The sequence below is a fragment of the Tasmannia lanceolata genome, unplaced genomic scaffold (assembly GCF_043159265.1).
Source record: "Tasmannia lanceolata isolate RefF3 unplaced genomic scaffold, GAP_Taslan_0.1 ptg000044l, whole genome shotgun sequence".
NCBI classification, from domain to species: Eukaryota; Viridiplantae; Streptophyta; class Magnoliopsida; order Canellales; family Winteraceae; genus Tasmannia; species Tasmannia lanceolata.
The window spans coordinates 18,011,031-18,083,119 of record NW_027518721.1 but is presented as its reverse complement, the minus strand read 5'-3'; the positions used below and the strand labels follow the sequence as shown (position 1 = coordinate 18,083,119).

Sequence of the window (72,089 nt, the reverse complement as noted above, 5' to 3'; positions counted from 1 at the left end):
TCTTTCGTCATAAATGTATTTCCTACACCAATTATGTCGTTTGCCGTCCGTTCGATGGGCTTCGCTTCCAAGCAAACAGGCATGTTATCTTCACCTTCTTTCTTATAGAAGACCCGAACTGAAAGGGAATTGCAGGAAATCTGAGAACCAGAATGTTCTATAATTCTACCATCAGTATTAGCAGAGACAGGAGCCTTGTCAATGACAAGACTTTCAGTAATGTGGGCCCTCGCAGTGAATCCTGAACGCTCCTTAGAGCCACAGTGGCAGCACTTGCCAACAAGATTGTTTGATTCAAAGCTCCCACTGAATGGTCTCTTAAGAGAATTTTCCTTAGCTCCCCCATCAGTAAGAAGCACACCATTATCATCCTTTCGTTGATCGGACGCTAGGGCAGAGAAATCGAGTGCTTGAGATTGGGTTCCACCGGTAATATTTTCTTGATGAACAGGAACCCCAACGGCCTCTGGAATGATTCTTTTTCTGCCATCTGGACGTCTGTATTCTCGTTGTTTCACAGGGCTCGATATCCTTACTGAATTCGCTTTATTCACACCATCGCTACTGGTTCCCCCATCTTTCTTCCCATCATTAACTTGTGTTTCAGAAGTTTTAGTAATTGACTGACCCACAACAGGGATTCCCACATCTGCTGAAGATTTTCCGGGCATTTGATTCTGCTGAACATTGGATGTCCCTTTTTTGCTAGCAGACTGTTTTGCTGACACTGCCTCTATCAACAACTGTGCCGGGCTTTCAGCTAAGTTTGCCTGTCGCCCTCTAACATCACCATAGCGATTTCTCTTCAACTCATCCAACTCAGCATCGCTTAATCTGTGGCCAAGTTCTTTTACTTCAAAATGGAATGTAGACACTGTCCCATCCAAGGAGCAGGCAAAAAGTGAATACCCATCAGGGCTCCTGTTTCAAAAAAAAATGCAAATCAGAATAGTGGATACAAAGAATAGAAAGGATACTAGAAGACTTTGAAATTAAAGTAATCAGCTAATGTTAAAGTACTTTACCAGGATAAATCAACAACACTTTGAGTAAAGAAATGCTTGGCCACAAAGAGAGGACGAGCACTTGCTGTCGTCCAAACAGTTACCGTGCGATCCTGACTTCCAATAGCAATCACGTTATATGGCTGTGATTCCTTTCCCGCAGTCTTTGAGGCACCATTAGACCATCCAACAGGTGCGACTTTTGCATCTTGGCCATTGGGGAAATTCTTTCGGAACATAGAATGGTTGAACTTCACTACGATGATAGGGGCATTGTGTCCTAAAAAGTCAAAAGTGGCAGACCAATCGCCTCTTTCTAACACAGGTGCTGAGTGCCTAGGCTTCTGAAAGCCATGAGTGGTGGTGATAAAATGGCCACATGGGGACCATCCAAGCCTCCTAAAAAATGTTGATCCTAGCTGAAAGACACAATATTTTATTCTCTGAATTTATACAAGTGGTAACTGTTAATGTACAAAGCCAATGAATTGCTACAAATAAAGACGTACAGATTTTGTCCAATGCCCATCTGTGCGGTAAGCAAGACTCCAGTCGCTGGTGCGCCAAATAATAACACTCTTGTCATCTGACTGACTTGCTATGAAGGAACCAATAGGATCCCAAGTAACTCCTTTGACCAGGCTCGAGTGACCCCTCAAAACAGCAGTACAAATGCCATTGCTCATATTCCAGATGTGGATGGTGTTGTCCAAACTACCACTAGCCAATATTGAGTCGTCTGGAGACCAATTAAGATCCACCTACTTTAAGCATGTAAAAAAACTCTTGGGTTAGATAAAAATTGATGTGACTTCACAAAAGGCACAACCAAAAATTCAAAGTGGAGACAGTTCCATATGCGTAGCAAAGAGAGTCAAGTGATAGAAAAATGATGAAAGAATATGATTACCACATCAGCAGTATGGCCCCTTAAAGTCATTGTGACTTTCCAGTTCTCCACATCGGGAGGCTCTCCACTACCAAATTCAGTGGTGCCTGACCCAGGTTTTCTCTCGTGAATAAGGATCACCTGATCATCAGACCCTGATGCAACATAGCGCCCATGCTTAGCCCACCTCACACAATTAACTGATCCAAAGTGATCACGAAGGGTGGCCAGCAATTTCTGGGTCGATTGGTCATTTTCTGACTCTCTGCCCACTGATTTCAAATTCCATATCCGGACCTACATGAGAATCATATAACAGTATCAGTCTCAAAATTTGAAAATTATTGAATAGCATAACATCTATGATTGTGGATAGGGGTGTAAACGAGCCGAGCCGAGCCGAGCTTGGCCAGGCTTCGCTCGGCTCGTTAAGCTCAAAAGCTCGGCTCGGGCTCGGCTCGGCTCGGTCAGGCTCGCGAGCCTTACCGAGCTAGGGTTATATTAAGTTCACACCCCTCATCTTCCCTGGACAGCCCTATCTAGTGTAATTTGACTACTTTTTTTACACTATGAGGGGTGGTCCAAGTAACAAATGGGGTTCCAAAATGAAGTGACATATTTTGCCTCCCCCTTTCACTCCCTGGACAACCCTTTTAGTGTATATATTAATATATAATATATATATTTAAATATATTAAATTCTTAACGAGCCGAGCCGAGCCGAGCCGAGCCTGGCCTAAATCAGGCTCGGCTCGTTAAGCTTAACGAGCCTGGTGAGCCAGCTTGGCTCGGCTCGTTAAGGATTCGAGCCGAGCTTTTTTCGAGCCGAGCTCGAGCGAGCTTCCGAGCCCGAGCCAAAATTGACACCCTTAATTGTGGACACAGATTGTGTTTCTGTGTTGACACATATACGAAGTGTCCAACACGGCAACCCCTAAAATTTGAGAAAGAGAGACATGTCCATACGCGTAAACAAATATAAAATAACTGCATAATACGCAACAAGATAAACATGGTATTCATTTAAAAAACTAATAAGACCTAGGATTAAGCAACTATAAGTTTAAAACAAACATGAGATAGGTAAATAATAGTGCATTCATCAATCTAATCTAGTTCTCTTTAGTGTCCAATAAGCAGCGAGAAAGAAAGAGCAACAGGATAGAATGAATATAAAATTGGAAGAAGAGCTTGTTCAAGGTTTTATGTATAGGGAGGTGGGGTAACAACAAATATCAGCTAATGAAGAGTTAAAAAAAAAGTTAATGATAAATGAGGAGGTGAATATTATAGTCAATAATAACAGTATTTCAGTTGACAAGATAGAAAAACGTGTTGACGCACCCATATTAAGTTGGATACTTCTAGCAGTACGTTTAGAAGTGTTAAAATGAGTGTCGATACGTGTCAACACCTGTATCAGTGTTGACACGTGTCAACACACATGTTAGCAGTAAATTCTAAGTGTCAGCTAAATCATAGGTTAACATTATGATGTCATCTTGAGGAGTAAAATAAACCATAAATTTGTAACAGATACAGATCAAATCAAATTGTAAATAGTAGATATTTTAGTTTTTTTACATTTAACTATAAATAATGCTTAAATATATGAACATTATGGGCACTTTAAATTCTGTTGGTGTAATATAAACTATGTAGAGCATCATCACCAATTACAAGGGATGAAGTCAGTCCGGTAGTTAGCAGCAATTCTATCATAGCTCCCTTCAATTGGTACAACAGAACTAAATCAGAAATGATCAATAATCAAGAAAACTCTTGTGATTCTATTTTTTAGCAAATCTATGAGTCATTTATGATTTTAGTCAAATGGGATTAAAGTTGAATTGAGCCAGATTCCTATAGGATTTGAAGCGAAACATAAAATTTGAACGACAAATTATAGGAGTATGGGGAGTTTGACTATATGTTTTGGTTAGGAGAAGGGCATCGATTGATACAATTTATACTTTTATTAAATGGAAAAGAATGAACATAAACATAAGTAAAAGCCATGGTCGCTCTAGCCCATAGCAACTGAATATTGTTACTCGTACCATTATATCATCCATCTGAGTTTTCTGAAGTTTCAAAATCTAGTGAACAGATGATGATTATTCATATTAACTGAGGGTTTACAATGATTAGTGAGAGCAGTAAGCAAATAGGTGCAACATCATATTTAAAACAAGAGGTTAATTTTCATTATTTTTTATAATGGTAGGTGCCGGAAACAAACCTAAACATGCATAGTGGTAGGTGCCCGAAACAAACCTCATCATGCATAGAGTTCCAAATAAATCATGGTTGACTTGTAACTAAATGCAAATATTACCCATTTTAAGAAAGACAATTTACTTATGGTAAGAATGCCGGTATCAGCACCTAGGTTAGCAACCCCTAACATGTTTTTGACCATTTCTTTGTCTACATACTATGGATGCAGATCCTTAGAACAATGCTACTCCCCTAAGCCAAGGACACCATGACTCTAGAAGTTCTCATGATAGGTTTGCAGAAAATCTATCAACAGGCAATTCTACCAGTCATTATACAGATTATAATTTAGCATATACAGTAGCACTTTCCAACAAAATTTCCCAACTACAAAATGAATCTTTAGCAATGCATTATGGCCAAGACACTGATATTTGAAAAATATAAACACGATCATAGGAATAAAATACAACAAGCCTCTACACGGATTGGACAATGAATTGCTCAACAACACCATTTCCCAACTACAAAATGAATCTTTAGCAATGTGTTAAGGCCATAACACTAATGTTTGATAAATATAAAGTATAAACACGATTATAGTAATAAAATTCAACAAGTCTCTACACATATTGGACAAAGAATTGTTCAACTATTACAACAGCACTTTATATTTTACAACACCATGAATCCGCATAACCCTATAACATACCTCCTTAAGTTAGGAAAACTGCAAATGTAAACACCATTTAACAAGGGCAAAAAAAGTAGTGGTAATCAATGGAAAAACCCCAAAAAGATTCAGAAAAAATAAATAGTACCCAGATGAGAAATATTATTATACCTTATGATCTCCACCACCAGTTGCAAACCTAAGCCCACCAGGCTGAATATCAATGGAGAAGATTTGCATCCCTTCATGCCTAATCCAATTGGGTTTCTCAGTAATCATTTTCACCTCTTTAATTCCTCTTTCCTTCAACACATAAAAGGGTCAGCAAATCCAGTGTTCAATCCCAAAACCCTAGATGGGCTCAATCCCAAAACCCTAAGATGGGTGAATGGAGTCATAGTTCGACTCTCAATACGAAAAAAAGGGGCTGAAAATTGAAAACCCAAGAGGAGATTAAGCTACTTTTTCCTTCTAGTGGTTGAATTTTGAGAGGGGAGAAGGAAAAAAAGGCTGAAAAATAAAACCAAATAAAAAAATGGAAGAACAATATGATGATGGAAAGAGGGAAAGGGTTTGTAACCTCGTATTTAATTTGGCCCTATTAGATGTTGATGAGGGAAATCTAGAATGTTTAATCTTCACTAGATTCGTAACCATAAATGCACGGTTGAGATTAAACTGTTGAATGTTCCGAAAACAGTCCTTGAATTCAACAAAATTACAAGAAAGAAACGAGGGTCCCTTTTCATTACTAGGGAGATGTTAGAAGTTTCTGAAAATGGGTTTATGTTGAAATTTCGATGTATACCAAAAAAAATACCTCTTCATATTCAAACCAAACACTGGAATTGGAATTTGTATTCCTTTATAGAGGGAATAGGAATAACAATGGAATAGAATGTATTGATTATTACGATCCCTCATTCCCGCAATCCAAACACATAGTTTTTCCTCTGTTTTTTTAGAGAGAGATAGGAGGGTATTTTTGTCATTTCAAAATTAAGTGCATTTAATTTATCTTGGGAAATGATATTGCGCCAAAGTGTTTTGATAAACATGCGCTCCACTTGTCTGTCGTGTAGTATTTAAAGAGCTTTAAGAGTCTTTTGGAAACTGTAATATCCTCTTACATCTGTTTAAATACTACACGACAGACAAGTAGAGCGCATGTTTATCAAAACACTCTGGCGCTAATATCATTCCCTTTTATCTTATATAAGTGATCTCTCCTGCAAAAGTTAGTCGCAAAATGGATTTATGAGAAATTGCCTAGCAAAATCTCATTCATGAGTGGTATTTTTGTATTATTTTAAACTCGAAATGATGACCAATGTTTCATTTTTCCACATTGCTTTGATAACCATTCTCCTATGTAGAGTTTTTGCCTTCTTCCAGCCCCTAACCCTCTAGTCCTTGGAAGCTTCAATGGATGGTCCGATTTGAAATGAATATAGACCCATATTCATAAATTAAGATCCAAAAGACGGACTGTGACCAAAACATAGGAAGACATAGGAGGATCCGACGCCCTTAACCAAGGGGATGAGTATGCTAATAGGTGACCCATTTTAACGGATTGATTTAATAAGGTCTTGACCTAAAAAATGACTTTAATGAGTTTACTAGTACCCAAATAATCACTGTTTATTTATGAACTTAATGGTCAACATTTGGCTCCACATAGCATTTATGTGTGATCAAGTCTGTTGATTTGGTGGATTCCTCTGAGGCGACCTACATGATCTTAGTCCCCTGCCAGTATATGCCCATTTATAATATCAATTTAGACAAAAATTTAAATTTAGCTTCTTCAGTGGCCTTTTAAAAGATGCCTTATTTGATCAAGGTTCTAAGCCCCTCTAATTATGGTGAGAACAACTGATATGGTTTAGACTCATGGTTGCCCTCCACTTTCAATAAATTCTATAGCAATATTTCTTTATTGTCTTTTTATTTTTTATTTTTCTTCTTATGTGTGACATGTGTGTTGGAAGGATATAAATCCTCCGGTAAAAATGCTACGCGCAGCGGAAATATGAATCGCGTAGAACAAAATTTTAATTCGTTTTTGCCTTTACATCCAAGAATTCTAGGATCTAGATTATAATTTGGTTATGAAAGTAAATAAACAAGAGATCATATACCTTTGTTATAAAGCCGCGGAGAAGATCAATATATATTACCTATAATACTCATTTGGTTAACACTTAACTAATTTGGAATTCCAATGTGTCTCATAGTGTACATACACTATGATATCCGTTCCCTTTTCATAAAATGCGACGAAACAAGTTTGTCTGTGCAATCAAATAAATGCGGGACCATATCTAATATGTACATAGTTTTCAGTTGAGTTATGAGTGGGATCGTTGTAGGGATCCAACGGTCAATCATACAAAGCCCAATGGTGGGCCCCACTGCGATCTTGCTCTGTAGTTCGAAAACTACATTCGCATTGAGTCAGTGGCCTCCATCGAGACGTAACCTTGAAAATAACTGTCGAATCTTCCTACCCCTAACTGCATTTGACATGTGCAAATCCCTTCTCCAATCTTCATCTATCAAGTTGGGTCCTACGGAGGGTGGACTTTATTTACCCCCTGGGACCACTCATGGTATACCTTTTAGTCAAACAATTTAGGACTGCAAATGCATTTGCAAAAACATTTTAAACAATTATTTTGTAAAACCTTTTGATAAACCTTTTATCAAACCCACTTGGCCAGGTATTTTAATAGGCATGTTGTTCTGACCCAAACTGTAGATGATATCCCAGTTAACTAGGTAGAGAATTGCTTGTCGGAGATCCCTATTGATTTCAAAGGTTTGTCCAACGCTCCAATACTACCCGTTAATGATACCTAATGGTACCATTGTCGGAGAAAGAAGGACGCCCCCACAAACCAATAAGTGCATTTAACCCATCTTACATAAGTGATCTCTCCAGCAAAAGTTAGTTGCGGAATGAGTTTTTGAGAAATTGCCTAGCAAATTCCATCCATGAGTGGTCTTTTTGTAATATTTAAAACTCGAAATGACGAACAATGTTTCATTTTTCCACATTGTTTTGATAACCATTCTCCTCTATAGAGTTTTTGCCTTCTTCCATTCCCTAACCCTCTAGTCCTTGGAAGCTTCAATGGATGGTTCGAACAATGTGGAATGTGATGGCCCTCCGCTCATAAATTAGTTTTAGCCTTCTTCCATCACCTAAATGATTACTGTTAATATATGACCTTAATGGTCAACATTTGGCTCCACATAGGATACATGTGTGATCAAGTCTGTTGATTTGGTGGATTCCTCTGAGGCAACCTACATGATCTTAGTCCCCCGCCAATATACGCCCAATTTAAAAGATCAGATTAGACAAGGGGTGTCCCAAGTGATTAAAAGGGGCGCATTTATCATTTCCCTATTTAAAACCTGGAGATTTTATATGGTATAAGCCCTTATAGTCCCTTATTTTTCAAAAAAGTACTGTACAGATCACACTATAGGATGATCCAAACCGTCCATATTATGGGCCATAATGTAAATAGGTTGTGCCAGAAAAATCATTTCCGTAGGACAATCCTAGCCCTCCGATCTATAGAGGTTTCCATAATATGCTGTTCATCTTAGATCGGAGGTCTAGGATCGTTCTATAGAAACGATTTTTTGGACACAACCTATTTAAGCTATGGGCTATCGTATGGACGGTTTGGATCATCCTATAGTGTTGTCTGTACAGTACTTCTTGAAAACTAAGGGACTATAAGGGCTTACACCGTATAAATTCTCTTAAAACCCGATAAATGTAAATTTTCTTATTAGCTCATAAATTTTAGCTCTCGAGTAATATTGTTTCTATTTTTAATGCATGAATCACACATACATAGCGTGTGCTGTTTTCTTATCAAAATAAATTATTATTATTTATTAATTCCTCGTCTTTGCCAACTTTTAATATTTCCATAATATCTTATTTCATAAAAATCTATAAAATCCTAAAACCATCCCAAAAGAATATTTGAATAATGCAACAACATGAGTTAAATGGGAAACCTTGCAAAATAATATTTTTTGATCCACATGGGTTTGATTTGATTTTCATCATCTATTCAACAACATCTGTTGTGAGATTGCACCATAAGAAACGCTTAGTATCCAGAAGCCTCACTGTACCCACCCACATCAAGTCAATCTCTTCCTCATTCATCAGACAAAGGGCCCCACCGCGTAGATGAAGAGCTCAAGAAACCACTCTGATCGAGCATTCCTAGCCGTTAGATTGGATGAGGTGAAGTTTTGGTTGAAGAAAAATGAACAATGAAAATGTTAGTCGACAGAGCTTGGACCAACTCTTGTTCGATTAGCGTATAATTTATTCATAAACCCATCCAAGATGGACCCACTTCTCCACCGAGTCAACTCAAACATCTCTCAAAATTCTAAATGGAACGCCCCATTGGCTTTGTACCGACGTTGATCTTTTAAAATATGACTCAGTCAAATATGTGAAATAAATGCTTACTTCATAACAAATTTCCCAAGTATATAATACAGATGTTGATAGGACTCGGGACTCGGTCAAACAGATCGACTCACTCAAGTTCCAAGTCAATTGCCGAGTGATTGAACGCTGTCTTTTAAATGTTTCTCATCTGTAATTTTTGAAAAGTGATTGTGGGATTTTCCTTTTGATTCTTCTAACCTTATGCAAGTGATTCGATCCAACATGCATGTAGGTATGGTTGCAAAATTATGCATGATAATGACAATTTTCCATCATAATCATTTCAAATTAGCATATAGAAGAAGGATTAAGAACGCGTTTTTAAAAATGGATGTAGCTATACGATAGTTCATATGAGATGCAATAACTGGGCATACCCACATGATATTAACATGACCTAGAGGCTAGAGCGTCCATCTTGACTCACCCCACCACTGAGATGCCATTTTCCAAGACCGAATTTGATTAAGAGATCTAAACCAATTGGATGGAAAACTTTTTCCCATTGAACCTTAACAAATGACCTTTTATTTTTCATTAATTGTCCATTTGGAGGCTACTAATTGAATGTCCCGTCCGAGCCAAAGAACTCGTCCGAGCCAAAGAACTGCTCATGAATGAGCCGAGTGCATTTCTCAACTGATTCCATTGTGGTTGCAAATGGGGACCTGTAGACACCCCATTTTGACCAGGCCCTAAAGTTCCTAAAAATAGAGTCGAGGTCTCGAAGTTGAAGAAATTCTTGAAGACTGGACCCAGAACGAGAAGAAGGCTTGAGTTTTGAGCATCTTATTGTGCGTATTCCTGGGTACAAATTCCCCAGGAGATTGTTAGTGCTCTCAGGGATACCCCTGCAAAATTTCATGGCAATCGGGCGAAAAATGTAGAATAAGACAGGCAGAGTGTGTGCAATAATCAAAGTTGGGTTGTGATAGGGTATGAATTATCAAAGCTTGGTTGTGTAGATATAACTCTCCTTTTTCTATAAAAGGCAAGATATTTTGTTTGGTAAAATTGTGATTTGCCATCTTTAGAAGGGTGATGTTGTAATTCTGATATTACTTAAGGTGTAAGCAAGCTTTATGAACCATTAGATCAGAACAAAAGGCTACGATTGAGTAGGGAGAAGAGAATCTTTTCCTTTATTTTTACCCTTGTTTTCTACTCAGCCCCCCTGTTAACCAAATAAATAACCAAAAATGCATTAGGAGGGGCTGTCCAAGTAAAGAAGAGTGGGGGCAAATTCGCCATTTCCCTTCAAATAAGCCGTCGGGCTAGGGCAAAAAAAGAAAAGAAAAATTGAGAGAGAGGGAGAGCAGAGGAGGCCTCATTTTTTGCAAAAAAAGAGAAGAAAATGAGAAAAACAGAGGAGAGGCCGATTACCATCTCCGGCCCTCCATCCCATTCTCCAACAACCTTCATCAACCGACCCCATCCCCACCACCACAGATTCAGACCACCATCTCCACCTTCTTCTTCTTCCTCCTTCTCCGGCCAACAACCCTCTTTTCTCCGGTCGTTTCATCTTCTCCGGCAAGCCCATCCCACCTCCATCTATCATCCTCCACCTTCATTTCCATCTTTATCTCCTCCACCCTATTCACAAACCCCCAAAAACCGATTATCTCAACCCCATCTCCGGCCAGCCCAAGCTCCACCCACTTCCGGCAACCCTCTTTTTCTCCACCTTGCCCCACCATCCCCCAAATCCTAGATATAACCCATTTCTCCACCTCCATTAAACCCATTTCCATCAAGAACCCCTGTATTTTACCTCCTCTGCCATCAAACCCATTTCAAGTTTTCATCTCTACTACCATTGATTCCGGCGATCTTGCCGGAATCCGGTCACCAACATCTTCATTTTTCCCACGAAACCCATATCAATTATCCCCACACCCACTTCATCACATGCCATAGAATCCATCCCCTGTGTTATTCAAAATCCCCATCTAACATCATCAGATCCCAAACCCTCTCCCATTTAAACCATCACCATTCCAATCTCGGTCCGACCTTCACCCCATTGCCATCACCTCTGCAAACCCCATCCACCACCTCTACCTCCATCTTCTCTACCCCATCACAAGATTCGAACTGTAGCCAAAAGAGAGTTGAGGGATCGATTGTAAGAAAGAGGGAGAGTTGGCGGAAATCGAGAGAAAGAGGAGAGCTCGGCCCAACCTTGTCTTCTTCGGTGTCCCGCCGGAGCTCCGGCCTCCTAAGCTGCTGCCCACACCATCATCTTTCCCTGTTTTGTACCAAACCCTAACCCTTCTAATCCATTTTTCCTCAATTCGGGCACAAATCCGAGCCCCCATCTCTGTTTCATCTCAGGTTTGAGGCTTCATTTTTATTAGAAAAACAGGGATAGAGGGAGAGAAAGATGAGGGTTGCAAAAGGGGGTTTGAGAGGCTTCTTGATTTGAGGAGCTGCTCCCAGCAAGGAAGAAGGAGAAAGTGAGCCACCGGTCACTACCATCAGCCCCATATTCTCATTTCCCTCAAAATCTAATCCCAACAGACCTACCCTTCTCTCTCTTTCTCCACCATTGGGCGTTGGGTGCCCGCAACTCACATCCGTGAAAAGGAAGAGGTGCCATTGCGGTGGCTCTGCTAAACATCTACTCTGGCAGAGAATATACACCGAACTCAAGTAATCTCTTTCCCCTCTCTTTAATTCAAAGCTAATGTGTGAATCATTTTGATTGGAAGGGTGTAGCTTTGTGATTTTGGTTTGGTCATTGTGGATAGCTGAGGGTGCTTAATAGGCTTCATATTCCATATCTTTAAAGGATATTTGGTTGTTTGATTTCGCGCATAATGAAGTCAAGGCCCTTGTTTCCTTTTCTTTTGCAGCCCCTTATGCTTCCCTGTTCCTTTGGCTTAGATTCTTGTCAATTCTCTAAAGGAGGGGTCGAAATCTCAAGCTATCTGTGTTTTTAAACATTTATTTCATTTTGGATGAATCCATAGACCACCTTCTTTACGTTGGGTTTTGGGAAAGGCTTTATCTGAAATCAGTGAGTCGCATAGCTATTATAGTTGGTTGAGTCACATGTCTTCGGGGTTCTCATCAGGATTGTCTCCAGCGTTTGATATTGTCATCGATTTCGGAAATTTTCAGTCGGATAAGGCTATGACGGAATGCTTCTTGAGTCAACCCCTTCTCTTCCTGCCTTAGAGTTTTCGTAGGTTAAGAGATTTCTTCATCTTTAGAGTCTGTCATAGAGAGTTTAGGAGTCTGTCCTACCACCCTAGAGTTTAGGAGTCTGTCATACCCTTTTAAAATTCATCAGTCTGTCCTACCTCTATAGAATATAGGATTCTGTCCAACCTTCATAGAGTTTAGGATTCCGTCCTTCCATCTTTGAGAGTCAATCTTTCAGGAGTCTGTCCTATCATCATAGGGGTTAGAATTCTGTCCATCCTCTCATCAAGTCATGTGATTTTATCCAATCTTGCAAGGTATAGGATGCTGTCCAACCCTTGCAGATTTGTGATTCTGTTCAATTCTCCCGCAAAGCATATGATGCTGTCCAACCTTTGCGGGATATCAGGAGTCTGTCCTACCCTTATGATGATAGGATTCTGTCCTGTTGAGTCAAAAGCATCAAAACATCTGAAAAATCAAAAATCTCAAAAATCTTGAGTCATTAGGAGTAGTTAGGAAATTCTGGTCCGAACTACGGATGGCTTGATCCCTAGCTGAGGGGCACGTAGGCAGCTCATGCTTGCAGCTGGCATCCTGAGTTCAGTCACAACTTTCACAACTTCAAAAACTTCCATAAGCTTGTAGACACCCCATTTTGACCAGGCCCTAAAGCCCCTAAGGTAGAGTCGAGATTTCAGAGTTGAGTAGTTCCCAGAGAGAGTGGGCCCGGAATGAGAGGAAAGCTTAAATTTTCGTCAGCATATGGCCCACATTCGTGGGTACAAATTCCCCGAGAGGTCGTTTGTGTTCCCAAGATTATCCCTGCAAAATTTCGGGGCAATCGGGCGAGAAATGGAAAATAAGACAAGCGGAGTGTGTGCAATAATCAAAGATGGATGTGTTGGGGTGAATTGTCCAGGCATGGGTGTGCAAATATCCCCCCCTTTTATTATAAAAGCCAAAGGATTTCTATGGGATTCATTATCTTAAGAAGGGCATTTTTGTAATCCCTGCGTAGCTTTGGTAGGAAGCAACCCCTAAGGCCCCTTAGATCAAATAGAAGGCTAGGATTGTGCAAGAAAAAGGGAATCTTCCTTTTCATATCACCCATATTCTACCCGAGCCACCCCCTGCTAGTATAGAAGAATAGTGATAATGCATAGAAAGGGGCTGCCCAAGTGAATCGGAGGGGGGGTAAATTTATTACTTCCCTTTGCTACAAAACCCAACAAATTAGGGTTTTTGGAAGGACCCATTTTCATTGAGTTGCAAGAGGGATAGCAGAGAAAGAGAGAGAGAGGGAGGAGAACCCATCTCCGACCACCACCACCGTCACTCTCCTTAATCCGGCCAACCACCGAAGCTCCACCATCTCCAACTTCCGGCCGGCCACCACACTCCCTCAAAACCCAACTTCCCCGGCAGCCACCTCCAACCACCTTCCCCGGCCACTCCCCCTCGCCGCCAGCACCATCTTCTCCACCAAAACCCCACCGGAATCCGGCCACCACACCTCCACCTTCCGGCCTCCCCCTCCACTGTCATCCTCCACCCATCTCCAAACCCACCCAAAACCCACTTCGGAAAACCCATTTCTGTGCACCCAAACCCTCTTCCACCACCACTGTCACCCACCACTGCCTCCAGCCACCCACCTTCTTCCGTAAGCCACCACCACCTCCAGCCGAAATCCGGCAAGGATAAACCCATTTCCCTTGCCGTCGGCAAGCTTCCATCCACACCACCATCATCTCGGCACCGGCAAGCTGCCTCCGTCTCCTCCCTCATCTCTTCACTTCCCAACCACTAGCCACCTCTGCGACTCCACCCCCAAACCCATCTCAACAAAAAAAAAAAAAAACAAAACCGAACACCCTCTTCTCCGGCTAGCTTGCTGGAATCCGGCAAGCCCCCATCCACAAACCTTCTTCTTCCTCTCTACCCCATCCATCCACTCCCGCCGGCCGGCCACCGCTCGACCAAACCCACATCTTCAACCTCCACACGGTTTTTTGCAAAACCCAAAACCCACGTTCACCTTCTTCTCCGGCGAGCTTGCCGGAATCCGGCAAGCCCCCAGCATTACCTCCTTTTTCTTCCCTCCATCCTCCTCCACCATATCCTTCTTCCATCCTCTACCACCCCAATACCCATTTTCGGACCAAACCCATTAAAAAAAAAAAAAAAAAGACAAAACCCAAAAACAGCCGCCCATTTTCTTCCCCATTTCTTCCATCTCCACCACCTCCACCATCGTACCCCACCACCTCTGCAACTACACCCAGAACCCGAACCAAAACCTCCATCACCACCACCCTCGAACCACCTTCTTCGAAGCTCCGACCCCCATCTCCATCGATTCCGGCGACTTTGCCGGAATCCGACCCACCGGCCCTCCTCTCCTCCCTCATCCCCATCGGCCACCATCACCACCGGCCACCCTCTGCCCTTTTCCCCAACCCATTTCAAAAACCCAAATTTCTTCACCTCCCCCACAGCCGCCGCACCTCCCTTCTGTTTTGGCGATATTTATCAAAATAAAAAGAAAAAGAGAGAGAGAGAGAGAGAGAAAACAGAGAGAGGGAGGCTCGGCCCGATCGTGTCTTAGATCTGGCACCGTCGCAAGCCCGGAGATGCTCGACCATCATTTCCGGTGCCGGCATTAAAATTTCAGGGAACCCTCTGCATTGATGGTTTGGCTTCAGACAGGTAATGTTGTCTTTTTTTTCCTTTGGCATATGATATTTTCATTTTAAATTCTTTTGGGCATATTCAGAGAACGATTAAATATGCTAATGTTGGGTGACTTTACAATACAATAATATATGATTTCGTCCATTGTAATGCTATTTGCTATATAATATTGCTTATAATATTGCTTTTGCTACATTTTGTTGACCACCGAGTCCTTACAATAGCTTCACGTGTGAGAAGAATTCTAATTTTCTTTTTAGGCTTGATGTGCGCAAAGATTAACTCATATGCATGTGACCATTATACCTTGTATAAATGGTTTTCACACTCTCTTGATATTAATAGCCCTCATGCCTCATTTGATAATGGCAGCCCACTTTCTGTTGATATTGGCAGCCCACTATCACTCATTTGATAATGGCAGCCCACTTTCTGTTGATATTGGCAGCCCACTATCACTCATTTGATAATGGTAGCCCACTTTCTGTTGATATTGGCAGCCCACTATCACTCATTTGATAATGGCAGCCCACTTTCTGTTGATATTGGCAGCCCACTATCACTCATTTGATAATGGCAGCTCACCCTCTGTTGATATTGGCAGCCCACTATCACCCATTTGATAATGGCTACCCACTTACTGTTGATATTGGCAGCCTACTATCACCCATTTGATAATGGCTACTCACTTTTTGTTGATATTGGCAGCTCAATATCACCCATTTGATAACAGCTACCCACTTTCTTTTGATATTGGCAGCCCATACTCTTATTTGATAATGACAGCCCTCACATCATTTTGGTATGTGCAACCCTCTTGCAAATGGTGTTAATACCCTTATTTATCCTCTCTGCTATAGGAGACATGTCATGTCTCATAAGCGTCAGTTGTCATTTTTCTTTTCAGAGACTAACCTAGTCTCACTGGCATTGTTCTCTCTTTTTTATAGAGCTATTGGTTTTAAGCTGTCCTTAGCCATAGAGTCAGTCTTTCAAGAGTCGGTCTTATCATCATAGGGGTTAGGGTTCTGTCCACCCTCTCATCAAGTCATGTGATTTTGTCCGCTCCTGCAAGGTATAGGATGCTGTCCAACCCTTGCAGAGTCGTGATTCTGTTCATTCCCCCCCGCAAAGCATAGGATGCTGTCCAACCTTTGCGGGATATCAGGAGCCTGTCCTCCCCTTGTGATGATAGGATTCTGTCCTCTTGTGTCGAAAAAATCAAAAACATCTGAAAAATCAAAAACTCGAGTCATTAGGAGTAGTTAGGAAATCCAGGTCCGAACTACGGATGGCTTGATCCCTAGCTGAGGGGTACGTAGGCAGCTCAGGTGTGCTGCTGGCATCCTGAGTCCAGTCACCATTTTTTAAATCACCATTTTACAAATATTTCTCATCTTTTCGTCCACCCAAGTTCAGTCAAACATTTTTAATAAATATTTTCAAACATTTCAAAACAAAAGCAAAAATGGGCAAGGATGGTGATTGCTCGGTCACTCGGAGCCCTCTTTTCATTCCATTTTCGGTTTTCATCGTGATTTTCGGCTTCCATCGGTTTTATGATGTTTTATCGGGTTTTGGGACGGGCGATGACGTAGCGTGGCCCCTTTACAGAGATTGCCCTCGCTGAGCCCAACGATAGGTTATGACGATCGCGAGACTTGTCCGATCTTCAGCAGATTAGGATCGCTGGGCTTGATTCCTTTTGAATCGCCCTCTGAGCCTATTGTGTGTTCCATCTTCTTTCCCCTGGCATTTTGGTTCTCACGTGCCGTTGATTTTCCGATTTCTTTCTTTTCTTACACCTTTTAGCTTGTTGTGCGCTTATCTTAGATTTCTTATGCATTCTAGTTTGTTTGTTCTTCTAGCGTGCGATCGATTGCCATTTTCTTAGTCTTATCTCTTGCATAGGCTCGCATGCTAGTGTGTTTACCTTACTGCTTTGATTGCTTAGCTATAGCGTTTATCCATTCGTCTTAGCTTGATTATCTGTCTAAACTTAGATATTTGCTTTCCTTATCTCATTATATCTGTCATTATCTGTTTAGCTGTAGCTATGCATGCGATTGTTTATTGCTTTCTTAGATGTGATGAGTTAGGATTAGATGCGATGAGTTAGGATTTGGATGTTCACTTTCTTTGCCCATCCCCGGGTCATGCATGCTTAGATAGACGTTATCTCGGGGATGATGGTTCCGATTTCACATGATTTTTGCCCAAAACTCTTCAAAGTTAATAATAAATGGCATAAGAGACCAGGTGCTTGCACTTGGGCGAATTGGGGGCGCCTAACCCCTTCCCCATTCGTCATCAGGCACGGACCCTTTGTATCTCTTGTTATCTGTTGCGACAGAGCACAGCATGGGATCCAGGGCCCACTTCCTTGGATGGCGACTCTTTCTTTGTTTAAGGTGCGTCTCGAATCCGGGCTAGTCCCCGAATCGAGAGGCATCTCACTTCACATCGCCGCTCATGCTGTGAGGGGCACTCTTTCGAGAGTTCCTTGGCGGAGCTCTCCTTCACGTGGATGATCCTGAGACTCGCGTGGGGGCACGTCCCCCCGCCCCTCTCGGATCGGGGGTCCACAGAATGGCGACTCTGCTGGGGAAATTTTGAAACATTGCCTAACTCTGTAAAAATGCCATTTTTAATTAATTTTGAGGAAATTTGGGTCAAAACCAAGTTAAATGGGAACTTTATCGTTAGAAATCCAGGGGCACCAAGTAGGTGCGTAAATAAAACAAGGGATTCACACACTGCACATCATGCATTATCATATTCTTTACTTCTTTATTTTCATTATTGGCCTCAGGGAATAGATATGACGCGCACCAGATGGGAGCCGTTGTATCTATTTCCGAGCTATGCGCCGGAGCTGCAGCCGTAGACACTGGGTGTGCTGGTGTTCTACAGCAGCCGATGAGCAATGAACATACTCTGTATAATGCTGGGTGTGCTGGCGTTATACATCAAGAGTATGGTCATAGGCATAGTACCCTGCAGAAATGCCTGGGCCCTACTTTCATTTCATTATATTATGTATATATATTAGTTGCTCCCTTTAGAACCAAAATTAGGGAACCCTTGCTAGGACACTATATATATGTACTCATATAGGACGAACATGTGCGACCAGCATATGTGAGCATAGGATAGAAGTCAGCCTACCCATGTAGTGTAGAAGGGTAAGTCACACTGTGATTACCCGCCGCGTTGTCTAGTACACTCACAGACATTTTTGAGTCGAGACCTCCTTGGCTCCGCTAGATTAGATTAGGGTTGGTGCCCCTGGTTAGGATGTATATATATGTATATATTTATTATTAGATTAGGGCCTACTTATTTAGTGAGGTTTCCTTATCTAATCCTATCGATCTATCTTCAAGATTTAGACCCGGTCTATGACTTACTTCTGTCATTTTGTGGTCGTGGTCTTCTTTCTGATCTACTGATCATCATCGACCATAGATGAAAAATTCAGTGTTGCCTATCATATCCTTTTCCTATGATTGATTCTGATCTGATTATATTCCACTTGTTTGATTGCGAGTTTATCTTGCCGACATTCATTCAAGTGTGTTTTCTTGCTGAGAGCCTTACTTTATCTTAACCCTGTTGGCATACCCTTTGTGATTAGCAGCTTTAGACCCTCCCTTGCATAGTCGTTATGCTGTCAAATTTTTTCCAAATACCTTGGGTTTGGTCTATATCATTTTAGACTTGTTGACAAACTCTATGCGCTTATCTTACCGTATATCTTTGCATAGATGTTATGCTGCCGGATTTTATCCATGGGAGGATATACTCGTACCATCTTTTGTCTCAGCTTGTATATGGGATTTTCATTTGATTGCCCTATATTGAACTCTAGTGTTTGTCAATTCCATGGCGAGAGTCTGACCTTGTTGACTTCACTCATTTGCAGTACCTATTTCTATTCAACCCACACCAGAACCTATGGCTGAATCCGGAAATACTCTGGCTGAAATGAATGAATTGATGAAGTCTGTGCTCCAACAGATGAATAGCATGAGTGAGGAGATAGTCTGTCTGAAAAGTGATAGAGATTCTGCTTCTGAAGAACCTGCACCCCAGCAAATTCCACTTATACCTCCCCCACCTCCTGCAATGGCCAGGCCTGCTGTTTTGAATGTCGAAGACGATGTCGAGGATGAGCAGTATGCAGAAGATAATTGTCTCCCTCATCTGGAGAGAGCCAATGAGGGCAGAGCGATAACAGATAGGTTGGATAAGCTAACCCGAGAAATGGAAAGCATGAGGTTCCAAGGCCCTAAGAAGTTGAACATGTCCCACTTCATGATAGTCCCGGGAGTTGTTCTTCCTCCTAAGTTCACCTTACCTGATCTTGACAAGTATGATGGGACGGGATCCCCCACCAGTCATCTGAAATCTGTCATTCCTCTTCTACAGCAACATGGACTTTCTCCAGAGCAGATTGCCCTCGTATTCCCTCGATCTCTAGTCGGAACTGCAAAGAAATGGTTTTTGAGTCTGAAGTCTGAAGTCTGAAGAGATCCGAACCTTAGAAGGCATTGCTAACAAGTTTGTGGAACAATTTTCCATGGAGGAAGGGATCGATGTAACCAAAAGGGATCTGAAAATGTTGAAACAAGGGCATGATGAAACTTTCACTTTCTTCATCCGCAGATGGAGAAGGAAAGCTGCACAGATGACTCATCGATTGTCCGATGAAGATCAGATCAAGATTGTGGTTAAGAATCTGTCTCCACAGTATTATCATCATATGGCTATCCAATACTTTCTCGATTTCAATCACCTCATCAAGACGGGAACCCAGGTAGAAGATGCACTAACCAAAGGCCTAAAGACAAGAACCTCGACTGATGTCAGAGACGGAAAGAGGACTATGGTAGCAGCTGAAGAGGTCAACAATGTGGAGACCTCCCGTCAACCTTTCAAGAAGGTGGCTCAGAAAAGAAACAAGCCCATTCAGAAGCCAGATAAAGAGATTCCTCCATTGCCGAAGGATTTCGGAAAAGCTTTGAGAGAATTGGTCGAAGTGGGTAAACTTGAACTTCCTGAACCTTCTTCTCCTCCAAATCCTCTTCCTAGCAACTTTTATGAACAAGACTTCTGTGAGTATCATCGAGTTCATGGACATTCAACCAACAGTTGCCAAGCCTTGAAGCATAAGATCCTAAAACTTATCAAGGATGGTAAGGTAGTTGTTGGAGAACCCGGGGCTACCAAAAAACCAGTGCAAAGATCAGTTGGCCCTTTACCGATGGTAGGAGCTATCTCTACAGATGAACCATTATTGGATCCTGCATCCCTTATTCGTCCTATCTCAGAAATGCCACCTGTTCCATCAAGCTTTCGACCAATGGAGGAATCTTTTGAAAGGTCGGCCCTCATCCGAATGGAAAACTGGATGGTTAAACTCTTTGGTCAGATGTCCATGTTAACTGAAGAAGTGAAGGAGATGAAAACTCAGATACGATATCTGTCTACCGGATGTGATTCAGCTCCTAAGCAGTTTGCCGATATGGGTATTATGACAGAAGAAACATCAGTTCAGAGTTTAATTCTTGACAGATATGTTGATTTGCATAGTGGGACGAAGCCTGTATTTGTTCCCAGTGAAGTTCAGAATGTTGAACCCTATTGTCAACCTTTTAAGAAGCCAATCATAGAAGTGGAAGAGAGGATGGGTCAGAGATTGAGGAGGGAATACGCTCAGCTACCATGTTCTCAGGAAGTTATCTTGAAGAAATGGGTCAGCGAAGGTCGTTTGACACTTTTAGATCCGAAGCTTATTAATAACCCACTCCCCAAGCACTGGAGAAGAGATCAGTATTGCGAGTACCATGGAGGTATTGGTCATACAACAGAAAAGTGCCTGGCATTGAAACACAAAATTCAGGACGAGATAGATGGAGACTCTTCCCTTCTTCCTGAACTCTGTGCTTTCATGAATTATGCACCGGTTAGACCTATTCAACCCTTCAAAGGTTCCACCACCTCTGTTTATGCTGCATCAAAGCAGAGGGATGAATCGAAAGGGAAAGAAAAAATGTCAGAATTTGAGCCTCCGAAGAATGTCAGGGCAGAGAGCATGATGCCACCAGCAGGTTTTCAGGGGCAGTTTGGGCCCGGTCGACAGAACTACATGGGACCACCTCTTCCGAGATTCCTATACCAGGACCGAAACCACTAGCCGACAACATCATGGAGGAAGACGTGTACTTCTGAACTTCAGTGCCTAGTCCTTGTCCGCGTCCAAGTGTCATGTTTCAAGTGAGGTGTTCCAAATGTCATGTTTCAAGATTTAACTTCTATCGAGTGTATACCAACTCTTGTGTTGAAAGTTGGTGAGTCATAGTGTCAATGTCAAAAAAAAAAGAAAAAAAGAAGAAGGGGGTGTCCTGTTTGTCAGTCTTTTTCATTTAGAGTCAGTGTTTTATTTTCTGTCAAGTCTGATGTAGAGCCCACTGAGGCGTGTTGAGAATTATTGATGTACTTGAAAGTTTTCAATTCAATAAAGTTTGATTTCAATATCTTCAATGTTTTATGATTCACTCTTGGATCTAATGTTTAAAATAACTAAAGACACCTTTCTCGGGTGAGAATGCAGACGAAATTCCCCTCGAGATCTGAAACATGATCAAACAGGAGGAAGAGCGTCGAGCATAGTCACTCAAAGAGGAAATCAAAGCTGTTGATAGTGGTATTGAAATCTGAAACTCGGGAAAGATGGATTGGCAAAATTTTATCTTCTGAGGAGAGCGAGGATTTGATAAACCTGTTTATAAGGGGTTTGAGGTAGTCTTGTTTGATCCTATAAGGATAAACCGGGTGAACGCCCTGTGCAAAGCCAGACTCCATCGGTTTTAGATATCAGTTGTAAAGCAAAATTCAAAAGAGGGAAACATCAGACATCAAGTGAAGTTGATGAGAACATTGAGAGAAGGTTTTCAGATGCAAAGTTGTATTCATAGAACTTGATCCACAAGAAGAACATTCGAGTTGTACATCTTGGTGGGATTTCAAGTCATTATATTCATATAGTAGGGACAATTCTTATGTCCAAAAGAAAGAGTACATCTAGAAGAAACAAGAGCCTGGAAAAGAGAAGGGAATGTGTCCCTAAGACAACTCCTTAGAAAAATCAAAGACCCAAGTGATGGAGTCTATGAGATAGATTGGATATCAAAATTGTCTCCAACATTTGGAGATTATCGAGAGCGGTATAATCTTGAGCATAAATTCAAGATATTCGAGAAGCGCGCAAGTTTAAGTGGAGAACCGTGGTTGAAGTCTTGCTTGCAAATACCGCCAGACTCTCGAAAAAAAAATAAAAAATTCCAAGTCTTGAACCTTAAACATTCAAAAGCTTGTACATCAAAACACCAGGAGGTCATCCTTGGACGATTGAGCCTTTATAGCCAAAATCTCAGCGTTAAAAAAAAAAATCCTTTTGTGAGCCCTTTGAGCCACATTTTAAAACCAAACAATTCTTTTAACCATATTATAAACCAGGGGCATTTTATGCACCTGAACTACGTCATGACCTGATCCCCAACTCTTCGGGGGTACGTAGGCAACTTGATCAATTCAGGTTCGGTCAAATCCTTGGGGATAAAAGCTAAATCGTCCCCTTTTCAAACTTTTGAAGCTAAAAAGCTAAACCATTCTTTGTTAAACCCAAAGCGAACTACGCGGATCTGATCCTCCATTTTTGGGGTACGTAGGTAGTCTGGCAAGACCAGATTCGGTCCAAATCGTTTGAACTTTTGATATCTAACCCTTTTGAACCCGAGCTTACCTATAAAGTTCTTCTGGTGAAACGAGCAAAGGTTCAAGGCAATTGAAAACAAAAACAGAAAGAAATGAAAAGAACGATAGTTTGAAGACCCACTAGGTTGAAAACCCGAAAAGGGCGGCTTAGAGAAAAGAAAAGTCTTGCTAAGTCAATAACCAAAGGTGTTGGCTTATGCAAAAGCAAGGGTAGCGGTTTGCTAGATTGAAAACTCAAAGAGACAATCTAGTCAGCAACAAGATTTCCCATGAAAAAGAGCTGATGAGTTGTGGAAGGAGTTCCTCAGCCGTGAAGAACTCAAGAATGCAAGCAGCACAAACAAGAGTTGAGACAGACGGTCTGCAAGACTGAAAATCTGGAAGACATCCGTTTGACTTCCTAGAAAGAAGGAGAATTAAAGAGTTGGAGAAGCAGTCTTCAAACAGGGCAGGATCCCGGAATCTGAGTAGTGTCGGCGAGACTTACTTTGATACCTTTCTAAACTAGGGGCATTAAAACTGAGCAATCCGAAGGGGGTAATAACCATGACGGAAATACCGATGGAGGAAATTAGAACCTCTTGACATGGTTTTCGAAATTACTCTGAGAGTGGCTAGCCTCACCTTAAAAATAAAAATAAAAAAATAATAATAATGCATTGGATCTAAGGGTGAATCAAAAGTGAGTCGTCCCTTGAATCGTATAAATTTTCTTTGATCGAGTCATTCGAAGTTTATTCCTCATTCTTGTCCATGTTTCTGTCAAAGTCTCAAGTTCTCAAGGTCTAAAGTTGTCTGGCACTGAAGAGCGAGAGTACACCTTCCAAAATGCGAGGAAAATTTAAAGTGAATCCTGGTTAGGAATCAAAGAGGGGCAAGAGACATCTTGTTTAGACCGGCCAGAGACATCAAAATTTCGAATAGTGAGCATCGACAGAAGAAATTCTTAGCCTCAGCCATGGTAGAGATTGTTTTCCCTATTTCAAAGAAAGAACCCATACCCTATTTCAAAGAAAGAACCCATACAAATTCAAATTTCCCTTACCTATCCTGGTTCCGCTTCCTTAAGACTCTTGTCATGGAATCACAACACACTAGGGGCATCTTTTATGACTTGCGTCATAAAAGATATCAATCACAAAAGGCAATCAGTGCCAATGTCTTCAGTAAGTTGAGATAAGAGATGTACGAGTATATCTCGAGCCAAACTTCCAACTTCTCAGACGAGTGCACTCTCTGAAAGGTCAACTTCCCCAGAAAATCAGTTTCTCCAGTGGAGTTTAGAATTTGCTCCCACAACCTTCAATCTCCAGTAGAATTCAGTTCTCTCAGAAAAAATGGTCTACTCAAAACCTCAGCACGTTACTTATGTCCGGTCCTCAGCAGAGACCGCACATTCCCAGAGTTCTCGGCAAGAGACAATCAATCTTGTAATGGAATTGATCGAAATCTCGATTTCTTGAATCAAAGTTGTTCCTTCTTGAGTTTCATGTTCTTGATTCCTAGAGTGGTTTGATCATGATGATTGTCTAATTATACCGCTTTGTTGATCTGTCAAGATGCTGTCTTCTCAGATCCTAAATTCAGGTTTGATCATGATGTTGTCTAATCATTCCGCCTTGTCGATCTGTCAAGATGCTGTCTTCTCAGATCCTAATTTAGGTTTGATCATGATGCTGTCTAATCATTCCACTTTGTTCATCTGTCAAGATGCTGTCTTCTCAGATCCCAATTTAGGTTTGATCATGATGCTGTCTAATCATTCCGCTTCGTTCATCTGTCAAGATGCTGTCTTCTCAGATCCCAATTTAGGTTTGATCATGATGCTGTCTAATCATTCCGCTTCGTTCATCTGTCAAGATGCTGTCTTCTCAGATCCCAATTCAGGTTTGATCATGATGCTGTCTAATCATTCCATTCTGCAAATTGTGAGAGTCTGTATCACCATTCCATTGAGAATCTGTCTCACCATTTCATTGAGCCTTTTACTCATTCGCAGTCTCGCTCATATCCTCGACCTTTCGGTTCATTCGCAACCAAGTCAATCCTTTGAGTTTTGACTCATTCGCAGTCTCACTCATATCCTCGACCTTTCGGTTCATTCGCAACCAAGTCAATCTTTTGAGCCTTTGACTCATTCGCAGTCAAGCTTCTATCCCTGACTTTTCGGTTAATTTGTAACCGAGTTTAATCCTGCAACTTCTGATTCTGTCAGATTATTATTTTTTTGGTTCATTCGCAACCAAGTCATCATCTCGGCCTTTTGGTTCATTCGCAACCAGGTCAAAATCTTAAGCTTCCGACTCATTCGCAGTCAGGTCTATTTTCTAAATTCTTGTCTCATTCGCAGTCAAGTTAATCTCTTTGACTTCGGTTCGTTCGCAACCAAGTCATCATTCCGGCCTTTTGGGTTCATTCGCAACCAGGCCAAAATCTTAGACTATTCGGCACGTTCGCTGCCAAGTTTCTCGCTGATTTCTTGATTCATTCGCAATCACGATAATCTCCCCGACTTTGACCCATTCACAGTCGAGTCAATCTACCAATTCTTAGCTCGTTTGCAGCTAAAATCAAATTTCTGACTTTCTGGTTCGTTCGCAACCCAGTCATTATTCTGGTCTCATAGTTCATTCGCAACTAGGCCAATATCCATGACTCTGTCTCATTCGCAGTCAAGCCAATCCTTTTGCTTTTTGGTTCGTTCGCAACTAAGCAAATTTCTGGCCTTCCGACTCATTCGCAGTCAAGTTCAATATCCGATCTTCTGGTTCGTTCGCAACCAAGATAATATTCATGATTCTTAAGCTCATTCGCAGCTAAAATCCAATTCCTGATTCTTTCCGGTTCATTCGCAACCGATCCAATTCTGACTTCGGTTCATTCGTAATCAAGTCATCGTTCTGGCCTTTTGGGTTCATTCGCAACCAGGCCAAAATCTTAGACTCTTCGGCTCATTCGCTGTCAAGTTTCTCGCTGATTTCTTGATTCATTCGCAATCAACGTACTCTCCTTGACTCCGACTCATTCGCAGTCGAGTCAATCTTCCAATTCTTAGCTCGTTCGCAGCTAAAATCAAATTTCTGACTTTCTGGTTCGTTCGCAACCCAGTCATTATTCTGGTCTCATAGTTCATTCGCAACTAGGCCAATATCCCTGACTCTGTCTCATTCGCAGTCAAGTCAATCCTTTTGCTTTTTGGTTCGTTCGCAACTAAGCAAATTTCTGGCCTTCCGACTCATTTGCAGTCAAGTCCAATATCCGATCTGCTGGTTCGTTCGCAACCAAGATAATATTCATGATTCTTTGACTCATTCGCAGGCAAGTCAATTCCCCGGCTTCTGGTTCAGTCGCAACCAAGCCAATATCTTTCCCGGCTCTCTCGCAGCCAAGCTAACCTTTCAACCTTGACTCGTTCACAGCTAAAATAATTCTTTCAATATTTCCAGCTCGTTCGCAGCCAATCGATCCTGTCGATACCCTTTGCAAGGGATATCTGAGCAATGTCCCTTCAAAAATTTTCCATTAGATGCTAGAGTAGCACCATCTAGAACCTTTCTCTTTGAATCATTTTCATCCAATATTTTGGGCCAGTCAAAATGTGTTGTCTGTTCGGCTTCGGCATTCGCGCGACCAGCGCCCTCTGCCAAAGAGGGGCATCTGTAGACACCCCATTTTGACCAGGCCCTAAAGCCCCTAAGGTAGAGTCGAGATTTCAGAGTTGAGTAGTTCCCAGAGAGAGTGGGCCCGGAATGAGAGGAAAGCTTAAATTTTCGTCAGCATATGGCCCACATTCGTGGGTACAAATTCCCCGAGAGGTCGTTTGTGTTCCCAAGATTATCCCTGCAAAATTTCGGGGCAATCGGGCGAGAAATGGAAAATAAGACAAGCGGAGTGTGTGCAATAATCAAAGATGGATGTGTTGGGGTGAATTGTCCAGGCATGGGTGTGCAAATATCCCCCCCTTTTATTATAAAAGCCAAAGGATTTCTATGGGATTCATTATCTTAAGAAGGGCATTTTTGTAATCCCTGCGTAGCTTTGGTAGGAAGCAACCCCTAAGGCCCCTTAGATCAAATAGAAGGCTAGGATTGTGCAAGAAAAAGGGAATCTTCCTTTTCATATCACCCATATTCTACCCGAGCCACCCCCTGCTAGTATAGAAGAATAGTGATAATGCATAGAAAGGGGCTGCCCAAGTGAATCGGAGGGGGGGTAAATTTATTACTTCCCTTTGCTACAAAACCCAACAAATTAGGGTTTTTGGAAGGACCCATTTTCATTGAGTTGCAAGAGGGATAGCAGAGAAAGAGAGAGAGAGGGAGGAGAACCCATCTCCGACCACCACCACCGTCACTCTCCTTAATCCGGCCAACCACCGAAGCTCCACCATCTCCAACTTCCGGCCGGCCACCACACTCCCTCAAAACCCAACTTCCCCGGCAGCCACCTCCAACCACCTTCCCCGGCCACTCCCCCTCGCCGCCAGCACCATCTTCTCCACCAAAACCCCACCGGAATCCGGCCACCACACCTCCACCTTCCGGCCTCCCCCTCCACTGTCATCCTCCACCCATCTCCAAACCCACCCAAAACCCACTTCGGAAAACCCATTTCTGTGCACCCAAACCCTCTTCCACCACCACTGTCACCCACCACTGCCTCCAGCCACCCACCTTCTTCCGTAAGCCACCACCACCTCCAGCCGAAATCCGGCAAGGATAAACCCATTTCCCTTGCCGTCGGCAAGCTTCCATCCACACCACCATCATCTCGGCACCGGCAAGCTGCCTCCGTCTCCTCCCTCATCTCTTCACTTCCCAACCACTAGCCACCTCTGCGACTCCACCCCCAAACCCATCTCAACAAAAAAAAAAAAAACAAAACCGAACACCCTCTTCTCCGGCTAGCTTGCTGGAATCCGGCAAGCCCCCATCCACAAACCTTCTTCTTCCTCTCTACCCCATCCATCCACTCCCGCCGGCCGGCCACCGCTCGACCAAACCCACATCTTCAACCTCCACACGGTTTTTTGCAAAACCCAAAACCCACGTTCACCTTCTTCTCCGGCGAGCTTGCCGGAATCCGGCAAGCCCCTAGCATTACCTCCTTTTTCTTCCCTCCATCCTCCTCCACCATATCCTTCTTCCATCCTCTACCACCCCAATACCCATTTTCGGACCAAGCCCATTCAAAAAAAAAAAAAAAAGACAAAACCCAAAAACAGCCGCCCATTTTCTTCCCCATTTCTTCCATCTCCACCACCTCCACCATCGTACCCCACCACCTCTGCAACTACACCCAGAACCCGAACCAAAACCTCCATCACCACCACCCTCGAACCACCTTCTTCGAAGCTCCGACCCCCATCTCCATCGATTCCGGCGACTTTGCCGGAATCCGACCCACCGGCCCTTCTCTCCTCCCTCATCCCCATCGGCCACCATCACCACCGGCCACCCTCTGCCCTTTTCCCCAACCCATTTCAAAAACCCAAATTTCTTCACCTCCCCCACAGCCGCCGCACCTCCCTTCTGTTTTGGCGATATTTATCAAAATAAAAAGAAAAAGAGAGAGAGAGAGAGAAAACAGAGAGAGGGAGGCTCGGCCCGATCGTGTCTTAGATCTGGCACCGTCGCAAGCCCGGAGATGCTCGACCATCATTTCCGGTGCCGGCATTAAAATTTCAGGGAACCCTCTGCATTGATGGTTTGGCTTCAGACAGGTAATGTTGTCTTTTTTTTCCTTTGGCATATGATATTTTCATTTTAAATTCTTTTGGGCATATTCAGAGAACGATTAAATATGCTAATGTTGGGTGACTTTACAATACAATAATATATGATTTCGTCCATTGTAATGCTATTTGCTATATAATATTGCTTATAATATTGCTTTTGCTATATTTTGTTGACCACCGAGTCCTTACAATAGCTTCACGTGTGAGAAGAATTCTAATTTTCTTTTTAGGCTTGATGTGCGCAAAGATTAACTCATATGCATGTGACCATTATACCTTGTATAAATGGTTTTCACACTCTCTTGATATTAATAGCCCTCATGCCTCATTTGATAATGGCAGCCCACTTTCTGTTGATATTGGCAGCCCACTATCACTCATTTGATAATGGCAGCCCACTTTCTGTTGATATTGGCAGCCCACTATCACTCATTTGATAATGGTAGCCCACTTTCTGTTGATATTGGCAGCCCACTATCACTCATTTGATAATGGCAGCCCACTTTCTGTTGATATTGGCAGCCCACTATCACTCATTTGATAATGGCAGCTCACCCTCTGTTGATATTGGCAGCCCACTATCACCCATTTGATAATGGCTACCCACTTACTGTTGATATTGGCAGCCTACTATCACCCATTTGATAATGGCTACTCACTTTTTGTTGATATTGGCAGCTCAATATCACCCATTTGATAACAGCTACCCACTTTCTTTTGATATTGGCAGCCCATACTCTTATTTGATAATGACAGCCCTCACATCATTTTGGTATGTGCAACCCTCTTGCAAATGGTGTTAATACCCTTATTTATCCTCTCTGCTATAGGAGACATGTCATGTCTCATAAGCGTCAGTTGTCATTTTTCTTTTCAGAGACTAACCTAGTCTCACTGGCATTGTTCTCTCTTTTTTATAGAGCTATTGGTTTTAAGCTGTCCTTAGCCATAGAGTCAGTCTTTCAAGAGTCGGTCTTATCATCATAGGGGTTAGGGTTCTGTCCACCCTCTCATCAAGTCATGTGATTTTGTCCGCTCCTGCAAGGTATAGGATGCTGTCCAACCCTTGCAGAGTCGTGATTCTGTTCATTCCCCCCCGCAAAGCATAGGATGCTGTCCAACCTTTGCGGGATATCAGGAGCCTGTCCTCCCCTTGTGATGATAGGATTCTGTCCTCTTGTGTCGAAAAAATCAAAAACATCTGAAAAATCAAAAACTCGAGTCATTAGGAGTAGTTAGGAAATCCAGGTCCGAACTACGGATGGCTTGATCCCTAGCTGAGGGGTACGTAGGCAGCTCAGGTGTGCTGCTGGCATCCTGAGTCCAGTCACCATTTTTTAAATCACCATTTTACAAATATTTCTCATCTTTTCGTCCACCCAAGTTCAGTCAAACATTTTTAATAAATATTTTCAAACATTTCAAAACAAAAGCAAAAATGGGCAAGGATGGTGATTGCTCGGTCACTCGGAGCCCTCTTTTCATTCCATTTTCGGTTTTCATCGTGATTTTCGGCTTCCATCGGTTTTATGATGTTTTATCGGGTTTTGGGACGGGCGATGACGTAGCGTGGCCCCTTTACAGAGATTGCCCTCGCTGAGCCCAACGATAGGTTATGACGATCGCGAGACTTGTCCGATCTTCAGCAGATTAGGATCGCTGGGCTTGATTCCTTTTGAATCGCCCTCTGAGCCTATTGTGTGTTCCATCTTCTTTCCCCTGGCATTTTGGTTCTCACGTGCCGTTGATTTTCCGATTTCTTTCTTTTCTTACACCTTTTAGCTTGTTGTGCGCTTATCTTAGATTTCTTATGCATTCTAGTTTGTTTGTTCTTCTAGCGTGCGATCGATTGCCATTTTCTTAGTCTTATCTCTTGCATAGGCTCGCATGCTAGTGTGTTTACCTTACTGCTTTGATTGCTTAGCTATAGCGTTTATCCATTCGTCTTAGCTTGATTATCTGTCTAAACTTAGATATTTGCTTTCCTTATCTCATTATATCTGTCATTGTCTGTTTAGCTGTAGCTATGCATGCGATTGTTTATTGCTTTCTTAGATGTGATGAGTTAGGATTAGATGCGATGAGTTAGGATTTGGATGTTCACTTTCTTTGCCCATCCCCGGGTCATGCATGCTTAGATAGACGTTATCTCGGGGATGATGGTTCCGATTTCACATGATTTTTGCCCAAAACTCTTCAAAGTTAATAATAAATGGCATAAGAGACCAGGTGCTTGCACTTGGGCGAATTGGGGGCGCCTAACCCCTTCCCCATTCGTCATCAGGCACGGACCCTTTGTATCTCTTGTTATCTGTTGCGACAGAGCACAGCATGGGATCCAGGGCCCACTTCCTTGGATGGCGACTCTTTCTTTGTTTAAGGTGCGTCTCGAATCCGGGCTAGTCCCCGAATCGAGAGGTATCTCACTTCACATCGCCGCTCATGCTGTGAGGGGCACTCTTTCGAGAGTTCCTTGGCGGAGCTCTCCTTCACGTGGATGATCCTGAGACTCGCGTGGGGGCACGTCCCCCCGCTCCTCTCGGATCGGGGGTCCACAAAGCTTCAAAACCTTTTAAATCTTCCCAAAATACAAAAATTCTTCAAAATAACCTTGCAAACCATTTTAAAAAAGATCTTCCCATAGAGTTAGGAGTCTGTCCGGCGTTTGGGGTGTCTTAGAGTTAAGAGTCTGTCCTGATTTTGTGGATTTGCTGTGTCTTGTCGTGTGAGTGTACCTAGAGTTAGGAGGCCTCAAGTCGTGATCGGTTAGACACTTAGTCGAGCCGATGGCTAGACTAGAATGCGCTTAGATAGCCCATGATTTTCCTTAGGACACATAGCCTAGTCACACATAGGGTGTAGGGTCCACCTGCATTAGTTAGGGCATATAGGGAGTCCTAAAAATTATCATTCACTTGAACTTAAGTAATGGCGCAAGAAGCTTTAAAAACTAGTCAGGTGTAGTTGATCGAGTCTAGGATAGCGGTCCTAGAGGGTTAAGCATTGTAGTTTAGCATAGGTTGTCGAACTACGTTGACTCTGATTCTTCCCGAGGCCGGGATACGTAGTGCAGCCAGGATGGATGGCCATCTTTGTCCGAGTCAAGTATCGCATTAGAGTCTAGGGTTTGTCATATTGTATGTTTTGCTGTGTTTTTTTACTTTCCTGTACATACATTATACCTTTAGTTGTAGTGTGCATGTGTTTGCCCATCGGAACTTAGACACCCATTAGGCATGACACTCATAACCTAGCTATTCTTAGGTGGCATGTCTTTCATTTCTTTTTATGTGTGCTTCTTATTCATCTCCGAGACATGCATGATTAGTTAGACGTTATCTCGGGAATATTCATTCACATTTCCCATGATTTTCATCCAAAACTCTTCAAAGTTAATAATAAATGGCATAAGAGACCAGGTGCTTGCACTTGGGCGAATTGGGGGCGCTTAACCCCTTCCCCATTCGTCATCAGGCACGGACCTTTTATATCTCTGGTTATCTGTTGCGACAGAGCACAGCATGGGATCCAGGGCTTATTTTCTTGGATAACGACTCTTTCTTTGTTTAAGGTGCGTCTCGAATCCGGGCTGGTCCCCGAATTTAGAGGTATCTCACTTTACATCGCCACTCATGCTGTGAGGGGCACTCTTTCGAGAGTTCCTTGGTGCTCTCCTTCATGTGGATGATCCTGAGACTCGTGTGGGGGCACGTCCCCCCGCCTCTCTCGGATCGGGGTCCACAGGACCCAGATGTGATGGCTAAGAAAGAAGTCGTCAGAAGAGGTCTCATTTATGAGAATCATCATTCGTGTGTTAACCAACTATATGTATTAAGTTGACACTGTACAAGCGAACTCTATTATTGTATCTTATCAAAATTCTTAGATAAGTACGTCTCACAGTATCAGTCATGGTTACAAATTTCGGTTTCTGAATGCATTTCGGTCCTCACCGAAACCAAAATTTCGTCCGAAATTCCCCAAAATCAAATTAGCGGCTATTTTTTCTTGTCTAGAATTTCAACCAAAATTACTGAAATTTTGGCCGAAATTTCGGGATAATATTAAATAATTATCAAAAATCAATTTTTTGGGGTGAAATCTCTTAAATTTCTGACGAAATTTCAGGATAAATGAAAATTCGACCAAAAATTTGAAATTTCAGCGGAAATAAATGACCGTTTCGGGTATTACTGATTTTGGTTTCGGTCTTGATTGAAACCCAAAATTTTAGATTTTGGTCGAACACGGTATCGGTCTTCTTAAAATAGGGAAATGATATCAGCACAATCATGATATATGTGCGGATCTGGCTTGTCTTTTATATTTTAAGGGGCTTGTGAGAGCATTTTGGGAACTCTAATAACCTTTTGACATGTCTTTAAATATCAAAAGACAGATTAGGTTAGCGTAAATTTCCAAACATATGGTTGTGCTGATAACATTTCCCTTAAAATATTGCATACATGTGCCCATGTAAGCACATTAGAAAGTAAGTTGAACAGAATTCAAAAGGAAGCAAGTAAGAAAAAACTTGGAGTCTTATTTTATCCTCTTCCTAACATTTAACAACTACACTAAATGGGCTTGTTTCAACTCCAGCCAATAACTGCACCACTCCTCTTCCAACCACCATGGAAAGAGTCAACGTATTACAATCGAGAGCTTTAAGTAGAGCCCAAAACAGCAGCAGCAGCAGAACCAGAATTCTTCAACGTTATGGGTATCATTTCTTCATCATCGAACGGAGAATCAATGGTGGAGACGATCTCGTGTTACTGCGTGTTGTTGCTGGCCATGTTACTCGTGTTGGGCTGTTGTGATTCCGGCGAGATGGATTCGATGGATTCGCCTATTGGGATGCATCAGAAGATGCATAACCGACTTTGCGATGAGATATATGTCGTCGAGGAAGGAGAGACACTGCACACGATTAGTGAGAAATGCGGCGATCCTTTCATTGTCGAAGAGAATCCTCACATTCATGATCCAGATGATGTTTTCCCTGGTTTAGTTATCAAGATAACCCCTTTCAACTTTAGGTAGTTCAATTTTTTTTTTCTTTGACATAATGTTTTGAATGGTTCATGATACAATCATAAGCTATTTGTAGGCTTTTGTATTGAAACCCTAAACCCTGAACTCTAGACCATAAACCCTAATTGTGGTTAGGGGTTGAAGCCTTTAGTGGGGCTAATGAATGTCATAGATCTTTTCAATTTTTTGGTGGTTGAAGAATGCATTTTAAAATTGATTGAAAATGTAACTCTATATGGTATACCTTAGTTGATGACTCCAAGAACAAAAACTTCCATAAGCCAAAAGAAATTAATCAATCATAAACCATTAAGCAAAGATCAAAGATTCTATATGTGCCATAAGGAATCTAGACACTCTTCTCACTAGGCAAATTGGGTTCGTCTCTAGGGAAGTTCTAGGAAGACCCGACCCGAGCTCCTACTCCCAGGCAAGGGCAAGACCAAGGCCCACTTTCGCCTTTCAAGGGATTCAAAAAGAAGGAAACACGCTTGAAGCAATTGAAGAGCTAGGCCGGGCAGTTCAACTCTTAGTTGTCAATATAATATAGGGGGTCCAAATGGGCTGGACCTAGGTCAATCCTTTTCCATATCTTAAATGTTTGAGGGTCATTGACACCCCACAGTGATATTTATTCATTTTATAATAAGAGAAGTAGAGAATATTAATAAATTCAAGAGTAAACTAATGGGGAAAAAAACCTGATGGTCATCGGAACTTCAGAACTGTACCCATGGGCCCATTATAGATGGGCCATCGTCAAATTGTGACACGGATTTTATAAATGGGCTTTAACTTCGGAAAGTGAACCTTCTTTACCATTGTTTAAATTGTCCATTACTAGATTATTGAGGGCCCCTAAATTGGGCCTAAAATTTAGAAATATTAGTGCAAATTAGCATAATTCATCTTAGGCCAGGTTTAAAGCCCAATTTGCAGGACTTAATGTAGTAAATGAGATCTCTCATTAGACATAGGGCCACAGTACATGTGTAAAACTAAATTCCTTTCATTTAGATTGTTGTTAGTGAAGTTTTTTCATTTTCATTTTTAGATCTAAATTTTCTTCCTTTGGTTGCTGGGTTTTTTTTGGTTCCTGGGATTTATGTGGGAGAAAAAAAAAATCCAAGGAGATCGGTGGGAAAAAAAAGTCTTAGAAGTATCCCGGTAAAATAAAAATCCCATGTTTGGTTGACCGGACTATGGTGGGAAAAAAAAAAAACTTTGTTTGGTTGCTTGAACTGTTGGGAAGAAAAAATTCTTCTCAAGCTTATTTTTGGTTTGTGGGATTATTTTGGGATGGGATGAAAAGGCAATCATTACAAAAGTGGGATTAAAAAATTCACCACACAAGCAATCATTACAAGAGTGGGATTAAAAACAATTCTAGTGCTAAAAGGCAACCAAACATGGGATATGACCAAAATTTTACTAAAACTTCCTGGGACAAAATTTTTACTGGCAACCAAACGGAGCTGGCCCATTTTAATTGTCGGTTACAACCTAGTTATACCCACGGTTTCCAGTTCAAATACAAAACCGTTGGGGAACAATTTATATTAACAAAGATTCTCTCCTACAGAGAAATAGAACCAAAATCATATAATCTTCTCTATAGTACTCGGCTTTGATGGAGAAAGAGAAGCTCTTACGTTTTTATATCTTCTTTATTTTGTTGATAGGTAGAGAGATATATACTTTCTCTTCTCATGCTTTTTATTTGTAGGATGGTGAATTGAGTTTGGAAAATTTATGGGTTTTGTTTTGTTCTTTGTTTTTTAAAACAGGGGTTAAAGTGAAAGGTTCACGACACCATCACCATCACCACCACCATCACAATCGTGTTTGTGAACAAAAGCTTTTTGTTTTTGGTGATTCGTATGCGGATACAGGGAATATGAGAAAATCGGATTCTGGCTCATGGAAGGAGGCTTATGGGATTACGTTCCCTGGAAAACCTACTGGGCGGTGGTCAGACGGCCGGGTCTTGACGGATTACTTAGGTGGGTTTTTTTTGTATTCTCTCTCGAAAAAAAAAGATTCTTTTGGGTTCTGATACTGTCACTACCATGTTTTGATAATCGGACAAACTCAACTTGTTTTTTCTTATGTAATTGGACTCTGAGAGCTTTTTGAAAACCGTAATAACCTTTGACAACTGTTTAAGTAATAAAAGACAGCAAGAGTTAGTATATATATATATTTTAAAAAATTCTTAGTGCTAGGAGTGTCAATGGACCAGGCAGTCTGATGGATAGTCTGAACCCGAACCTTAATAGACAAGATCTAGGCACATTAGAAGGATCCATGGATATATTTTGGATCCTCTTCGTAAGATCCAAAAAATTTCTGATCATGATCAAAACATGGCAAAAAAATTCAATGGATAGTTACGATCCGAAGTCCTTTTACTAAAATACCCGCAAAATATTTCTTATATTAAGTCTTAAAGGAGTGGTATTTTCATAAAAATGAACTAAATAATGCTTAGCTTACGACTTCCCACTTCCCCCTATTCCACGCATCTTTTTCTCTTCCCCTCCTGAATCAGTTTTTGTTTTTCTTCATGTAAACTTGCCATTCACCCTCAGCAAGGATTAGTTACTAGAAAGTTATATCATCGCGCACCCTCAAATATTGGAGTTCTTTTAATAAACAATAAAATTCTATTCTTCATCAAAATCACATGTTATTATAAGATATAGTGACTAATTCTTTTTTGAGTTGAGGAAGCTTTGGAGTTCATTTCAAATAAAGAAAGCTGAGATTATTTTGATGTTTTTTAAGTAGGGCATACTAGGACCCTCCGATGGACGGTCCGATTTGAAATGGATCGTGACCACGACACAAGCAGTAGGATCCGAAGAACACTCTGATTCCAATCCAACTGGTAAGAGATTTGAATGGATCGTGACTAAGACATAGGTGGATCTGATTCGAAGTGGATCTATTAACACCCCTTCTTAGTGCCTCACACTTGTTCTACTTTTTCTTAGTTTTGTATTATGGTTCTGTTTTCGTGACAGAATCATCAAATGACACGTCAAAGCCTTTTACATTCTTATTAAAATTTCTTTATGAGTAAGAAGAAATTTGATTGATTTTCATTGTTTTACGTATCATTTTTCAGCTGCTTTCCTGGGAATTCACACTCCCATAGCTTACAAATGGAAGGAAATGGGGCCGAAACTGTTACGATACGGGATGAATTTTGCCTATGGAGGGACGGGGGTCTTCGATACGTTGATTTCTGGGCCAAATCTGACGACCCAGATTGATTTCTTTCAGCGACTGATCCAAGAGGGTGTCTTTAACAAAAATGACGTCGATTCATCCATGGCTTTGGTCTCTGTCGTTGGCAATGACTACTCCAACTACAAGTATATGGCCCGAAACGGCACGTTACAGGTACCCAAACGTTTCGGTTTTCGCTAACATGTGGGGTAAGCTTTGACTAGGGTTGAGATTCAAGTTGGAGTCGGGTTGGGACTCGGGTTGAGATTCAAGTTGAACTAGGATTGGGTGTTGTTAGGTCTAAAATTGGTAACAGGTTATGGTAGGGCCGGAAGGGCTGATCTGGGCCTGAAGGGCTGATGGAGTACTGCGCTGTTAGGGCCGGAAGGGCTGATCTGGGCCTGAAGGGCTGATCTGTGCCTGAAGGGCTGATCTCGGCCTGAAGGGCTGATGGAGTCCTGCGCTAAGAAGGGTAGAGACAAGAAGACAAAGGGTCAGAAGACCAGCCCGGAGTGGTGCTCCGGACGAGCGCTTCGACACTCAAGTCATTATGAGCAGGAGTGCAGAGCAATTCCGAACTGAGGAGCTTAGGATTTTGAATCTCAGATCCCTCACCTTAGCACAAGTGAAGGCTATTTATAGTGATTCTGAGCCACCTGTCTAGGACAGGTGGTGGCCTCTGTATGGGCCAGGTCTCATACCTAAGGAGGGCAAGTGGAAGTCCCCGATTGGTCCAGGTGTCACACCTAGTAGGGACAGGTGTTGGCCTTCCAACGGTCCTTGTGAGGGCCACGTGCCAGCAGCCAATTGGATGCTGAGTTCGGACCCATCAGTGCTGAGTCCGGACCCCATCAGTGCTGAGTCCGGACCCCATTAGTTGCCCCCTGGTTCTCCGAGTTGCGACAGCGGCCAGGGGAAGCAAAAAGAGGGTTAAAACAGCATCTGGCCGGGCAGAGCTCAGGGTATGCCCGCCGCCACGGCGGCGAGAGCGAATAATGTTTTTCGTTCGAACTGGGCCGTGCAGAAAACGGACACCGGCCTGGGGGATAGCCGGGTGTCCACAGAACTGATGTTCCAGGGCGTCCTCCCGAATGACCGACGAGAAGTCGAAAAAGAGGCGCCGGAGACCTGCGCAGAGGCGATCGCCGCCGCCCTCTATCAGCTCCAAGTATATTCTAGAGATATGGCAAAGAAGAGTTATCTCTTCTCTGAGACGCTCACACAGATGCAGTCTGAGAAGGGCGAGCTCCAGAGGGACAAGGACGGGCTTAGTGAAATCGTCCAGGTCAAAGAGGCCGAGTGCAACAGCCTCAAGGACGAGGTGCAAAGGGTCAAGAACCAAGCCGTCCAGGATCTCCTAACTGCGAGGGAGAGAGCCGACCAGAGGGAAAAGGCGGCTATCGAGGCGGCCGTAAAAGTGGCAGTACGGGAGGCCGAAGAGAGGAAGGACACATAGTTCTTCAACCTGGGCCTCCAAGCTTATAAGGCGGGATTCCTCCTCTGCTCTGAGCAGGTTAAGAAGGCTTACCCCGACATCTCTCTGGACGGACTGGACATCCCGTACGTACCTCCAGAGGATGAAGAGGACGAGGAGGAAGAGGGTGAAGTGGGCTCCTCCCAACCCAACGAGGCAGAACAGGAAGTCGCTCTGGCTTCCGAGGTCACCCCTCCAACCGCCGAGGCCGGCCAGGATGCAGCCCTTACTGCAGAGGCGGTCGCTGACGAGGCGGCCGACGGGGAGGCCTGAGTGGCCGGGCACGCCTCCAGTTCTTATTTTTGTAAATTTTCTGTAATGGCCCTAGAGGCTCAACCTTTGTAAGCCAGCTCGGCGAGAAAGAGCACTTTTGTAATACGAATACAAATTCAATTTTGTCTAACTGTCTGTACGGCTATCTTGTTTTTTGTGCGTAAGTTGTCTGTGCTTCTTCCTCATTTCTCTGCCGAGCCGGAGTGGTTAACCGGATGTCATTAGCCGGACTGATCCTCTTCTGTCTCCGAGTTTGCAAACACTTAGAATAAGAGCTAAGTCTGCAAACACTTAGGGTCTTTTTGGCGCCTGGCGCTTGCGCCGCATCCTGTCCGGCTAAGGCTATAAACGGCTAGGCCGGACAGATGTTTTGTCGTTTACCGGTTGCGCCATATCCTGGCCGGCTTCGGATGTAGACGCCTAGGCCGGGCAGGTCTTTGAGGAGGTCTTCACTAGGGCGGGTCCATGTGGTCGGAACTGGTCTCCACACCAAATTGGACGCGCCGGAGTGCTCCACTGCTGTTCTCTAAGTCTGCAAACACTTAGAATAAGAGCTAAGTCTGCAAACACTTAGAGTCTTTTTGGCGCCTGACGCTTGTGCCGCATCCTGTCCGGCTAAGGCTGTAGACGGCTAGGACGGACAGATGTTTTGGCGTTTAGCGGTTGCGCCATATCCTGGCCGGCTTCGGATGTAGACGCCTAGGCCGGGCAGGTCTTTGAGGAGGTCTTCACTAGGGCGGGTCCATGTGGTCGGAACTGGTCTCCACACCAAATTGGACGCGCCGGAGTGCTCCACTGCTGTTCTCTAAGTCTGCAAACACTTAGAATAAGAGCTAAGTCTGCAAACACTTAGAGTCTTTTCGGCGCCTGGCGTTTGCGCCGCATCCTGTCCGGCTAAGGCTGTAGACGGCTAGGCCGGACAGATGTTTTGGCGTTTAGCGGTTGCGCCATATCCTGGCCGGCTTCGGATGTAGACGCCTAGGCCGGGCAGGTCTTTGAGGAGCTCTTCACTAGGGCGGGTCCATGTGGTCGGAACTGGTCTCCACACCAAATTGGACGCGCCGGAGTGCTCCACTGCTGTTCTCTAAGTCTGCAAACACTTAGAATAAGAGCTAAGTCTGCAAACACTTAGAGTCTTTAAGGTGGTCTCCACTGCTGGCGTCCTCGGCTGGAACTGATCTCCAAGCCATCAGGATGAGCTGGAGTGAGCCACTGCCGCTTCAAGGTGGTCTTCACTGCTGGCGTCCTCGGCTGGAACTGATCTCCAAGCCACCAGGATGAGCCGGAGTGAGCCACTGCTGGGCTTCTAAGTCTGCAACCACCTAGCTGTGAGCTAAGTATGCAAATCTTAGAGTCTTCAAGGTGGTCTCCACTGCTGGCGTCCTCGGCTGGAACTGATCTCCAAGCCACCAGGATGAGCCGGAGTGAGCCACTGCCGCTTCAAGGTGGTCTTCACTGCTGGCGTCCTCGGCTGGAACTGATCTCCAAGCCACCAGGATGAGCCGGAGTGAGCCACTGCTGGGCTTCTAAGTCTGCAACCACCTAGCTGTGAGCTAAGTATGCAAATCTTAGAGTCTTCAAGGTGGTCTCCACTGCTGGCGTCCTCGGCTGGAACTGATCTCCAAGCCACCAGGTTGAGCCGGAGTGAGCCACTGCTGGACTTCTAAGTCTGCAACCACCTAGCTGTGAGCTAAGTATGCAAATCTTAGAGTCTTCAAGGTTGGAGGAGCTGGCATGTCTTAGTGACTCAAAAGTGAGGGACACTGTTTAGTGACAACTCCACTTTATTTCTCTTTGAAAGTTAATTACAGAGATTCTTTACAGGCCTTCAAGGGCAAACAAAATTTCAGGCATGCGGCAGCATCTGTTCGTCAAGGGACTCTAGCCGGTATCTTCCTGGTCGGACGACCTCTTTGACTCGGTACGGCCTTCCCTTTCAGTGCTGTTGCATAGCACTGCCTTGACTGGCGCTGATCCCCTCTGATTTTCCCTATACCTCCTGGTGTAGCGAACTTCATCTTCTGATGATAAGCGGAGGGAACAGCTCGGAGGAGATTCTGGCCGGGGCGTCCTAGGAGAGCATTGTAGGCCGACTTGGCCCTTACCACCAAGAAGTTCACCATGGCGAAGGACTGGCAGGGCGGCTCCCCGATAAGAACTGGAAGCTCAATCTGCCCTTCAACTTTGACAACTTCTCCGGAGAACCCGAACAGATCAGAGTTGGCCGGCTTCAGACGGTCAGTTCCGATCAGCATCTGCTCGAAGGCGTGATAATAGAGGATGTCTGCGGAGCTCCCGTTGTCGACCAAGATCTTCTTCACTTCCCAGTTCGCCACCAGCATGGTGATGACCAGGGCATCATCATGCGGGAGGATCAGGCCGTCGAGATCTGCATCTGAGAAGGATATCTCGTTCTCTGGCCTGGCCTTCTTACCGCAGGTATGGACGGCGTTGACCTGCTGGGCATAAGTCCTTCGGGCTGATGAAGAGGTTCCTCCTGCGGCCGGCCCTCCTGAAATGGTACCAATAACACCATGAGGTTGAGGCTGAGGTACCTGACGAGGGGGGCTGGACGGGGCAGGAGCTTGGATGCGGTCGTCCAGAGGTTGAGAGCCCGGGGGGCTTCTGCCTCTGTTCCTCGGCTGGTCCTTGCGCCCTCCTCTGTTATCTTTGCTCTTTACGTACCTTCCGAGGTACCCTCTGCTGATGAGCTGCTCGATCTCCTCCTTCAAATGGAGGCACGCATTGGTGTCATGGCCGTGGCTCTTATGGAATCGGCAATACCTGGACATATCTCGTGTGCCTTCCTCTGAGATCTGCTGCTTCGGCCATCGGATGAAGTCTTCCTTCCGGATGGCTGCTAAGATTTGGGCTCTGGATGCGGTGAGCCGGGAGTAGCGCTCTCTCGGCGGGGGGCTCCTCTCCTTCCGGGAAGGACTGCTCTCCCTCCTTTGAGGTCTGTCATCCCTACGTTGCTTGGCGGGGTTCTTCTCCTCAGGTCTTCTCTTGCTAACGGAGTCCAGGGCGGCAAGAGTTTCCTCGACGGAGATGTACTCTTCCGCCCCGGTCATCAGGTCTGCTAGGCTCTGCGGATTGCGCCTGGCAACTGCTCGTCTGAAGTCAGTTGACCGGGCTCCGGCCAGAAGGGCATTCGTGGCCGCGGAGGGATCCAGGTTGGGTACCTGCAGAGCCTCCCTGTTGAACCGGCCAATGAACGCCTTCAAGGCCTCACCATCTTCCTGCCTCACGGCCATCAGCGAAGCTGTTGTCTTGCGAGGTCTTCTGCTGCTCATGAAATGACGGGCCAGGTCATCCCCGAAGTCATTGAAGCTGTCCACAGACTTGGGCTTCAGCCGCGAGTACCAGTCTCTCGCGGCTCTAGTTAATGTGGTGGGGAGTGCCCTGCAAAGGAATCCATCCGACGCCCCGTGGAGGAGCATTGTGGTTCTGAAAGTCTCCAGATGATCCACGGGGTCGGTGGTCCCGTCGTACTGCGGGATCTGCGGCATCTTGAAGCCCACGGGGGCTGCCGTACTGAGTACTCTGTCTGTGAAGGGAGGCGTGCTAGTGAAGATCCTCGAAGCAGGGCGGCCCTGATCTCTGGCCAGCTCTTCAATTCTATTGTCGATCTCCTGGATCCTTAGCAACATTGGATCATCCCTCTTTTCCGCCTGGCGGGCAGGCCTGCTCCTCCTGGCTGATGGGCTCATTGCAGAACCGGACTGGCTGGCTGGACTCCTTCGCCGGTGCCGCGATCCCTCTCCGTGCGTGGGGTCTCTCTTGCTGCCACGCTTCTGCACGGAGGGAGATCGTGACCGGTGATGCTGACGAGGCTCGGGGCGCACGTGTCTGTCCCGGGAGAGGTGATCTCGTCTTGTGGAGTGACGAGTCTGATCCCGGGGCGGAGGCGTGCGCTCTCTGCGGGAGCTTACTCTCCTCTGGGTGGGCTGCGAAGCCTCGATTGGGTGGTGCTGGAGTGCGGGGGCCGCATTCCTGAACTGCGCAATCACAGCAGTCATTTCTTGGAAAAGGGCCCGCATCTCCCTTGGTGTCGGGGTAGGGTCTGAGCGGTCCGAGCGAGGCGAACTTTGCTGCCCTACCGCCCCGACCTCTACCTGCGAGGCCAGTCGCTCACTTCGTCCTTCGCGGGGGGCCGTAGCCCGGGTCGTCCGGGAAGTCGGGGGCGCTCGCTTGCCGGTCTGCCCTACCACTGTTTCTTGAAGTGAGATGTCGAACAGCTTTTTGTTGCGGGGTCCCACGGATGGCGCCAAATCTGTTAGGTCTAAAATTGGTAACAGGTTATAGTAGGGCCGGAAGGGCTGATCTGGGCCTGAAGGGCTGATCTGTGCCTGAAGGGCTGATCTGGGCCTGAAGGGCTGATGGAGTCCTGCGCTAAGAAGGGAAGAGACAAGAAGACAAAGGGTCAGAAGACCAGCCCGGAGTGGTGCTCCGGACGGGCGCTTCGACACTCAAGTCATTATGAGCAGGAGTGCAGAGCAATTCCGAACTGAGGAGCTTAGGATTTTGGATCTCAGATCCCTCACCTTAGCACAAGTGAAGGCTATTTATAGTGATTATGAGCCACCTGTCTAGGACAGGTGGTGGCCTCTGTATGGGCCAGGTCTCATACCTAAGGAGGGCAAGTGGAAGTCCCCGATTGGTCCAGGTGTCACACCTAGTAGGGACAGGTGTTGGCCTTCCAACGGTCCTTGTGAGGGCCACGTGCCAGCAACCAATTGGATGCTGAGTTCGGACCCATCAGTGCTGAGTCCGGATCCCATCAGTGCTGAGTCCGGACCCCATCAGGTGTGGGTCTGAGTTGGACTCTGACGGTTTGGGTTTAACTCGGTTCGGGTTTTAATCGGGTTAGGATTGAGTGCAGGCTCGAGTCCAAGTTGGACTCGGGTTTGGGTTGGAATCAAGTTCGGATTGCAGGTTTTGGTGCGGTTAGGGTTAGGGGGTCGGTGTTGAGGTCGGGGGTCGGGCTGTAAGGGTTTAGTCGGATAGAATGTTACTGAAGGGTCATGGGGTCAAGGCCTAACGTGATTTGGTGATCTGTGATGGCTTGGAAAGGGCTTGTATGCTGTTTGAGCGGATTATATTAATGGGGTGTGGATGTGGGCTAGGTTCGGTGATATTGAGATGATAAGGATGGGGATATAGTTAATTGGTTATGGTGAAGAACATGAGGATGGCCATGTAACCAGATGAATCAAAAGGAATGGGGTTGGGGCATCCTGACAATTATATACTTGCTAATCCGAAGCCCAACTCGCCTCATATTGTGCCAGAATGGTATTTCCTACTCTACTATGACATTCACCGGTGTGATATACAGGTCTCCACTCCAGTAGTGTGATCGCTGTGGAAGCGAGTGTCCTTGTTTGCTCACCTTTAGGTTTTCCGCCATGCATAGATCATTTATTCCCAAGTCAATTAAACCTGGGGAGCTAAGACCAATCACTTACAACTGAAGTGTTACACGCCTCACTCGAAAATACAGCCTCCCCGTGAGCCCTTTGCTCGGGTGAGTGTTTCAATGTGTTCAGTGTAACAACCTCCCCGCGACCCTTCAGCCCGTTGAAGTGTTACATGCCTCACTTAAAGATACAACCTCCTCGCGAGCCCTTGGCCAGGGTGAGTGTTTCAAAGTGTTTGGCATAACAACCTCCCATGAGCCTTTGTCCCGAGTGAAGTGTTGCACACCTCACTTGAAGATACAACCTCCTCCCGAGCTCCAGGTCCGGGTGAGTGCTATATGTCTAAAACATTTCAGCCTCTGGTTTGGCCCCGCAACCGACTTCACATTTCGGCCTCTGGTTTGGCCCTGCAACAGACTTCACACCGACTGCGAGCCCACCTCCTGAGTTCAAAGCGGCAAGAGAGGCCCGTGTTTGGTTGGATCATGCCTTGCAAAATCCCCTGACACTGTCATGTGAGGAGGCTACTGACCATGTCTCCAAGATGGCAATGACACGTCCGTTTCTGCCACTCTGCCTTTGCTCTTGTCCGTCATGCCAGTCCTTGTTGGGTATATAATATAACCCATGTATGTTCTAATATAAGCCCAATAAGATAATGGACCGGTGTAGTGGGCCTATTTGGGCTAGAGCCCACTAACCTATTAAAACCCTAGTGTATCTAATATATATAGGGGCTGGAGGCAACAAACTTGGTATTCCAAATTAGATACCTTGGGTGTAGCATTAAGAACCCTAATTTTTATTCGATTGATGAAAAGCCTCAACGTGAAAAATTATTACTCGTGGGTTTATTCATCGTCTAATCTTTCTTGTTTGTGGGTTTTCTACTCGCTCGAATAGATTTGGGCGTGGGAGTATACCAACACAAGAATCAATTTGGGCTTTTGGTTCTCTCATGTTTGGTATTCACTGTTGAAAGGGACGATCTCTATCTCTCTCGATTAGAATAGTGTTTGTTCCATCTGGATTCCACGCTTGGGAAATCCGATCCTCTGTTTTTTTGGGTTCCCTCGTTGGAACCCTCGTTGGAATTCTTGGTGGAAAACGAACCATCCATCCATCGTTTGGAATTCTTGGGACGAATTCAACTTTTGCGATTGAGAATCACAAATTGCCAATTCTCTTGGATCTTGGAAACGTCTCTGGTTGGAAAAGCCTATTCTTTCTCTTCTAATTTTTTGGGTTATTTCTATTGTGGGTTCAACATGCAGAACCAGAGAAAGAGTTTTGTTCCTTGTTTGGTGTTGAAGTTGAATGCCACAGACGTCACTCTCTCCAATAAAGTTGTGGTCGTTCGCCTCTCTCTCTGTTCTCTCTCTCACCTTCAAAACGACACATAGGGGAGCCATCTCTTTCATCTTTTTCTCTTACTCTTTCTCATACCTGCCAAAGAGGAGAGCAAAAGCCCATTATTTTGTGCTCTATTTAGGACCGAACCACTGTTGAGGTCCAATTCTTAGAATTTGGATCATCTTTCGGCGAGTTTCTTTTCTTGGTATAAAGAAGGATAAGGAAATCAGGACTCGGTATTTGTGATTCTGTGCAATTTTAGTACCGTTTTTAGTTGGTGCAAATTTGAAGCCGAATCCCTTGGTGCAAATTCGTTGGGTTCAGGTTCTCCTTCTCGCCGAACTCCTCTTGCCGTTGGCTTATTATTTGCTGCCGGTTTCTCTCTTGTAACTGGTTCACGCGGTTCGGTTCTTGCGAACGGTTCACTAGGTTTGGTTCTTGGATTTGGTACTGCGTTTCGCCAACCAGGTGCACTCTTTCCAATTTTTAATTTCAACTGAAATATACAATGGAAAAGAATACTATGCCTTTTGAGATGATCAAACTTCAATCCTTTGGTGGATCTGAGTTTAATTCATGAAGGCGAAAGACTTAATTCGGTCTAAAATATATGAATTGTTTTTACACCGTTTTGAGTACCTTTGCAGACTCAAATGAAGAAGTTGATGAATCTCAATGGCATTCTTTTAAAAATGAAATGTATAGGAAAAAGGTGCAAGTGGGACTGGATGTTCTGAAACGATTCATTCGAATCGAATATGAAAATAGAGCCAGGAATAACTTGGAGATGGTTAGACAGCAACAGTCTGTTGCGAACGCGGTAACAAATCCCATGAAATTTCCTCAAAAATTCAAGTCACCTAAAAGTGAACCCAAGTTGGAGGCCAAAAAGACTATCTTTCAGAAAAAGAAGGGCAAGTGCCACCACTGTGGGAAATGGGGCCACTTTGCAGTAGATTGTAAACTACCTAAGAAGGCTAAATCTGACACACCACAGAAGGAAGCTCATATGATGGTGGGCAAGGCTGAGCCTAAGAGTTGTGTTGCCATGTTGGGCAGTGATAAGGCCAATACTTCTTCAGAGTGGTGGTTAGATACAGGTGCCACTTGTCATGTTTGCAACTCCAAGAAACTTCTCACTGATGTTACCATAGTAAAAGAGACTGTTACAGTGGCTAGTGGAGCAGATGTAGAGGTCACTCACACTGGTACTGCGAACTTTGCTCTTTCTTAAGGTAAAATACTAACTTTAAAAGATATTAAAGTAGTTCCTACTATTCAAAAGAATTTGATTTCCATTGGTGTGCTTGACAATGCTGATATGTGCACTTCATTTTTAAGTGGTAGAGTAACTTTAACTGTTAACTCATACTATTTTGGTTGTGCCTTCTTAATCAATGGTATGTATAGATTGAGTTTAGCAAATGAGACTATTAGTCAGGTTAGTTCACCACTTATTGATCCTAAGTTGTTACACAACCGATTGGGACATGTGAACTATCGGAAAATGGTCCAACTTGCTAAAAATTATAATATACCATTAGATATGTCAATTAAGTTTTACAGGTGTGAGGTTTGTGCTCAAGCTAAGATCACTAGAAAATCTTTTCGTCAGGTTTCTAGGAGCACACAATTTCTTGAGTTGATACATTCTGACCTCTGTGACTTTAAAAGTTTCACTACTAGAAGTGGTCGGAAGTATTTGATCACATTTATAGACGATATGTCAAGATATTGTCATATTTATCTGTTAAAATCAAAATATGAAGCTTTTGATAAGTTTAAAATTTTCATGAATCAAGTTGAATTGCAACTGAACTTGAAAATTAAGAGATTTAGGAGTGATAGAGGAGGAGAATACACAACGACAGGGTTCAAGAAATTCTATGCCTCTCAAGGCATAATCCTTAAAACTACTGCTCCTTACTCACCTAAACTAATGGCATAGCTGAACATAAGAACATGACGTTAATAGAAATGTTAAACTCTATGTTATTAAATAGCTGGCATGCCTAGATGTTATTGGGGAGAAGCAGCTTTGACTGCAAATCACATTCTGAATAGAGTGCTAAACTCAAAATGCTCATCTGCTTCTTATGTGTTATAGCATAAGCATCCTTGTAGATATAATACTCTTAAGACTTGGGGCTGTATTGCTTGTGTTAGGATACCAGACCCTAGGAGACCTAAAGTGGGAACTAAAATAAACACTTGTGTTTATCTAGGAACTGCAGAAGATAGTGCTGCTGATCGGTTTTTGGATCTATCAACCAATATGGTTATAGAATCTCGAGATGCAGTTTTCATTGAGAATAAATTTATCAGATATTAGGTTTTGACCATACCAGGCGATACAGAATTGCTGGTTGAGTCTAAACCAGTTACTTCTGACACTAGTCCCAATCTGATTTCTGAATCAGTTCCTGTAAGAGTTTCTACAAGAGATAGAGTACCCAAAAATTTTGGTAAGGACTTTGTGACCTACCATTTAGAGAATGATCCATCATCTTATAAGGAAGTGATGAGATCTAGGGATTCTTTGTTGTGGGCATAAGCCATTGATGATGAAATGAGCTCTCTGTTATAAAATCTAACTTGGCAGCTAGTCGATTTGCCAAAAGGGGCTAAGACTGTGGGCTAAGAAGAAACTTAATCCTGTCGGATCAATAGCTCGGTATAAAGCACGTTTAGTAGCTAAGGGCTATACTCAAGTCAGTCGGATAAACTCGGTTAAGGATTAATTCCTTAAGTGTGTTCTGTGATAATCAAGTTACAATTACGATTGTGAAGAACTTACTCTTTAATAGTAAGAGAAGATATCTTAGGCCGAAACATGCCATGCTGAATTATCTCATTGAACACAGGATTATTACTTTGATTGATGTGAGATCGAAGGATAATATGGCCGATACTCTCACAAAGGGATTGAACAAAGATCGGATATTCAAAACTGTGGGGGAGATGGGGTTAAAGACTATGTAGACATGTCTTAATCTCTACATCATCCAAGTTATTTTGAATTTTTGAATTTCCCTTTTTGCCCAAAGATAGGCACTTGATATGTTTTCCTTGATGTTTACAGTTGTTGTGTGTCATTCCACATTTGATGACATGCCCTTTTTTGGGAAAGGTTGTACATTCCATACATAAATGATACAACTCCCCTCAGATTTGGTTATCCTTTTTGGGAAAGGTTGGACATTCCATACATAGATGATTCAGCTTAACTCAAATATGGATAAGATGACTGTAACATTCCAAATGGAAACATGAAATGGTTCTTTGCAAAGAAACTATTAGGTCTTGTTCTTTATTGAAACTTGACAATGATGAATGGTTCTTTGCAAAAGAAGCTGTTTAGGTCTTGTTCTTTATTGAAACTTGACAATGATGCTTATGGTGAAAGTGATACTGATATTTTTCAGCCATTTTGGAATTGTACTAAGTTCCTCAGGTAGAACTAGATACTTTCGTGAATTATGAAATTGTACTAAGTTCTTCTTCAGGTAGAACTAGATACTTTAGTGTTTTACACAAATAATTGGATTCATTTTTATGAAATCCATATTTGGTAATTCACAGGAATTGGCGAAAAAGGAGGAGCTTGTTTTGATTTAGACTTTGATGAAGATGACTTACTTGATGAGTAAATCTTCTAAAGTAAAAAAGACTATGCTTTCATTTCAGTATGCATAGAGTTCACTTTTTTGTGGAACTTTATTTTGGATCTCGATGAGAATCATACCCCATGAATGAATTCATCTAAGATCAGTGGGGCTCACTTACATGTGAAACTGCTTTCGTTTGAGTTTAGATTATTTCTAAAACTCTTGGTTAGTCTTAAAAGTATTCTTGTTTTCAGTTGGATTACAGATCTTTTTTGATATGGTGCTATCGATGATTCAATATTTTGTTTGAACATCACATTATCTATCTATTGGATTGTGCTATATGTAGAACATAGAAGGAGATTGTTAGGTATATAATATAACCCATGTATGTTCTAATATAAGCCCAATAAGATAATAGACCGGTGTAGTGGGCCTATTTGGGCTAGAGCCCGCTAACCTATTAAAACCCTAGTGTATCTAATATATATAGGGGCTGGAGGCAAGAAACTTGGTATTCCAAATTAGATACCTTGGGTGTAATGCTTCAAGCAACCTCTTGCTTGACCTAATTCCTCTAACAGTCCTCTTGCAGGGACCACCCTCCCCCGGTGTCTCTCAGTTCGAAACACCCACGGGCGATGGAGATGTAGGGAGGATGAATGCCGTCGATGGAGAGTCTAAAATAGGGGCACCGAGCTCGATGGAGTCACATTGTCTGGCGACAGCTGCTGACCTCGTGAATGCTCCAGATGAACCACTCCTTGCTGGTTATTGCCTCTGCAACGCCCCCTGGCACGAGCTGCTTCAAGCCAGCAGTGATAACATTAGCCCCACCACGCTCGGCTAGAAGCACGCGCAAAAGATGTCGTGAGCTAGTCCTCTTCCCAACCTCACTGAAATACGGGTGTGACAACCAAAGAAGGGGTGAATTGGCTAATTAAAAATTTGGGGCTTAATTAGGTTGATTAATAAAATTAGTTTTCTAATTAAGCAAATATGGTTTAACCCTTGTACAAATATTCAATATGATGGAAGCTAGGGATTATATCTTACTTTAGCATATATTCACTAACCCTTGTTAAATTAAAATATAGACACAAGTTAGGTTAGAGATTACCAATCACCACAATGTGCAAATGAGAAGGAGGAGAGAAAGCATCTACAAGGAACAAGTTTTATAGTGGTTCGGTCACAACTTGACCTACTCCACTCTTCCAAGTTTTCCTCCTTGGGATTCTTCACTAAACCAATAAGATTCTTCAACGTGCGAATCTCAAAGCCGTACACCAACTTCTCCTTCAAAGGGATCACACCCTTTCGGCACGAAGCCTTGGCGATGGCACACTCTCTCTATCAATGATTCACCTTTCTTAATGGGCCGAATCGGAGACCCTCAATTACCAATGAAGAAATAAAATGAAGAACTCTCAATGCCTCTTTATATAGGCGGATTACAAACTTTAATAGCTCACAAACACTCCAAGGAAGATAAAATGTAAAGCCTATGGAGTTCCTCTTGATAGAATGTAAAAATTCAAGTTTAAAGAGGTTTAACCTTTCATATAAAAGTTTAGGTTCAAGAAGATAGGATTTGATCTTGCAAAATGTTGTTTAGAAAGGTTTAGATAGTGTATATATAGCCCACAAGGAAATATGACCGTTTGGGGGTAAAATTATAAAATACAGGGTTGAAGAAGTCAACCTGCGCAAGCCCCAACGGCTCTATTTCGATGTAGCGGCGGTTGACCGAGGCACGGCGGTCGCCCGCCCTTATTGGGCTCTCTATTTGAATTTTAAATTTCATATCAGCGCGGTCGACCGGCCCTATGGCGGTCGCCCGACGAGGGCAATCTGTTTGAATAGAAATTTGGCTAAAAAACACTATCGTGGTCGACCTCCAAGCCCATATTGGTTTTTTTCTCGATTTTCAGAAAATAAATCCGCGGTCGCCGTACTTACCCTGGTCGATCGGCCCGATAAATTTCGAGATGCCCTGAAATTCCAATTAGCATCTCGCGGCCGCCTGGCATATCCCGGTCGACCTGCCCTGAGTAAAATTCCATTTTTAACTTTAAAATCCAGGGGCTTTGGGCTTTGGTCTTTGGGCTTAAGTCCTAGGTTTTCAAACACATTTTAGGGTGTGTGTATGGTTTTCAAAGATGTAAAAAGTTAAGTATGAAAACCTTTTGAAAACCTTTTGAAAGTGCATTTAAACATAAAATCAAGATGACTCCAAATACATTCTAAAAATGAATACCATGAGTATTCTTGGAATGTCTTTGCTCTTCCTTGGACTTCTTTGGCTTGAATGAACATCTTGAACGTTGTCTTGGCTCTTGTGACTCCTCCAATCTTCAATGCATGTTGTAAGGTGCACGAGGTGTTACCAATGGCTAGTTCAACTCTAAGCTCCTTCTTGACATTTGCTTAGGAACTTGCGGGATCTTCATGTTGAGCTTCTTGACTTGAACATCTTCAAATGAGGATGCCTCCAATGTAGGTGCAAGCACTTGGTTCCTTGCTTTCTTGATCTACAAGCTATGTGTTGAGAAGAGTTTTGTAATGACGATTATGACATGAAATTCCTGTATATGACACAACACCTCAAGGCAACACATTAGACTATAAAATCTAATCAATTTAGTTTGCTAGCATCAAAACAAGAAGGTAAGGTGAATGATTAACCCATGAGGACCCTTAGGCTTACACTCACGTTTGAGACATGAGACAAGTCTCCTTATCATCGTCTAAATGCGGGACTGGCCCTTTCTGAGAAACAAGAACCAATCCCCAAGCCCATCCAAGTGCAAACACTGAATCTAGGCAAAGGCAGATTGATATTCATCACCGACCCATCCTTCTCTTAGTTATGTTCAAGACTCATCCAAGGTCCTAGCAAACTATCTCCCTAGAAAGAACAACTCCAAGTCTCGCCAAAAGTAAAATAAAAAAATGGTCTATCCATGAGGAAGGAAGAAATAGAGATGGAGCAAAAATGCCCAAGAACGAGACTAGGGAATCCTATTTATAGACCTCCTCGCACCGTTTGAAGTGCAGCTATCCACACGTACGGTCTGGATCACGATCTTTCACATTTACGGAGAAGATTGTGCCACGTGGATGCCATTATCACCCAGTTATATAACTGGCGTTATTATGACTTCACCGTTTTCCCGGAATTCAAAGCATGGGCTCCCGCGCTCATTAATTGAAGCTTTAACCGCTTCATCCCGTTTCGGAAACAAGCATTCACAATGACTACGTCGCTTCGATTCAGAGCCTGTCCATTCATGCTTCACGATGAAAATGGAAGACGGAATGACTTCGTTCATTGAACCCTAACTTCAACGGTCAAATGCCACCTTTGGATTAGGCTAGTGGTCTATGATAAGGAGAGCCCGTCATCAAATTGATGCTTGCTTGAGTAGAGCTAATTCCTCAATCGTATCGACTCGAGGAAGTGGGGGGCTTATATGTTGGAGATGAAATGAGATTGCCACCGATCGGACACCACATGTCGACCCTTGCAGAGGTGAGACATACTCACACAGCCAGCTATCATGGTGGGACATACTCACACAGTCAGAGCTGAAGGCCTTCGCCTGGGTAGCAACTCGTAAGACCTACCCTCCTACAGACTTGCCTTTCGTGACATCACCATCTTGGGAATCGATTTCCTCGCCCTGGGGAAATACACAACGTCATGTCACCCTCCAGCATTGTCATTATTAATAGCTGTACAGGATCAAGCCTCGGCCGTACTAGATCCCATATATGCCAACCGCCAAACTTTCACCACCTGAAAGTACACAAAGTGCTTGTCTTGTCACATCACTTCCCAGAATCGGACACGCATGACCTGCGTCTCCAGTGACTATCACAGTGTCATGTCATTGTCACATAGCGCCCAAGAACAGAAAAACTTCACCTATAAAAGAGAACCCTCCACTTCATGCCAGGGGCTTTCAGACCCTCATATCATAGGGCTTTCAGACCCTCAAATTAGAGGACTTTCTCCCCAGCACACTGTAAGGTTAATGTACACCCCCAGGTGACGTATCTTATCTGGAACCCCCTATGTATTCAGCCCTCCTTCTCTCACTGAGTGTTGAAGGGTTCCCCTGAGTTCCAATTTCGGGTGGTCCTTAACCTTTTGTCTGTGAGCGCAGGCAGTAGGTCGAAGCGATCTCTCTCCCTACCGTTAGAACCGGGTAGAAGGTGACGCCCAATGCAATTTTGGCTATCAGCACACACGGCCTAATTCGTGCAGCATCACATAAAAAGGAAATTCATAAATGATAGATTTGACACATAATGTGTGATTTGATGATCATTTGAGCCAAAAGTGTTCTTCTGATCATCAGATCTTCGATAGGATGATCATATGACTTGGTATGATCTGATAATATTCAAATGTTTGATCTAATGGTTATCATTTTTATGATCAAATGATCATGAACTCAAATGTATGTGATGATTATTAAATCTTAATCTTAAGATTATCAGACATATTGTGTGTCTTGATGATCATTAGAAACACCATGTGTGGTTAAATAATTATCGAACTTTGATAAATTGAGTTGACTTGGATAAGTCCATGATTAATGACGTTGCCAAATTAATAGTCCACCCTCATAAAGACCCTGTTCTACCCAAGTGATCAAATAAGTCTGCAATCAGAGGGGTGCAATATTTTTCTTGAAAGTTAGCTTGTTCAGTGCCATAAAAAAACTTAGGCTATGCTTGACAGCCATTTAGATTTTTTTCATGGAATATTAGCTTACCAACTATTGAGAGTGGCATAGGGAGAGTGGGAGAGGGAGAGAATTAAGAGGGCATTGTTTGAAAATATGGTGTGGGGATTGAAAAGAATATGTGATAAAATGGAGACGAATTGCTCGGGGATTGCATAGGATATGTGAGAAATGGAGATGGATTGCTTTAAGGCGTGTTAGTGATGTCGCTTTCATTAAGACAATATTCACCCTCACCAATTGTTAAATTTATGTGCATACGGTAACTGTGAATTCACTTTCAAGATATAATGAAACCCAGTAGAAAATCCACTTATGTCTGTTGAAGTAGTTCACAAATAGAAATAGACTCAAAACACTTTTGGATTTTAGCAAGTCTGTGTTAAAATAGTTTCTAATCCTATAAAATAACAGAATACTAGGGAGAAAATGATAAAAAAGCATAAGGAACGAATTTAAGAAGGCTTTGAGAGTCCTTAGAATGTTTAGGAAACATTAGAGTATAATCTCCACACCGGATTTTAGTATCTATATGCAAACAATGACTTTATGGTCTTTTTATAGACCTGCAGGTGTCTTTTTTCATATCTGTTTACAAATGGTGAGTTTTTTGTTTTTCGTATACTTGCAGTTTGTGGTCCGCAAAACTCTTCACCTATCATAACTCCTATCGATAAGGGTGATAAACTCACTAGAGCACATTCCCCAAAGAATGACCTAGAAAAAGAACATATGAATATTCCCTATGCATCAATAGTTGGGAGTTTGATATATGCACAGGTCTACACTAGATCTAACATTGGTTTCGCATTAGGGATGCTAGGCAGAGTACCACTTGAATGGATCATTGGATCGCTACAAAGAAGGTTTTATGGTACTTTCAGCGTATAAAAGACCACATGCTCACATACAAGCGATCGGATCATATGGAGGTGATCAGATATTCATCCTCGAACTTTGTTGGGTGCCTTGATTCTAGGGTGTTAACATCGGGGTATATCTTCTTACTTATTGGAGGTGCCATTTCATAAAAAAGCGTGAAGCAGCGATTTATCGCTGCTTCTACTATGGAGGTGGAGTTCATTGCGTGCTATGAGGTAACTATGCAAGCGTTGTGGTTGCGGAATTTCATCATAAGACTTAGAATTGTGGATTCTTTTTTAAGCCATTATTCATTTATTGTGATAATTCCATTGCAATGTTTTTCTCTAACACTAAGAAGAATAGCAGTGACAGCAAACACATCGACATAGGTAAGCTTAGAGAGAACTTTATGAATCATCAAGTGGCTATTAAGAACATTTCTATTATATAGATGTTAGCAGATCTCATGACTAACGGGCTCTCGCTCAAGTTGTATAAGAAACATATGGATTGTAGGTGATTCATGATTGGTCAATATCGATACCATATTGAACCAAAAGCAAATAAACTCAAGGGGCACAACTTTCTTCTTGGGAGCCGTTCCGTGAGACTAACTAACCGGTACCAATTGGGATCTCCTTTCTAGGGACAAAGAAAGAAACCGTCTTGTGGTTTACTTATGGTTCGGGTCTTTAGCAGGTCTATTGACAGAGATCAATCGTTTATTCCCAGATGCGTTGATCTGTCAAGGTTTCAATAGCATATGAAGAGTGGCTCTGCAAAGATTAGTTGCTGGTCAGTTGGATAAACTCCACCATGTCCCTTTAAAGGCTCAAGAAATTCTGGAACAGAGGATAGAGCCTTAAGCCGCAGAGAGAACTCTTTGTTCCGTCTTTTGCGTTGTAGGGCGTAGGGAGTCGGCGAGTCAATCTAGTCCTTGAGTAGAGCTAGTCCTGTGAGTAGAGAATTGATTCAGCAATTTTCTGACAATGTGGATATGTCACCCACAGAAAAATGATTTGAAAGTCTTGTATCAGTAACAAAATGAGACTTTTACAGCTTATGTGGGTTTCCTCGGTATTGAAGTTAGACAAAGGGAAGATGGAACTTGGATCAATCAAGAAAAATATGCAGAATATCTATTGAAGAGATTTAAGAACCACGCTTTCTTTGGGCAACACCTCGGGTACATATGAATGATAAGACTCAGCGCACTCAAGCAGCTCAGTTTGCTTTCCTATATTCCCTCTAAAGCGCGGTTTTACCTACTATTGGATTTGAACCATTGACTCTCGTCGTATGAAAGCGATACTCTAACCGCTGAGTCCTTTAAGAAAGATCCTAAGAGGAACCCCTCAAGTAAGTGAAAGATCTAACTCTACACTAATGCTTCTACTACCTTATAGTCCTTGAAGTCGAAACTAGCTATTTTCTTTCTCTTCCCGAGAGTTCCTTCGCTTGGGCTTCTTCCCGTGACAGAAGAAACTAGGTTCATAGCGATAAAAGGAGTGAAAAGCTAAGCCTCCCTTTCCGTACTCCGATCCCGCGCGATTCGGGCTTTTTTGTTTCCTACTTCACTCAAGTCCTCCAGACCACGCCCTGGCATCGGTCTAGTCGTTCCTTTCGGTCTGCGGGCCCTCAGTGCACTGACAGTATTTTGTAGCTAATCACTGATCGTGTCGACTTGTGACTGTTTGAGAAAGGTAATGAGAAAGATAGTTTACTTCTAATAAGAGTTCAGCTCTAGGAACATCCGGAGCCTTTGGAACACCTGTTTGTGGTTCATCCCTCCCCCCACTCCGGCCAGAGAGGGGAAGAGGAGAAGAAACTATGGGTCCATTGCTTGATAATCCCCCTGCCGACCCAGCTTTTGATCTGATACGATCCTGTCCCAAAAGCTCTCCCCCCACTCCGGCCAGAGAGGGGAAGAGGAGAAGAAACTATGGGTCCATTGCTTGATAATCCCCCTGCCGACCCAGCTTTTGATCTGATACGATCCTGTCCCAAAAGCTGAAATCTCTCCATCTTCATCAAAACTGTTAGTCGATGAAGCAACAAAACTGTGGGAGATGTTTCTATGGCCAGGAATGAAGCTTCTGCGCAACAGACAATAAATCTATGGATACAATGCATTGTTAGATGACCCGTGCTTTATTCAAACAGGTGCCAGCAATCCTAGGCGGAGGGGAGAGTGTAGATCGCCTTTACCAGCCCCACTTAGGTTAGGTTTGACGGGATTTGAAAAAAAGGGAATGTCAGGTGGTGAGAAGAGTGGTTTAATGGGGATGCAGGTGATGGAGCGTTCTGCTTCTTATCTAGAGAGGGGCGCAGAAATCGTCCCTATGGGGTCGTGCGTGGTAGCTGGTATAGATTCATAAAGGCGGGCCCCTTGAACAGGACCTATTCTCTTAATAGGCCACTTTTAGAATCACAAGGGACTTTCTGACTTGCCTTGCTTAAAGAGAAACTGGTAGATTCGTAATTTCATATATAGAAATGGAAAAATCCCATTGATTTTCTCGAAAAAACCGAGGCGATATTTATATTGTGAGGATAAAGAAAGATCCTGCCACTACTAATGCTAAAAGACAGTAAAAGACAGGTGGAATGATCAAAATAACTAATCTACCATTAGGCTAATGTATCAAATGAAAAACCTAGGGTGTTATTTCGTCCATAACACCTCTGAGGGCGTGAGGGGCCGATGGGTTTAGTAATGGCTCATATCTGTATTGGGTGGGGATCAATCACAATGCAAAACTGCTGGATTTCAATATCTGGCTTCTCATGTACGGTTCCCTGAGAAGGGAGTGGCTACCTACTGGAGCTTCGACCAACCACCACCGGTCAATTCCTCTTTGGGGCCGCCTCCTTACTCTACCATTATTATAAGGCCCTAGTATAGTATGAGTGTGGTGCGTGCTCTCTCTATTATGTAGATGTGCTCCTGGGAAGGGAAGTCAGAATTCTTGATGTAGATCAATCAATCCCACCCTATTCAAGCGATCGCCCTGAGCTGAGTGAGATTGGAGACCGCCTTAATGACTGTTTGTAATGGGCCTACCATTTGACATACATATGTGATGCAGTTTTTGTAATGAAACTTCGTTTCTTCGATCGGAATACAAATGAGATCAGAAACATGATCATTGGGGCAAACGATGTAATAGATTCGGTTAGAGCAAAGCCCAAAATGGCATAACCAAATGATTGTTTAGCCAATGACGAGAAACTAGGGACGTTTCCAATATCAACAGCAGCTCCCACTGAAGCAATTATAGCTTCTCCAGCACCTATTGATTCCGTACAAACTGACAATGTAGGCAAAAAAAGTGTTAATACCAAACACTGTTTCACAGCTGGCTTGATGATACTAATACTACATCTTTGCCTTACTCTGTAGGGCAGGCATGTCGAAATTCAATGTTACATGCGGAAGCTTCTCTACTCTTAGGACTAGAGGGGACCGCTCATTTTCAGCACTCAAGTCCTGCCCTTTGCTCCAATCATCAGCCGTTTAGTCCATGTTCCATTGGATGGTTGGTGCAAGGCCATAAATTGGAACACATTGATTCCGCTCATTCCCGTCCTTCGCTTAAGGGCCTGTCCCCAGTGTGGTCAGTACTCCATACTGTCGGGCAGTGACGCTTACACTTGAAATAGATTGGATCGAAAATAACATAGATAGAGTCATATCAGCGTAGATTCTCTTCTCTAAGTTGAGGTTTTTTGTTATTATTATTTTTTTGAATAAGACACCTGTGCCTAGAGTCTTATTTGTATAAGAGCAGAATATAGCTATTGCTCGTAAGGAATTTTGAAGGGGTGGAAATAAGAAAGTGGTTATGTGGTTCATCCCTCCCCCCCACTCCGGCCAGAGAGAGGAAGAGAGAAGGAAATACAGGTCCATTGCCTGATAATCTGGTGAGCAAACTTCGCCCAAGGCAAAAGAGATGACGTCACTCCTAGAGTAGGATTCGTCATAAATCGTAGAATTTTTCAGTAATGAGTATCCAACTAACATTTCAAGTAATGAACCCGAAATCTACCAATCCACATTTCCTCAAATGCTAGATAGTTATGTCATTGTTCATGTTGCAACTATAGTTGATGATTCTGCCTATATATACAATTTTGTCTTATTTTGGAGTGTGTTCACATTGTGCTATGATAAGATGGATTGTCTGTGGGGATTTATAAAGTTGGGCCTGAATATGCAGTGCTAGCCTATTCAATAAAGTGCTATACCACACATTAAATGTATAGTAGTGGCAATCTATGTATGTGATACATGGAAGGTAACATTTCTACTTGGGATGTATGCCGATATAATTCATACACTTGAGACACACTACGAGGGTGTACAATAAGGACATATTGAGGATATGTTTTGGGACTGAAGTTTTTCAAAATTTTTATGGACATACATCTTCTCAAAATGTGTCTAAAACTTTGAAGTGTCTTCTCAAAATTTAAGTATGTCAATGTGGATGAAATAGGAGAATATTGGTGATAATGTTGTGTGGCCCACATGGGACCCACGTGAATAAAGTTGGAAGCCCAACTCCCTTATATTTCTCCACTTAGTGTTTTACTTGTAAAGGAGCTTTAGATGATAAGTCTTATTATTATCCTTAGGATAATTAAAGAATAATCACAAATTAGTGATGTGGTTGAATTAGGACTTCTAGTTTTAATCCAAGCAAGTAACTCTTTATAAATTTCTATATCTCTCCTTGATGAGTGGAGAAGACTGCACTTTACTCTGTAATTGAAGTTTAACATCTTAGACTTGTCTCTGGTCGATTTTTTACTTTTCTCATTTATTTTCCCATCATTAGCATATTTGTATAGTTTCTTCAGTTCTTAGAAGAACATTGAGGATGGAAGTGGATTGCATGTTTGGTTTTCTACGTGAATTAGTTCTTGTAACCAGTGTTTAAAAACTCCTTGACTCGACAAGGAACTCCCCCGAGTCGACTCCATTTTGCCTTGGCCGCGTTCCGCGTTGTAACACATCTGCATTCCTCGTTTTGCCCTACAAAGTCAATAAACTCCTTCGACTCTCCCCGAGTTATGACCGTGTCAACCTCATCAACCACGTTCTTGGCCTCGTCTGCGCCGAGTCGACAAGGACTTTTCTTGACGACATTCCGCGTCACATCCGCGTTTTTAAACACTGCTTGTAACATCATAGAGGGTGTGCTTGTAGCCATTGGATTGCAACGGTCTTGGACAAGGGATAGTATATAAGCTAATCCCTTTTCTCTCAAGAGAACAATCAGAAAGAAAACACGGAAAGAAAGCCTTGTCAGAGGAGGAGAAAACGCTCTCCCACTTATTGGTGCATAAATCCTACACTATGCATTGCTAACAGAAAAAATACCCATCAATCAAACATTTTCAAAAGCCCGTCCAATTAATAAAAATGCCAACTGCGACCAAACGAATGTTGGTTCGAATGCCTTAAGAACATGGACTTGATAGTTTGTTTAGTATAAAGAGAAAAGAAAAGTCCATTGATGTCTTGAATGTGCATTCACTGTACACAACTCGAATTACAGGGAGCGAATATAGAGGGATGAAGAGATCTACGTTACGAATTACTCCTACATAAAAGAAAAGATACAAGTCGTGTGTTGATTTGGCGACCTGTTCTCAATTTTTCTCTTCTCTTATTTATTCCATCTGGTTCTGGAAGTTACCGGCCAACCGTTTTGCAACCGCTCTGTCTTATATTTGTTTCTTCGACACATACGCAAATTAATTCAACCTTCATCAAACCACTGTCTGGGAGTTCAAAATAATGCACATGCCGGGAGTATTAATGTCTCACGTGTTCTGATCTATTTTTCAAACGGTAATTGTATTTTGATCTATTTTTCAAACTATCATGCGTGTAAGGTGGTACAACACTGCTTCTTTCGATTCCTTACCGTAACATAACATCAAGAACTTTGGTATAAACAAGCTCGAATCCTCGGTAGCTAATGCTGTTTGAATTCTAATTTGAATTGTTGGTGGTATAATCCGTTTGTTCCCATATACAATTCTTATTCGAAATGCTCTTTGCATCAGCATGTGACTAATCGTATACAGTTGGGATTTTGTCTCGCCATTTCAGCTGCATCTACTAACCTTTCTTTTGAAATTTGAAATATGGGTGTAAACACCACGGTAGCCCAGAAGAGTGGCTATTGGAACAGTTCCAAAACTCTCTCATCTCTTTCCTTCATCCCTTTGCTAAGTCATTTTACTTTTTCCCTTGATTTTCTCTGCTTGGTTTCCCATTATAACATCGCTACTTCTCTTGGATTCTTGTAGGGTGAGCAAGGCTTTGCTACAAAGTTAATTAATCAGCTGGCCTTGGATTTGAAACGCCTCAATGATCTAGGAGTGAAAAAGATAGCCGTTACTGGGATAGAGCCGGTTGGATGTTTGCCCATGGCTTCTCTTCAACGATGCAATGAGACTCAGAACCAGCTTTCCATTGTCCACAACCTCTTATTGGGGGCAGTCGTGGAAGAGATGAACAAGAGTAACGAGGGTCTAAAAATCACAATCCTCGATCTCTACCAGGCCTTCATTTCTATACTTCAGAGCCCAGCAAACCAAGGTATCATCTAAATCACATAGAGGGTGCAACTTGGGCCGGACTCAACTCGAACCTGATAGGTTCAATCCGATTTCAGCTTGGTTGGATTCGCATTTCCTTGGGTTAGGTCGGGTTGGGTTGGGTTGGGTTGGGGTTGGGTTTGGTTAGAGACTAGGTTTGAGAACTTGGCAACCTAACCCTAGGTCCCGAACCCGACCCTATCAAAATCTTAGTGTTATGGTTCTTCTTCTTCTTTTTTTTCTTTTTTTTTCCGCGGGAAAACCCGAACCCAATTTGTTCCAACCCCACAAAACCCGACCTAAATTGGAAAATCGGGTAGGGTTAGGGTTAAGAAATTTAAAGGGGCTGTGTGTTAGGGTTGACTCTCATTGACCCAAGGCTCAGATTGGGTTGGGTTAGGGCTGGCCTCAATCCGACCCAACGCAGCCCAAGTTGCACCCTAAATTCATTGTTCAATACCAAAAATTATTTAAAGATGATTTCACAATATTCTTTTGCTTTTAATTTCAAACATTGACAGGGAAGTTGAAGTTTGAGAATCCATTAAAGCCCTGTTGTGAGGGAATAAATAGCAACTACAACTGTGGGAGTATAGATGAGAATGGGAAGAAGATGTATACAGTATGTGAGAAGCCAGACTCTTCCTTGTTTTGGGACTATGCGCCCTTCGCAGCAGGGCTGGAATGCTATTACTGCATCTTTGCAGTCTAGTTTCATCTCTCTCTCCTAATCTTCTGCTGAGAGAGGGAGGGATCTTATTAGTTTCTTTTGAAAGAGTTCTTAATGGTCTTTTTTGTTATTTTTTCTTTCTTTCTTCTTCTTCTTCTTCTTTTGATCCTTCTTCTTCTTCTTCTTTTGATCGTCTTTTGGACAATCTATATGTATGGTTTAATAACAAAAGTAAAATTTTTACAATCATAACAAGTATCACAGAGTATAGTAATTTGTTGATAAACATTCGTCGGACAAATCCGATCAGGTCATGAACAAGTAAATGGAAAAGTAAAAATAAACATAAACCCCAAAATGAACGTCGAGATTTTACATAGTTTGGCCAAGATGCATACTTCCATGGGCAAGAACATGATCTTCTACTATGAGAAAACAAAATACAAATATTATAATGAGATTAACCTGTGAACTCACAATCCATTACCCTTTCTATTCCCTCTCAACCAAGATTGTACAGAGTAAATCGAGAAGTAACCCAAGAGAAAAACTGTGACAGAATCTCTCTCTCTCTCTCTCTCTCTCTCCTTATGCATCACAATGAGAGCTCTCTCTAGTTTGCTCCCCACCCTTGTGGTTAAAAACCATGGTCCTTTTATACATAGGTTTTCCAAAAAGCCTATAAAAGACACTCTTTCCTATCTGGGTTTCTTACTACGGGGAATTGGGGAGGAAGTAGGGTGCCTGTAAGGGTCATTGTCAACTTTCAAACACAAACGGAAGTAGGGTGAAATTTGGGTCGGACTGGGCTGAGCTATTGCTAAAAAAATTTGAATTGGATTCAACCCTAACCCAACTCAATTTTATATTAACAGCTCAACCAAAATTCCCAAAAATCGACCGAGTAGCTCCCCCTACACGGGTGTGTGCATTAATGGACCCATGACGAAGCATGTGAGCCTTCTTTATCCATGATTGTTTGGTCGTGGCCCCCTTTTTAATAAAAGGGACCGAGGTATTTTACTACATAAAACTGCAAAATACATGTTGAGACAGAGATATATTCATAAAATGTTACCTACCATTCAAAAAGAAAAAACTTGACATTGGGCTAGAAAAAGTCATCAAAATGCAATGCAATCTCTTGCAATACTACTGTTTCCTTCCTTTATTAAGTAAACTTTATGTATCACTTGGCTTTCAAGAAGCCTTTCAAAGCAAAACATCAAAGAAATACAAGATTCAATAATAGGTGCCTCTCATGGCATGCATATCAGAACCATGAAAGTCAATAGGGCACGGGCTAGCGCTTGCTCGAGATAGTCGCTTGTATCTATAAATGATAGGACCAATTACAAGAATACAGCTTATAAGACGCACAATCAATATTTTCCAAATTCAATAGGGCACGGGCTAGCGCTTGCTCGAGATAGTCGCTTGTATCCAAATTAAAGAGGTGCTACTCTTTCAAACGATCGTGTCAAAACATTATATTATTGTATTTTGACAGAAATTATCATTTAAAAATGATCACCACTTGAAAGAGTAAGCACTAAAGACAAATGCTCAGTGTCACAATCTTTACTCGAGAAAGCATGCATTGATTTCCCAAAGATTAATCCAATACGTGGCCATAGTGTTCATCAAAGAATGTGTGAGTGATCAACTTATGCATTTCCACATTCCAAGGATAGGGTTGTGCACGTTATGCTCTTTAACTATAAAATAGGTTGTCTACATTCGTTCTTTCATATTGCAAAGAGTAAGTAATGCTTTCGTGCTTAACACCATTCTCAACATCTTCTCTTTAATATGTATAAATAGAAACCCCCATTTTTCCACCTCACATTTTTATTGACATTCTTTATTTGGGAGAGGTTTGGGCTGCAGATCCTTTAAAAAAAAACATAACATTTCTGCAATAAGAAAGATTAACACTCAACATATTTGCAGCTGCATTTAATGTCATAGCCATGACATAATCATCAATTTGTAGTCCAACTTTCACCTCTCATAAGCAGTAATCTTTACCAAGCTAACTTATTTCAAATAAGCATAAAAAGTTCATCCAATCATACCAGAATCACCAGGAATTGAGAGAGAGAGAGAGAGAGAGAGAGAGAGAGAGAGAGAGAGAGAGAGAGTTTACATGTTCGGTTGCATGGGATTTGAGTGCATAAATCCAATCGTAGCTCACACTATCACTAAACTACTCTCTCTGCATAGAGAATACGTTGCAGAAAAGAAAAATTAGCCTTGTTAGTTATGTTAAAAAAATCACCCAAGTCACACATGTATTTACAAACAATGCAGAGACTGCCCATGGCATTTCAATGCTTCAATGGAAGACCCTTTATCGAAAATATTCCTTCCCTTACTTCTGTTCTACTAACTAATGATCAAGCGGGTGTTTTCTCAAATTACTGTGGAACCCGATCCGAGAGAGGCGGGGGGACGTGCCCCCACGCGAGTCTCGGGATCATCCACGTGAAGGAGAGCTCCGCCAAGGAACTCTCGAAAGAGTGCCCCTCACAGCATGAGCGGTGATGTAAAGTGAGATACCTCTCGATTCGGGGACTAGCCCGGATCCGAGAGGCACCTTAAACGAAGAAAGAGTCGCCATCCAAGGAAGTAGGCTCTGGATCCCATGCTGTGCTCTGTCGGAATAGATAACCAGAGATATAAAAGGTCCGTGCCTGATGATGAATGGGGAAGGGGTTAGGCGCCCCCAATTCGCCCAAGTGCGAGCACCTGGTCTCTTATGCCATTTATTATTAACTTTGAAGAGTTTTGGGCGAAAATCATGCGAAATGGGAACGAATATCCTTGAGATAACGTCTAGCTAATCATGCATGTCTCGGAGATGAACAAGAAGCACACACAAAAAGAAAATAAAAGTCATGACACCTAAGAATAGCTAGATTATGAGTGTCATGCCTAATTGGTGTCTATGTTCTGGTGGACAAACACATGCATGCTACAGCTAAAAGTATAGGATATGTACAGAAAAGTAAGAAAACACAGCAAAACATACAATATGACAAACCCTAGACTCTAATGCGATAATTGACTCGGACCAAGATGACCATCCATCCTAGCTGCACTACGTATCCCGGCCTCGGGAAGAATCAGAGTCAACGTAGTTCGGCGACCTATGCTAAACTACAATGCCTAACCCTCTAGGACCGCTATCCTAGACTCGATCAACTAGATCTGACTAGTTTTTAAAGCTTCTTGCGCCATTACTTAAGTTCAAGTGAATGGTAATTTTTAGGACTCCCTATATGCCCTAACTAATGAAAGCGGACCCTACACCCTATGTGTGACTAGGCTGCGTGTCCTAAGGAAAACCATGGGCTATCTAAGCGCATTCTAGTCTAGTCATCGGCTCGACTAAGTGTCTAACCGACCGCGACTTGAGGCCTCCTAACTCTAGGGACACTCACACGACCAGACATGACAAAGCAACACAATCAGGACAGACTCCTACCTCTAAGACACCCCACACGCCTAGGACAGATTCTTAACTCTATGGGAAGATCTTTTGAAAATTGGTGGTAAGGTTATTTTGAAGAATTTTTGAAGTTTTGAGAGGTTTGAAAGATTTTGAAGCTTATAGAAGTTTTTGAAGTTGTGAAAGTTATGAAGTTATAAGAAATATTTGCAAAAAAGGTGACTGAACTCAGGATGCCACCAGCACGCCTGAGCTGCCTACGTACCCCTCAGCTAGGGATCAAGCCATCCGTAGTTCGGACCAGATTTTCCTAACTACACTCTTAATGACTCAAGATTTTTGAGATTTTTGATTTTTGAGATGTTTTTTATGTTTTTTGACTCAACATGACAGAATCCCATCATCACAAGGGGAGGACAGACTCCTGATATCCCACAAAGATTGGACAACATCTTATGCTTTGCGGGGGAATGAACAGAATCACGACTCTGCAAGGGTTGGACATCATCATATACCTTGCAGGAGCGGATAAAATCACATGACTTGATGAGGGGATGGACAGAACCCTAACCCCTATGATGATAGGACAGACTGGACTGACTCCTATGCTGAAGACTGACTCTGAAAGATGGAAGGACGGAATCCTAAACTTTATGAAGGGATAGGACAGAATCCAAAACTCTACAAGGGTAGGACAGACTCCCAAACCCTAGGATGATAGGAATGACTCTAAAGAGGAAGAAATCCCTTAACCTGCGAAGACTCTAAGGCAGGAAGGGAAGGGGGTTTGCTCAAGATACATTCCGTCATAATCGACCCAAAGGAAATTAGTTCTTTGAATCGATGGAACTTTAGACCTTGTAAGGAACCTTAAGAATGGCATATATGCGAGGTATCCGAGACACGAAACAGATTGCGAAGATGATTGTAATTTCAAGGCCTTAAAAAAAAATATGGACCCAAGAGTAATGTGTAAACCCTGAATGGATGAGCAACCAAGCTCCTAGGGAGGAATAAAGAGGCAATCAATGGACATTGCCGCTCAATACATCCAAACTGATAGGTAATCAAGGTGGATTCATAGCCAATGAATTATGATAACACAGGTACTTAGGGTACTGTACGAAAGATGGAAAAGAAATGGGCACCAGGTTCAACACATCTGAAAATGAATATATGATGGAATGAGATGGGCCCCAAGGGTACTGTACGAAAATATCCCGAATCCAATAAATTTAAACATTGAGCTTCGCATAGTTTGTAAAACCCTACATACAGACATTGTTAGTACCTTGAAGATAAGATCATTTTCCCAAATTTACTCATCCTACTACAGTGAAATGGTACACACCTCTTGCAGAAGTGATATTTGATATAAGAAGGCAGCCACTTCGAGAGCTCACAGAAATTAATTGCAATAGAAAACAAAACGAGTTTTGTGCATTCGTGATGAACTCTTAATGCAAATATTGATAATTCTAAAAAAAGTTCAGAGAAGAAACGGCTAGCTGAATTTATGCGATCAAAAGAAATGAAGAGAGTACTTCATTACTTGGGATTAGGACCTAAGAGATTAGAGCAATAGCATTATCTTACTTCCCAAATCTGCAAGACTATATGATGGTAAAAATAAATGCAGGAGAAACGAATATCACATTGATCCTCACCATGAATATATACCAAAGGAAGAACAAAGATGTTACCTGACAGTGCTCTGAGTCTCTCTCTTTTTTTTTTCTTTTTATCCAAATCAGCTCCACAGCCTTGGGACCTGAGACTCCCGAGATGAGATCTCTTACCACAAAGACAACTCTGCGACGAAGGCGGCAGTGGAAGTGAATGTCCACCGAATTTTGCGGGTTTGCCGAGGTGGACCCGGATGATGGTGACGATGGGTTACAAAAATTGGAATAGGAAGGGGTTTAAAAACGAAATGGGTTTTGACCCAACGAGGAGGTGGCTGGACGTTGAGGGGTGGGAGAGATGTGATTGAAGGAAGCAGAAGAAGGAGAAGACACTGGTGATGAGGGCTTGAAGGGGTTTTGGGTAGAGATGGGGGTTATGGAGGCTCGGTGGAAGGGGCTTGGGGAAGAAAACGGGTTTTGGTGGTGTGGCAGAAGAAGAAGAAATGGATGGGGTGGTGGTGGTCTGTCGGATTCGCAGAGGTGGAGGTGGGTGGAGGTGGTGGCCGGCCGGAGAGGGGTTTTGGGAAAAAACCGAAGTGGGTTTGGCAAAACTAGCAGAGGTAGTGGATGGGGATCGGAAATGGAGGTTACAAACGGGTTTGGGCCGGAAATGGCGAAGGATGGGTGGCTGTGGAGATGGTGGAATGGAAGAGGGCCGGCCGGATTCCGACGATAGCCGCCGGAGAAGATGGGTGGTTTTAATGGAAGTGGGTTTTGGGTTTTGCAAAAATCTGTTTGGAGGTTGAAGATGGGGTTCGGATGAAGGGAGAAGAAATGGGTTTCTAAGGGATTTCGGGTGTTGGCTGCCGTGGAAGAGAGGGTGGCGGAGCTCCTCCTCCCTCTTTCTCTGCTCTCTCTCTCAAACCCTGTCTGTGTTTCTTTCTTGGGGATGAGGAGGGAAATGGGTTCCGATTGGGGTGAAGAGGGTTTGAAACGATGATGGTGGTGGTTGGAGAAAGGCTTGCCGACGGCGAGGGAGGGGGTTTAGCCGGAGAAAATGGAGGAGGTGGTGGTTGCAGAGAAAGGGGAAAATGGAGGAGGAGGTGGTCGTGGGTGGATTGGAGGTGGAAATGGCAAAATGGGTTTGATGTGGTGGTTCGGCCGGACTCCGGAGGCTCGCCGGAGAAGGTGGGTTTGGTGGGGGTGGAGAAAAGAAGAAGAAGAAGAAGGCAAGGTGGAGGTGCGGCTGAAATCCGGCAAGCTTGCCGGAGAAGATGAGATGTTTTTTTTTTTTTTTTTGTTTTGAAATTTTCTTTTGCTTCTCTCTTGCTCTCTTCTGTTCTTGATTTTTTTTTCTTTGCAAAGAATCCTCCTCCTCTTGAGAAAACCCTAGATCGATATATAGAGGGAGTGATGAAATTTTCTGCCCCCTTTACTTCCTGGACACCCCCCCATAGTGATTTACGACTACTCTTGTAATGCATAAAGGGGTGGTCCAGGTAAAAAAGGGGCAAACAAACTTCTTTTCTCCTCAAATGATCCCCACCCTTTGATTTGATCCAAGGGTCCCTAAGGATTGCTTATACCCTAAGTATTGTTGGAATTCCAACATTGCCCCTCCAAGGATGGCAAATCACCATTTTGCCAAACAAAATATCTTGTCTTTTTTGGAAAAAGAGGGGGATATCCACACAACCATGCTTTGATAATTCACCATACCACAACCTAGCTTTGATTATCGTACATACTTCGCCTGTCTTATTCTTCATTTTTCGCCCGATTGCCCTGAAATTTTGCAGGGGGATTCTCGAGAATACTGACAACTTCCTGGGGAATTTGTATCCAGGAATATGCGTAATAAGGTGCTCCAAGACTCAAACCTTCTTCTCATTTTGGGCCCAGTCCCCCAGGAATTCGCGGAGATTAATTTCGGGACATCTTGGGACTCAAAATTTGGGAATTTTACTGGGTATTTAATTTTGGGGACTTTAGGGCCTTGTCAAAATGGGGTGTCTACAGATGCCCCTCTTTGGCAGAGGGCGCTTGTCGCGCGAATGCCAAAGCCGAACAGGCAACACATTTTGACTGGCCCAAAGCTTCAAACAAAAGGGCTGCAAAGGGGGTGACGAGATGGATCGACGAGACAGATTCTCATCGAGAAGGAATGATAAGATGAATTGACGAGACAGAATCTCGAAAAAGAAAACTGAGATGGACTCTCAAGGGATAGTGAGACAGACTCTCACAAATTGCAGAATGGAATGATTAGACAGCATCTAATTAAGCCACTCCGGGATTTGGAGATTGTAAAGCGGAATGATTAGACAGCATCATGATCATTCCTAAATTAGGATCCGAGAAGACAGCATCTTGACAGATCAACAAAGCGGAATGATTAGACAGCATCATGATCAAACTTAAATTGGGATCTGAGAAGACAGCATCTTGACAGATAAACAAAGCGGAATGATTAGACAGCATCATGATCAAACCTAAATTGGGATATGAGAAGACAACATCTTGACAGATCAACAAAGCGGAATGATTAGACAGCATCATGATCAAACCAAAATTGGGATCTGAGAAGACAGCATCTTGACAGATGAACAAAGCGGAATGATTAGACAACATCATGATCAAACCTGAATTAGGATCCGAGAAGACAGCATCTTGACAGATCGACAAAGCGGAATGATTAGACAGCATTATGATCAAACCTGAATTTAGGATCTGAGAAGACAGCATCTTGACAGATCGACAAAGCGGAATGATTAGACAGCATCATGATCAAACCTGAATTAGGATCTGAGAAGACAACATCTTGACAGATCGATGAAGCGGAACGATTAGACAGCATCATGATCATTCCTAAATTGGGATCTGAGAAGACAGCATCTTGACAGATCGACAAAGCGGAATGATTAGACAGCATCATGATCAAACCTGAATTAGGATCTGAGAAGACAGCATCTTGACAGATCGACGAAGCGGAACGATTAGACAGCATCATGATCATTCCTAAATTGGGATATGAGAAGACAGTATCTTAACAGATCAACAAAATGGAATGATTAGACAGCTATCATGATCAAACCGAAATTAGGATATGAGAAGACATCATCTTGACAGATCAACAAAGCAGAATGATTAGACAATCATCATGATCATTCCCCAAATTGAAAATTTGATTTGAAAAATGCGTTCAAGTTTTCTCAAATCCTAATTCGTTAAAACTGATATCTCAAACATCAATGCATGCTAGGTATCTTTTATGGTCTGACTTTCATCAGGACATAAAAGATGCCCCTAGTATAATTTCGCTTCCAGTTCAGGAGTCTTAACAGAACTCAAACAGATTCAAGCTTTCTTTTATGAAACTTGGGTTACAAAGATTTTGAAGGTACAAGAGATTGACTCTTGATGAAAGGTCTACCACTTTTATGCCAATAGCAGGGCTCTGGGCCTCAAAAGGCTTTCAAAATGTACAAGAGACTGATTCTGCCTGAAACACTTTCAATTTTCTACCAGATGTCAGAACTTCAGGTTACAATGGTTTTCAACTTCCAAGCAGACTGATTCTGCCTGACATATCTTCAACCCCCTGCCTGCTGCAGGAATTTCAAATGGGCTTGAGAGCTTGCCGCGCTTCTAGACCATGTATAGGTCATTTCGCCTTCTGGAGATGCGACCACCTGTTACCCCAGCGTTTGAAAGGATACTGGACCAAACAAGTCATTTTGGGACACACCTGACCCTACTGAGTACATGACTTTGACTTGACAAATAATGACCTTGACAATGACAAAGGACTCTTGGTGAGTACACAACCGAGTTACAAGACTGACTTTCAGGAAAGACTGAATCTGCTTCTTAATTTGATAATTGTTTTAAGATGGTACAACTTACCACTCTTGGAACTCTTTGAATACCGCATTTTAAGGTGATTTCGCCTCTTTCTGATATTTAGTCATGGTTATTATACCCTTTGGATTGCTCGGTTTTAACCCCTAGCCTAGGGGAATATCAAAGGAAGCCTTGTCGGCACTATTCAGACCTTGAAGGGATGCCGATACAGGTATGAAGGTCTTGCTAGCTTCTGAAATTTAGTCATTTACGAGAAGTCACTGCCATGACCAGACTGCCCTTTTGGGTTTTCAATCTGGCGGACCGCTTGCCTTAATTTTTGCCTGAACTGCCTGCCCTTGCAGGTTTTCCATCCAGCAGGCTCTGCACCCTGATTTTTGCCTAAGCAGCCCTTTCGGGTTTTCAGCTTAGCGGGTGAATGACCCTAACTTTTGCCTAGACCGCCCTTTCGGTTTTTCAATCTAGCAGGTCTAAGACCCCATTATTATTTTTTCTTTTCTGTTTCTCCACAAACCTTTGCCTTATCACACCAGGAGGACTTCTAGGTGGGTTAGGGTTTGAAAGAATTGGATCAGGGTGCTTGCATTGACTGGACCGAATCTGGACCCTTCCAGATAGCCTACGTACCTCCAAAGAGTGAGGATCAGGTCTACGTAGTTCGCCCATTGGGGACTTTGGGTTGAGATTGTTTTGATTTGACTTTTTCTCTCCTCCATAGATTTGAAGGGTTTTCTTTTCTTTTTTTTTCTTTTTTTTGAATGATTGAAAGATTTGATCGAACCCGACTTTGTCAGGTTGCCTACGTACCCTGTGGAAAGGGATCAGGTCATGGCGTAGTTCAGGCTTTGCATCTTTTATGACGCAAGTCATAAAAGATGCCCCTGGTTTGAGGGTGACAAAGAAATTTTGATTTTGCTTATTGGCTCAAAGGGTTTGCAAACGGTCTTTGACTTTTCTCTTTTGTTTTTCAATTGGATTTTTGGATTTGAAGCTCAGATCGACCAAGGACGGCCTCTGGTGTCTTAGGCATAATACTTTTTAAGTTGATCAAGGTTTGTGGGTTCTGTTAGTTTTTCACCATTTTGATCAAGGAGTCTGACGGCTTTTCCAGGCAGGACTTCATCGACAATGTAAGGACCCGACCAGTTTGGTCTGAACTTCCCTCGGGGATCATGGACCGGTGCCCTGTAGGAT

The 72,089-nt window shown here is 42.9% G+C and overlaps 2 protein-coding genes and 1 pseudogene across 4 annotated transcripts in view; 2 read left to right on the top strand and 1 right to left on the bottom strand.

Moving 5' to 3' along the window:
* The window catches only part of HIRA (histone chaperone HIRA-like protein), a 23,406-nt gene extending 18,021 nt beyond the window's left edge, over positions 1-5,385 (bottom strand). Inside the window, exons 1-5 of one of the 2 annotated variants that reach the window (XM_077374310.1) lie at positions 4,958-5,385; positions 1,915-2,190; positions 1,514-1,765; positions 1,026-1,423; positions 1-921 (exon numbers count right to left, since the gene is read on the bottom strand). The exon at positions 1-921 is cut by the window's left edge and continues 124 nt beyond it. In XM_077374310.1, coding sequence (XP_077230425.1) covers positions 1-921; positions 1,026-1,423; positions 1,514-1,765; positions 1,915-2,190; positions 4,958-5,065 — 1,955 coding nt within the window. In that variant the 5' untranslated portion in view covers positions 5,066-5,385. Of the gene's footprint in view, positions 922-1,025; positions 1,424-1,513; positions 1,769-1,914; positions 2,191-4,957 lie in introns of those variants that run through there. The other variant, XM_077374311.1, reaches the window with a different exon arrangement.
* An 8,025-nt stretch (positions 5,386-13,410) lies between these two features.
* On the top strand, positions 13,411-19,661 carry LOC143863367 (uncharacterized). The gene is made up of 2 exons (XM_077374046.1): positions 13,411-15,146; positions 19,057-19,661. Exons 1-2 carry the CDS (start codon positions 15,128-15,130, stop codon positions 19,659-19,661), a joined length of 624 nt encoding a protein of 207 aa, XP_077230161.1. The 5' UTR covers positions 13,411-15,127.
* Positions 19,662-26,900: 7,239 nt separating this feature from the next.
* LOC143863877 (GDSL esterase/lipase At5g03610-like) lies at positions 26,901-62,202 on the top strand (annotated as a pseudogene). The gene is made up of 5 exons (XR_013241020.1): positions 26,901-28,689; positions 35,472-35,687; positions 36,815-37,092; positions 60,992-61,283; positions 61,804-62,202. The product of XR_013241020.1 is annotated as a GDSL esterase/lipase At5g03610-like (transcript).
* The last annotated feature ends 9,887 nt before the right edge of the window (positions 62,203-72,089 follow it).